This window comes from Amia ocellicauda, chromosome 19 (genome assembly GCF_036373705.1).
Source record: "Amia ocellicauda isolate fAmiCal2 chromosome 19, fAmiCal2.hap1, whole genome shotgun sequence".
Classification (NCBI taxonomy): domain Eukaryota; kingdom Metazoa; phylum Chordata; class Actinopteri; order Amiiformes; family Amiidae; genus Amia; species Amia ocellicauda.
Window position 1 is genome coordinate 10,193,657 of NC_089868.1, and position 61,343 is coordinate 10,254,999.

The following is a 61,343-nucleotide window of genomic DNA, read 5'->3' on the forward strand; positions in this document are numbered from 1 at the left end:
ATGTCACCAACAAATGAGAGAGATCCATCACATCAGTGTGTGAGCATTTTTATATGTTGTTAGGGCAACTTAAGCTTTTAGCAAAAAAGGCTAGATCCTTGTTAGTTTGTGCAGCCCATCATTCAGAATTAAAACTTAACCCACTCCCCCCACAAATCATAAACAGAATTGTGAATTTGTTTTGCTGGATAAGTAATAGCACTATACATTTTTTTAAATGTCAGTTCAATTATTCTTGATATTTAGATTTTAGCTTTTAGCACCTTCACTTACAGGCCTACTTCAATTTCTGAACACACCATCAATGAAATAATCAGATTAAATTGTTCTACAGTTTTGTTAATCTTTTCTTCTCTGGGAACCATAAAATAAACTTTAATTGTCAATGCACCACGTAAAAAAAAAAAAAAAAGGAACAAAAAATAACAGAAGAAAATTTTCTGAGATTTTAAAATGGCAAAATGCATACCGTGCAGAAGTATATAAGTGAGTGCAAGTGTTACATTGCAGACAGGTTAAATACTAATTTAAAAGTGCAACATCAGCAATGAAGTCTTGCATATCTGAGACCTTCAGAGCTTGTCCAGTTAATACTTTCATTCCTACACTGTTTCTCACAGTCCTGTGGCAGCCTGGAGCTCAGCCTGCGAGTATTTCTGATTTTTGTCAACATCGTAACTCTCCAGTTCACGAATGTCAGGCGTTGAAAATCCAAAATGCTTCTTCAGTTCATCGTAAGAGAGCCCTTCAGAAGAACCTTCTCCCAATCCAAGGAAGAACTCCTGTAGATCTATGAATTAAAAGATTGGGTCCATTAATCCTCCCTAGAATAAATCAGCTGTTCACACCAATTCCAGTATAAGCAAAATAAGCAGACGTAGCCTGGTGGGTTACCTTTTAAACTTCCGATTCCTGGCAAGGATAAGGGTCTTCCCGTTTCTTTATTGGAGAGAACATGTGATAGAAATCTTGGAAGTCTGGTAGAATTTGAGGTCTGTGAAGAGCCATCTGTGGACAAAAGCCATACATGGGGTGAACAGGATTCAATAGCTGGAGGAACAGTCATTTTCACTAATGGATTTGCCACTGCATTAAAATACAGTGCAAGAAATATATCCCCGAAGTTGAAACACTTGGTTAAATAATACTACCCTCTGCTGGTCATTCTGCAAACACACAATCATAATTTCTCACAGTATATAGCATCTCAAATTTAGAAACTATGGAATGTATTCTATTGTCTCCTGGCACCTCGCAAGCATATTTTATTCTCCTTTAGATGCCCTACTTAAATTTTTTCTGTGTGTTTTTTTGGTGTACAATATGCTTTGTTTAGAAAAACACCAGAGAAACTGCTATCATCTGCATCAGCAGGTAAACTGTCACAATTTTGAGGTGTTAAAAATAACAAGTGCTGTGTAAACTATTTTACATTTCATTATGTTTACTGTTGCAGCTGAGTGTGCAAACGACATTACAGAAAAATACAAGCTTTTGGCTCCTACAGGATGTCAAGCTTTGTTTCTATGTGGGGGTTCCAGAACCATGGGTTTAGACGTGAACTTGGGAGTGACGGTTGGGCCCTCCGTTCCTTTCGGAGTCAACTGTGACCGGAATTACAGGGGCTTCCTCCACTTGCTATGATTTATAATGTGCCTGTTTAGCCCGCTGTCTTATCACTGAGAACTGCATAAAAGACTATCTCTGCTTTTTGTGCTTTAAGAAATATAACCGCATCTCAATATGTGCTGCAAGATCCATCTGGGCTTCAGTGTGGAGCCAAGCCGATTAACAATGAGGAATTCCGCATGGGAGGGTAGAGAGAAGAGATAAGTAGCCATTTCAAATAAGAAGAACGATAAGAATCTGAGAGAGAATGTGACACATAATGAACACTATTATTACTTTTAGATTGCAGTCTTACCCTTTATAGAAGGAAGAGGTGATTTTCCAGTTTCAGTTTTTTTAACAACTTCTGGTGGAAAGATTTCCTGGGCAGCTGGAAAGCCTTTGACCGTTTTTTCCACATTACTGTCACTGATGCGGTCAGTGTCTGGTGGCGTTTCGCTTCCATTGAGGTGTTGATTGTCTGTTTCTCTATGGTCCTTAAAGTGGTCGCCGTCGGGGGCTTTGGCACTATCTGGAGGCAGTCCTTGGTCTGGTGTTATCTCAGAACTGGCCAAGACGTGCTCTGGATTTATTCCTGCAGGTCCAGGTTCACCAGAGGCCGGCTTCAGTTCTGGTTCCTGATCCGTTTCCCCTGGATGCACCTCGCTCTGTGGTTTACTAGTCAGGGCATTGATCAACTGAAGCTTTTCTCTCAGCTCCTCGGTTCGAGAGTCCTAGAACACGGAATGTGTACATTAGCAAGAGTCCCTTATCTACTTTTGTGTGGGGGATTAGGGAACGACTGAGAAGGAAGGAGGAGAACACTCATCTCTTGCATAAAAAAAACTAGCATTAGGCTACTGGAGAGCTAGTATATGATCATTTTAATAAAATGCAGATTAAGTTTATTGACTGAACAAATTCCCCATTAAGTTAAAAACAGAACAATTGGACAGGGGTTATTTAATAAGATAAATGAGAAGAGAATGTCTTAATGTATGCACAGTAAATAATAGGACTGCATATTCTTAGAGTGTTAAGAAGACAGCTACCGTAGAGCCCAACACCCTAAAAAAATAAACTATATTTCCATAAACTATGATTTAATACCATTCAAAAATAAATATACATCATGTATTGTTTTGCGCTATAAATATAAGAAAATTACATATAAAAAACGATGTATTTATTTTTCTATGATGCCAATAAACCGCAATCAGGACGTGTTTTAGTCAGTGACATCACAAGTTGAACATCACCATAAACAAAACACATGGAATGTAAAATATGTTATTGTTATCATCAATTGTAGTATGTAGACGTGATTAAACTGTGTGCGAACTCCAGCGTGAGTGAACAGAGTATCCGTCACATCCAGGGTGTCTCTTCAGATTGTACGCCACCAGCCACCACTAGTCATGTACAAGCAAAGTGGTTCATAAACTGAATATCACTAAAGTAAGCTTGTATTGTGATCTTAGCTCTGTCTGGCTGACAGAGGAAATAAAAAGATGGTTTACCAAAACATGCGACGACATACCATTGTACTCATGTTGTGCCGAGGGGCTCGTGTAACGTTAAAGCTGAGGAAATCATTTTCCAGTGAAAACATCCTCTGCTTGAGGCCGCCAATGGTTGCGTTCATGCTGTGCACCTGCTCGTCGTTGTGCGATTGGTAAAGCACCTGGGTGGCGTTCAGCTCACTAATCGCATCTTGGAGATACAGCATTTCCTGAAGTAGAACGAAAAACAGATAACACTGGTTTCGATACAAAAACGTTACGATCAGGAAGCATTTTTAAAGTTACTTTTCGTGACTACTAATCTAAGGGAAGCCGGCAACAGAGAAGAATGTAAGGAGAAAAAAAAAAATATATATATACATATAAATATATACACATCACAGTGAGAGATTACATTAAAAACTGCAGACATTTGCAACACCTTTTTTCAGTTGAATAAATGAAAGATCGGAGCGGTTATTCCGATGTCAGTACCTGTTTGAGTATTAAACATGATGTCCGGTTATCGGCTGGTGGTTGTTCTGTGGAAGTGGGAGAAGACGATTTGTTTGTTTCTTTACTTTCACGATCCTGTTTCTCATCCTGTAATAAAAAAAAAACAAGTTAAAAGAATAACCAATTTAGGTTAATAACAAATGTACAGGTAGCAAGTGAATGAACTACACAATAAAGAGTGCTCGTAGCTGTTCACAAAGCAGTTTACCATGTTTTTTCTAACTGCAATCACCGTTTTCTTCTGCTCGTCGAGCGCGGTCTGCATTGTCTCAACGTCATGCTGCACACTTGTTAACGTGCTCCCGATTGTGGCAACACTCTGAGATAAGAAATGGGAGAAATGTGTGGAAAATAAAAATGTGAGCCCAACTACAATACATTTCTTAACATAAAACAAACAAATAAAGCCTTACCTTTTAAATACTATCAAAAATAGTTCTAATCTGGAGTTTACCTCAATAGAAAATAAACCCACAAGAGATCATTCAACTGATGCATGTCCATTGAAGATACAGACATAGCTTTACCCAAATTGGATGTGTAAAGACAAGATACATTTTCAGGATTTTACAGGTGAAAATCTTTACCTTTTGAAGCTCTTCAACTGTGGTGGGAAGATTGATCAAATCAGAAGCCGATTTTATGTTTGCTTTCAGGTGGCTGACAGCAGAATCAAGCAAACTGATCTAAAATAGGCAGTGACATTTAATCAGCAAAAAAAGAAAGATGATAAATATACAGCATTGAAGAAAAAAAAAAAGTCTGTGCCTAAAATTCCATGTGCTTCTCAGACATCTGAATATGATCAGCTCTAAAGATCTACAGCCTACAGTTAGCAGTTTGAGGAAATCCCTGAAACACCATAATTGGTTGTTTTTTGTATGTATTAACTTGAGCTGTGGATTCACTGTCATGAGCATTACTTTCCTGAAATTGACACAATACCCGAACAGCCTCCATGTTAGATCTTCACTCAGTACCATAAATCATGAACTGATTACAGCAATGTGGACTTTGATTGAGCACTAGCAGAACAAACGTCCAGGATGTTGCTGTAATCCAAAGCAAACATTATAGAATATGACTCAGTTGTGTTCTATGATCTTAGGACACTTGTCTTTCTTTCTAGCCCCGTATGTGTATGTATTAAGTTCAGTGTTAAGCATGCAGAAATCTACTATTTATGTAAAACACTACATACTGATTTCCTTAAAAAAATGTATCACTGTTAATACTGTATATGTACATATTCTGGGAATTCTGGGAATTATATATGTATATTATATGTAGCAATCTAACGAAGTACAACCTCAATTAACCAATATAGTAGGGCAAATACATCACACTGCACAAATAATCCCGTTATGTAATGTAATGTACCTTTTTGTTTATTTCTGTTATGTTTGACCACACTTTACTCAGCCCCTTATCTCCATTTTCAATATTTTCAAGCTTCTTCTGTTTGTCTAGTAAGTCCTCGCTGAGTTTGGGGATCTCGTGGGCTGATACTTTTTGGCTGGACTCCACTGGAAGAGGAAAAAAAAAAAAAAAAAAAAACATAAAAAAGGGTTAGGCCTGACTTCACTTGAAAGACATTTTAATTTCACAAACCATGACAGTGCTCCTGTACCTAGTCAGACCTCTTGAATATGGGAGAAAAAAATACAACTATTTGATGAGAGTAAAATAAAAATGATTTATCTTCTATAATTGTCACACAGCATTATTACCCAGCTCTCAATGCCAAATGTTTCAGTGCTCGTCTAAATACAGCTCTGCGGATATTCTTTCCACTAATAAATCATTCATATCCATTTTGTGATTAGATACTCCTGAATCATTAATGGTCGATAGTCACATAGATGTTTATCACTGCTCTGTCTAACAGAAAAGCATCACTGCTCTGCTACACTCTTCTGATGAGAAGAAGTCAAGATTTAGGCATTTGTATAACGTGATGTCGGATTTCTGACATAAAACACTTCTTCCTGCCACAGCCGGAGTTAATTTTTCGATTCTGACTAATGCAATATTTGCTTTTTTCAAAGCAAAGAGGAGAATACAGGAGCACTGACAACAGTCTCACACAATACTTGCCAGTTGCCAATGCCTCACACATCTAACAAGCACACTGTGGTTCTAAGTACCACAAATCAAGGCCTTCAAAGATTGGGTCCACATTTGAATGCAAACAGGAAGGCTGGTGTTGAAAATTAAAATCAAATATGCATTGAAAGTCATCACATTACACAAAACAACAAGCAGAAAGTTCTATGGATGGATTTTTCCCAACATCAATATACAGTTTCAAATGATACCACTGAAATCTATCTTTTATTATTACATTTGTTTACCCATCTCTGCATGCGTCTCCAATTGGCCATGCACTCCATCCAATGTATTAGGCACACTTCTAGAACATGTTTTAAGTTTACCCAGAAGCCATACTCAACAGTAAACAAGTAATTTGAAAATATAAGTCATTTACAGTGGTGACAGAAACAATTTCAATGAGTGGGAGGTCTGAACCCTGAGGGACCTGGTTCACATTGACTCATTGTGTTTTGATTCTCTCCGTCACAGTTGGAGGATGTGGGGAAGCTGCCACAGGGAGAACAGGGGAGTCATCCGAGAAGATCCAGACAGGAGGTAATAAATGGGTTCCTCTCTATGCTTACCATGCGTGTACTTTATAGAGAGTGACAAGCTTATTGAAAGGGTGGCTTCAGTTTTACAAAGCACCATTTAACCATGAAACAAATACAACAACAACAAAAACTCAGTGTATTGTTCATGTTGATGTGAAGTTTCCAAATGTCCTAATCATCTGATGTTTGGAAAATATAATAATTTAAAATAGCACCACTCAATCAAAGAGCTCATAAAAGACACCCTTATCTGAAACTGTGCCTGGTGCAAAGTTCGGTGTTTTTCTTGTGAGACACAATTTTACTCCCAACTCTGGTCAGTGGTTTTGTTTCATGGATGTTGAAAGCATCGCTAGAATTATGTGTAAGATGCATGTACACTGACATGAAATGGATCCTCCACGGCTTATTTTCAGGTCGACTCACTTGTACGCAGCTTTTCCTTCAGAGCATCTAGATCTTCCTTCAGGGCGATCTGCATCCATATTAAACCAGCGCAGGCCACCACGCAAGCAGCCAGGATGATGAATGCACACAAAGGGTAGCAGATGTTGCAGCACTGTGCATATGTTCTCCTGGTAGAACCAAACACGCACATACACATACATGAACAAACATCAAGGAATATGGAAAATCATGTACAGAATACCCCCCTAAAGCACATGACTACATTCTGGTTAAATGCTATTAGATGCATTCAATGTACATGGCTATGTGGGTGAGGTGTAAAGTAGAAGCAGAGAAGTTATAGTGGCAGCATTTGATTTGCAAATAATATGAACTATGCATGCACTACAGGTAAAGAGGAAGTGCGTGACAGAGTATTTGTTTTAATTAGTAGTGTGTGTCTGCCTTTCCTTTCCAGATTATCTACAACTTGCAATTACCAAACAGAGTTGCAGTCGCTGTGGGGGGGGGGGGGGGGTGTAAGTCGTATTAGCGACGGAATCAAAACAAAAGCGTTGGCGCTGAAGTGCAACTGTGGGCGACACTCACTTCCCCAGCGCGGAGGCGGCGCTCAGGTGGCCGAACTCGTCATCCTCCGAACTGGACTCGGAGTCCGAATCGGGCGGCTCGGTGCGCAGGAGCCGGTGTCCCGAGCCCTTCTTGGTCTTCTTCCTCTTGCTCTCCCCGCCGAGCCCGATTAACGCGTTGAGCTCCTTCCGCTTCTTCATCTTCTTCTGCGGGGTCAGAGCCCCAGCCGGACCCGGCTTGTACCCGACTTCCAGCGCCTTGTGATCCAGTTTGGTGGCGTCCGGTCAGGCATACACAGCCGAATCTCTCTCGGGGGTGATCTCGCTGTCTACTGAAATGGAGACATTTCGATCCGTCTCCTGAACAGCCACTTCCCTCGTCAAAATGTGTCCGATTGAAAGTCAAGTCCGGAGCTCCCGCTGTAGCCCCAAGTTACAGCTCTTCCGCAATCGCGTATGATTGTAAAAGCTTACTGTATGGAACGCGGATCAAAATTCAGGATAATAAAGTTTTATTGCCCTTGAAAAAACTAAAACAAATCAGCATAACATCTACTGTAGTTACTTCCAAAACATTATTTCCCGAGCAGCTGACAGGCTCACCTTCCAACAAGCAGGCTTCTGATTGGTCCCTGTACAGGCACTGCCTACAGTGCGCACGTCATTCATATACAGTATTTACGTAATCGGCGGCTGTAGACTTTGGACGTGTTCGTATTGGGCAGACTTCCGCAGGTCTGCGTGGATGTGCGAGGCTGCACCAATGGGAGCGGTGGAATTGTGCAGATCTGCGCAGGACTGCGGCTACCAGAACGCGAGCTTTGTTTAAAGGCACACTACAGTAATAAAAAAAGCAGGTGACTTCTTTGCTGAATTTGTACCTTGTAATCCACATGAGACTACCCCCCCCCCCCATTTATTATACAATGTACAGCTATGTTGTGTGTTATATCAGGAGGGGGGTGAAGTAATCATGGTTTTCATCCTAATGCTTTTGGCATCTGCCAAGAAATAATACTAATAATGAAGTTGTTGTAAATCTTAAAATATATTTATATATAGTAAATCGGTTCTGCAAATGTTATTAACCATGTTTTATATGTAATATATTATTAAAAAAAGAAAAGAAAAGAAAAAAGAAAACAATCAGCATTTGCTATTCGACCATATTACCATTCTGCTCAGCATTTTATGGTCACTGGTTGATATCTCAAGTGGGTAATTCGAAACTGTGTACAGTAACATTGACAATACTATATATAGTTCCATTATCTATCCATTCATTGTTACTTATAATAAAGATCTTTGATCATTTCTGCAATCTCCAGCACAAAACATTAATCTCATAGATATCTATCATACATTCTTCACTACATTACTTACAAATTGATTAGCAGTGAAGAAAATATATTTTTTGTTTCTATGCAATTACATTAAGTGTTCTTCCACTCTAATTGTTGAACTCCCTTTTGCCACATATACTTGCTGTGCTGGTCTGGGAGGCTTAATAAACTGATTGGCCAACATTAGAATGTAGCACATTGCTGCCTCATGTATGTTTAGCTAATCAGTAAATTATCCCCTGGGTGGCTTCACACCCTTTTTAAGGAGCAGAAACACTGAAGCAATCTTTGAATTTCAGGCCCTTGGATTGGTGGGTTTGTTTTGAGTTCATGTAAACAAAGTGCTTAACTTAAATCTGTTTCTGCCTCCTGTTTTATTATAATTGATAGAGGGGAATACAATTGATTTTTCATTCCACTAGTTCATGCTAAAATCCCAATAATAGTAAAATCTGAGAAATATATTTACTTTATTGCATGAGGTCTATTTCCTGGCTAATAGTTTGTGAAATGGATCTCATCCTTGTTAATATCAACCTATGAAATGGGATGTTTCAGAATGCTTAGTCTCTTTCTACTTCAAGATGGGACAGATCTGGAAAAACATGGAATGCACAAAGCAGTTCCCATATTTTGTCTTATTAAATTCTTTAGGATACACTGGAATGAAAATCATTGAGCATTGCTTTTGAGAGTCTGATATTAGCAGTATAAACTATTGTTTCCAGTAATATTACAGTTTTCATTCAAGTTTTAAAATAAGATACAGTTCTTCAAAGACATTTAATATGCATTTTTCAGAACCAAAAGATGAGTTTGGGTACAGGTTCCTTATTCCCTGGCTTGGTAAGCAACTGATTAGAAAAGCTCTGTTATATCACTATAAAATGAATGTTAGAAAGCGAAACTGTTTAAAAATGTCAGCATGTTCTGGCACAGACAGTAAATCATTAAAGTTATTGCTCGTTACTAATATAATTAGGCATGGTGTGGATTTAATATTAGGCATAGTGTGGATTTCTTAATTATATGTATTGAATATTCTCACAATCATTAAATTGAATAATAATAATTCGCAGTTTAATGCACTGGAAGGAGTAGTGTGAACTAGGGTTGAATTCCTGGTGCCAGCTGGCATCCCCCACCTGAATTTTAATGGTGGCTGTTCCTTCTCTGAAGTACAGAGCACTAACATGCTACAGCTGAGAGGGAGCAGTGCAACATACATGGCTTTGGAGTCAGACCAAGGAGAACGATGCCCACAATTACGTCTTGTCAGTGGGTTTTAATCTTTTGGCTGCCCAAGTGGAAACAACTGAAGTGGTTGGGTTGTATCGAAGACTGCGATCCAATTCCCAGAACTGACTGCCAGCCCTCTGGGGCATTTAAATAATGTTGTTGTAAATTATAATAAGATACAATATGATCAGTTTAATTCACAATGTGTGGTAATTCAAAGCAAACTCATAAATGTATATATATCTAGACAATCTCTGATGGATCAGTTTATGTGTATAGAATTATCACCTGAGAGGAATACTGAGTTGGCATTGTGGTACGAAAAGAAAAATAATAGTCTTAGTTTCAAGAACAAACAAAAATGATAATATAGATGATGTAAGCCATGACAAAACCATCCTAGTAGGCCCTTTAAATGGTTCCATTTGTTTTTCTTATGTTAGAATCAGCATTTTTTTCCTTCTGTAAAAGGGCATTATAAGCTTAGCACAGTTATATTTTTTAATATAGAATGTACAGTACTTTGCTAAAGTTTTAGGCAGGTGTGAAAAAATACTGTGAAGTAAGAATGCTTTCAAAAATAGACGTTAATAGATAAGGGCATCTGCCAAGAAATAATAATAATAATAATAATTATTATTATTATTATTATTATTATTATTATTATTATATTTATCAATTAACTAAATGCAAAGTGAGTGAATAGAAGAAAAATCTAAATCAAATCAATATTTGGTGTGACCATCCTTTGCCAATCATATGCCTCCCTGATGGTATTGCATGATGGATAAGTATCTGCCTGTACTTCTCAGCGTTGAGGAGACCATTAATCCAGACCAAATCCCCAACTCCATTTGCAGAAGTGCAGCACCAAACTTGCAAGGAACCTCCACCATGCTTTACTGTTGCCTGCAGACACTCATTCATGTATCGCTATCCAGCCCTTCGGCAATCAAACTACCTTGTGCTACAGCCAAATATTTCAAATTTTGACTCATCAGTCCAGAGCACCTGCTGCCATTTTTCTGCACCCCAGTTCCTGCGTTTTTGTGCATAGTTGAGTCACTTGTCCTTGTTGCCACATCGGAGGTATGGTTTTTGACCACAAGTCTTCCATGAAGGCCACTTCTGACCAGACTTCTCCAGACAGTAGATGGGTGTACCAGGGTCCCACTGTTTTCTGCCAATTCTGAGCTGATGGCACTGCTGGACATCTTCCGATTGCGAAGGGAAGTAAGCATGATGTGTCTGTCATCTGCTGCAGTAAGATTCCTTGGCTGGCCACTGTGTCTATGGTCCTCAATGTTGCCCGTTTCTTTGTGCTTCTTCAAAAGAGCTTGGACAGCACATCTGGAAACCCCTGTCTGCCTTGAAATGTCTGCATGGGAGAGACCTTGCTGATGCAGTATAACTACTTTGTGTCTTGTTGCTGTGCTCAGTCTTGCCATGGTGTATGACTTTTGACAGTAAACTCTTCAGCAACCTCACCTTGTTAGCTCAGTTTGGTTGTTCCTCACCCAGTGTTATTCCTCCTACACAGCTGTTTCTGTTTCAGTTAATTATTGTGTTTCAACCTACATATGGAATTGATGATCATTAGCACCTGTTTGGTATAATTGTTTAATCATACACCTGACTATATGCCTACAAAATCACTGACTTTGTGCAAGTGTACCTAGAAGAATCAATGCTGTTTTGAAGGCAAAGGGTGGTCACACCAAATATGGATTTGATTTAGATTTTTCTTTTTCTTCTTCTCACTTTGCATTTAGTTAATTGATAAATATAATCTATTAACATGTCTATTTTTGAAAGCATTCTTACTTTACAACATTTTTTCACACCTGCCTAAAACTTTTGCACAGTAATGTATGTTAATTTGTTTTTCCACAAAATTTGACTTGCATTATTTTTTATTAGCACAACTAGAGTGCACTTTAATTCCATGCAAAGCTGGTGCTTTTTGGGGGTAATATTTTGTCATGCAAATAATCTTTATAGTGAGATCAAGGGAAGTACTTCATTAAGAACTGAAGAAACACTGTTGTCTCTTTGTAGGATAATTGGGAGAAGCATGCTGGGAAGGAGGAATCCTTGGAATTGTTCCAACATGTCAGCATAATGACCCTCGACAGTATTATGAAGTGTGCGTTCAGCTACAATAGCAACTGGCAGTCTGACAGGTAGGTTGAACTCAGAGTCTGGCTGAATGTTTAGCAACATATTCTGCAGGATATTAGCACAGTACTTTGTGGATCAAATATCAATGTGTATGACTCTGTACATCAGGCCCAGAGTGATAAACTAGGCCAACTTACTACATCCTAATGCATTTGTGTCAGCTCCATTTAAATGCATGATCAAATACCAAGGGTAGAAGTGTACTAACAAGTTGTGAATCTTTATTAGCTGGGTTATCACATTTCTCAGTATTGCACCTATTCTCTTTACAGTGTCTTTACAGAAGAGGTAAAATAGCAATTAAAAGAAGCCCTAAAGGATGAAAAACAAATGTAAAGAAATCAGAAAAAAAAAGAAATTTAGACTTTCTGGATATTCTGCTTTGTGCTACAGTGGGTGCAGTTCTGACTCTATATGGGCAGTTAAGGATGTGTGGCTCAAGTAGTGTGTGTTTGGCCCTGAAATCATTCTCTTTATCCCACTTTTGTTCAGCTGTTTTCATCGTGTTTAGTTAAGGTTCACTATTATGAAAAAATGTAATTGTGTGTACTGATTTAAATGCAAAGCATCAGATACAAGTATTTTCAGTTGAACCCTAGGCCTTTCTTTCTGGATCACCTTAGTCCAGCCGTGAAATCATTTAGCTGTAATGTATTTTCAATGATTGAATGATGCTTTCTTTTCTAAAAGCATGCTAATGTTCATGAATATTGTAGAACCGTCTCGGAAATAAGTGGAGAAGTCGTCGAGATGAAGCAAATAGAACTTTAATCAAGCCGGCTCGGAAGCCCCACGTCAGGAAATTCCTTCAGTGAGAACTTGATGTTTACAAACATGAGTGCAGCTTTATAGGAAAGTGACGTGAAATCTTATGGTCTTTCATCCAATCAGAAGGTACAATTCCGGGTCCGTTTACGATCTGTCCTCCCATGGAGAGGTGATGGATCCAAAAAGCAGATGTCTGTCTTTGATGTGCACTAGGAAGATGCGATCCCACGGTCGTCATTTACCTAGTGTCAATCGCTCATTAACAGAAACAGTTCCTGCCTATCTGGAGAAACAATCAGGTCACAAACAGATTTTCAAGAAAACAGCTGTAGGCTATTTCGGCACTGTGTGATCTTTTATTACTGACAGGAGTTTCTAACAAATGAACCTTGTTGACCTTTTGCTTAGCCTGCTAAAGCTAATCTGCTCAGTCTGTATACAAGCTACTTCTAATGCTAGTGTTAATATACACTCACCTAAAGGATTATTAGGAACACCATACTAATACTGTGTTTGACCCCCTTTCGCCTTCAGAACTGCCTTAATTCTACATGGCATTGATTCAACAAGGTGCTGAAAGCATTCTTTAGAAATGTTGGCCCATATTGATAGGATAGCATCTTGCAGTTGATGGAGATTTGTGGGATGCACATCCAGGGCACGAAGCTCCCGTTCCACCACATCCCAAAGATGCTCTATTGGGTTGAGATCTGGTGACTGTGGGGGCCAGTTTAGTACAGTGAACTCATTGTCATGTTCAAGAAACCAATTTGAAATGATTCGACCTTTGTGACATGGTGCATTATCCTGCTGGAAGTAGCCATCAGAGGATGGGTACATGGTGGTCATAAAGGGATGGACATGGTCAGAAACAATGCTCAGGTAGGCCGTGGCATTTAAACGATGCCCAATTGGCACTAAGGGGCCTAAAGTGTGCCAATAAAACATCCCCCACACCATTACACCACCACCACCAGCCTGCACAGTGGTAACAAGGCATGATGGATCCATGTTCTCATTCTGTTTACGCCAAATTCTGACTCTACCATCTGAATGTCTCAACAGAAATTGAGACTCATCAGACCAGGCAACATTTTTCCAGTCTTCAACTGTCCAATTTTGGAGAGCTTGTGCAAATTGTAGCCTCTTTTTCCTATTTGTAGTGGAGATGAGTGGTACCCGGTGGGGTCTTCTGCTGTTGTAGCCCATCCGCCTCAAGGTTGTACGTGTTGTGGCTTCACAAATGCTTTGCTGCATACCTCGGTTGTAACGAGTGGTTACTTCAGTCAAAGTTGCTCTTCTATCAGCTTGAATCAGTCGGCCCATTCTCCTCTGACCTCTAGCATCAACAAGGCATTTTCGCCCACAGGACTGCCGCATACTGGATGTTTTTCCCTTTTCACACCATTCTTTGTAAACCCTAGAAATGGTTGTGCGTGAAAATCCCAGTAACTGAGCAGATTGTGAAATACTCAGACCGGCCCGTCTGGCACCAACAACCATGCCACGCTCAAAATTGCTTAAATCACCTTTCTTTCCCATTCAGACATTCAGTTTGGAGTTCAGGAGATTGTCTTGACCAGGACCACACCCCTGAATGCGTTGAAGCAACTGTCATGTGATTGGTTGGTTAGATAATTGCATTAATGAGAAATTGAACAGGTGTTCCTAATAATCCTTTAGGTGAGTGTAAAACATTATATAATTATCACAAAACACTTTCTTCAACTTTCATATAAAGAGTCTTCAAATATAGTGAGGGAAAAAAGTATTTGATCCCCTGCTGATTTTGTACGTTTGCCCACTGACAAAGACATGATCAGTCTATAATTTTAATGGTAGGTGTATTTTAACAGTGAGACACAGAATAACAACAAAAAAATCCAGAAAAACGCATTTCAAAAAAGTTATACATTGATTTGCTTTCAATTTATCAGATTCATGAAGTGAAAGGCTTATTTATTTCAGGGAGGATCTTTCAGTCTTCTTTTTAATGAGTGTCACTGCAGTTAATACATTATGTGACTCAGTGGTAGGTTAGCCTTGACCTCTTTTACCTGTCAGCTCTGCTAAGTTGCGGTTGTTTTAAGCTTGTTTACTTGTTTGTTTATACATAAATATTGCACCTGTTTTGTAGTAACGGCTGCTACTGTGTATTAGTTAGTTAATGACTTACTGCAGTTTCTGTAATCAGAAATGGTTGCATTGAAAGCTATTCTCATTAATATTGTTGCGAGCTATTGTTCAGTGTAACAGTGCGTCTGGCACTGCCCTGTCTGCAATCTGAAGTGGCTGTTAATTGTGCTAGCATTCCTGACTTTGACCGCACCGAGTTCAGCCAATCGCTGCAGTAGGGAGGGTTTTGTGCCATCCTGCCAAAGTAGTGTAATTCAAGGCAACGCAGGTGTGTACTCTCCTAATTAGTTACAGGTGGACTATTTAACAGCCCCCAGGACCCCTGCAGTGCCCCCCTTCCGAAGGGCCGCACATTTCTGAAGGGCAGGGACTCTAGTTGTGGGACTCACAAGGGCCACGCTTCCAAAGGGAAGGGACTCTAGCTGTGAGAATCAAAATGGCAGAAAAGTCTACCTGTGTAGATGTCATATGAAACTGTTTCATTCATGCACCAGCTCCCTTATTCTTCCAGTTCTTCTCTCTTTTTGATGATAAAACTGTTTCTGACTTGGTTTTTCATTATAAACCTTTGATGAAGTTCAAGTTCTCTGATATATTTGTCACATACACATTATAGCAGATGTTATTGTAGGTGTAGTGATATTCTTGTGTCCCTATGCTCCACCAACTTTGCAGTACACCAAACTAGGACATACTACAAGTCAAATACAATTAAATACCAAGAAAAAAAAGTGCAAATCAAGTGCAAAAAGAGGGAAAAGGGTGGGGGGTTGGGAGTGGAGAACTAGGCGGGCAGGTTAACGGTTCAGCAGGGGATAAAAGCTATTCCTCTATCTCTCTGTCCTGGCCATCAGGTATCCGAACCACGTCTGCCTGCTGGTTGGGGGTAGTGAAAACAACTGCTGGCTCGGGTGACTGGGCTCCTTGATGATTTTAGCAGGCTTCTTGAGACTACGTGCCTGGTAAATGTCCAGGAGCTCTGGCAGTGTGACTCCTATGGTGCGCTGGGCCAACCTCACCACTCTACTCAAGGCCCAGCAGTCACGGGCATTACAGTTTCCATACCAGGTGATGATGCCCCCCACAAGTATGCTCTCAATGGTGCCTCTATAAAAATGTGTTATGGACCTGTGGGACATGCCGAATTTCTTCAGCCGCCTAAGGTGAAAGAGGCACTGTTGTGCCTTCGTCACCATGGTGTAGGTGTGGTCAGATCAGTTGAGGTCCTCACTGATGTGCACGTTGGGTTAAAATTGCCCCCTATGTTATTGTACATACACTTTCCAGTAAGTTACTAGTTAAAACTTGCTCATATAAGGGTTTCTTTGTTCTTATTAGGATTTCTCTGCTCAGACTTATCTGAGATAATCAGATAATATCTACTGCCGTGGACATTCTTTAGTTAACGAACCAAAACTATATAACACCCAGGAACTTCAAACGTTGTACCCTCTCCACGGCAACCCCATCGATGTGCACTGGGCATGCTCTCTCTTCCATCTCCTGTAATCCACTATCAGTTCTACTGTTTTTCTGATGAAGGGAGAGGTTGTTCCTCTGACACCACTCCATTAAGGGCATTGAGCTCCTCCCTATAGGCTTTGTGATGAAGTCGGGTAATTATGTAGAGCCTTCATCACGTTCTGATGAGCACATTGTAATATGTATAGTACTGTGCACCATAGGCGCTGAGTACAGGGCGGTGGGGGTGGCGGGTTGAAGGGCCAGGGCTCCCCCCGGGGAAATTAAGTGCCGGGGCCAAGAAAGTATGGTCCTCAGCAAGAATTAGGGTTTAAGAAATAACCAGAGATTATCGTTAGTGGGAAACGGTAAATATCAGTAAAAATCGCAATCAAATGATAAATATCGACTAATTGTGATGGTTATACCACCACGGGATTTTGAGCAGATCCATTCTCTACAATGTGTATTGTATTTGATTATGACACTCCATTTACATTGTGTTGTACCCTAGTCGGTCTTGATGATGTACTGTTATCCTGATGTTTGATTACTGTGATTCACAGTGTAGTTATTTATACCACTATGTTCTATTCTGTGACTGTGGTTTTACTTTTACTTACATGCGTTATCTACTGTCATTACATGGTAAAAGCTATGACTTTATAATACAGTTCTCTCCGTAATGTATTACACTGAGTTAAATTTAGATGTATTGTAATTACTATGATTCATAATGCATTCACCAATATCACTTGTTTATGTGTGTTTGAGTTTACTTGCATGGATTGTCTATTCTTATTGTCATCTTAAGTGATATTACATTTCCAAAAGATAGCATTAGATTATTCTTCACAACATGTTTTAATGTTAAATGTTTTATATGGCAGCATATAAGGTGTATATAACATTATTTGCTGACATTACAAAACAGGTTGAATTGATGCCATGTATAACATTTAAATTCAGAATGTTACACCGTGAGATGAGAGTAAATCTTAAAAAAATTCCCTGAGTTTTAACTTCAGTCAAGGGCTACGGGAAAGGGAGCAAGGTGGAAAACAAATTGAAAATGCAAGAAGCATAATAAAACTGTGCAGTGCTATCTAACAGGGATAAAAGGACTAATATTACATGTACTGTCGGAAAAGACGCGTCTTGAGTAAGCGCCGGAATGAGGCCAGGACTCTGCTGTTTTGACTTCGGTGGGCAGGTCGTTCCACCATTTAGGGGCCAGGGATGAGAAGGAGCGGGCTCTGGAGGAAGGAGAGTGGAGGGTAGGTAGAGTTAGTCTTCTGGCACTGGAGGGGATGTATGGAGAGACGAGTGTCTGAAGGTAAGGTGAGGGTCAATGTCTTGAACTGAATGCGTGCTGGTATCCGGAGCCAGTGGAGGGAGCGGAGCAGTAGAGTAGCATGTGCGAATCGTGGCAGAGAGAATACCAAATGAGCCGCAGAGTTCTGGATGAGCTGGAGTGGGCAGGTAGGGTTGGTTTCTTGAGCAGTGGGATGACAGCAGCTTGTTTAAATGCAGAGGGGAAACAGCCAGAGAGGAGTGAGGAGTTGAGGAGGGAGGAGATGAAGGGGAGGAGATCAGGAGCGGTCGCTTGGAAGAGGCGAGAAGGGAGAGGGTCCAGGGCACACGTTGTAGGTTTGTGACGTAGGAGGTGCATAAACTTCAGCATCTGAGAGAGGTGAGAATGAAGAAAAGGAAGCTTGATCGGAGGGAGGTTTGGGTGTGATGGGAGAGGAGGGTGAAGTATTGAAGAGCCTGCGGATGTCTGCAATCTTGGAGGAGAAGAAGGAGGCGAAATCATCAGCAGTGAGAGATGAGGGAGGAGGAGGGGGAGGGGGGCAAGGAGGGAGGAGAAGGTGGAAAAGAGTTTGCGGGGGTTGTTGACAGTGGATTCGAAGAGAGATTGGAAGTAAGACGTCTTGGCTGAGGTGAGTGAGGAGGAAAATGTGGACAGTAGATAGCGGTAGACTTTGAGGGAGTTTGGTCCTTTTCCACAGCGGCACGCAGACTAGTTTGGGTTGAGCGGAGAACAGCAGAGAGCCAAGGCTGAGTAGGGGAGGGACGGGCAGGACGAGACATGAGAGGACAGAGAGAGTCAAGGGAGGAGGTGAGGGAGGAAAACAAAGAGGAGGTAGCACAGTTGACAGATAGATGGGGAAAAGGTAAGAGGGTGAGGGCAGTGGAGGCAAGGGTGGAGGGGGAGACAGAGCGGAGATTACGGCGGAAGGTGACAGAGGGAGTGGGTGGAGTAGGGATGCAGGGGAGGGAAAGGGAGAAGGAGATTAAGTGGTGGTCCGAGATGTCCATGGGTGTCACGGAGAGTGTTGAAGGGGAGCAGCCTCTAGAGAAGATGAGGTCTAGCTGGCAGCCAGCCCTGTGAGTGGGGGGAGACGGGGAGAGAGAGAGAAGTTAAAGGAGTGAAGGAGAGGAAGAAATCTGGCATAGTGGGAAGGGTTGGAGAGATGGATGTTGAAGTCTCCCAGGAGGATGGTAGGTGAGGACAGTGAGGGGAGGGAGGAGAGAAGAAAGTCAAGTTCATCTAGGAAGGAGGTGAGTGGACCAGGTGGACAGAAGAGAACTAGAAGGAAGAGGTGAGAGGGAGAAGTGATTTCCACTGCATGGAATTCAAAGCTGTGGGTCGAGATAGAGGAGAGAGGGGGGGGACAGAGAAGAGGAGAGAAGGGGAGAGCAGGAGCCCTGTTCCTCCTCCCCGCCCGGTAAGACGAGGGGAGTGGGACAGGACAAACAGAGAGGATAGTGCAGCAGGGGTGGTAGAGTTGTCTGGAGAGATCCATGTCTCGGTGAGAGCGAGGAAATCCAGAGACTGGTGGGAGGCGAAGGCGGAGATGAAGTCGGCCTTGTTGGAAGCTGAGTGGCAGTTCCACAGGCCCCCAGAGAGTGGAATAGAAGGGAGGGAGGAGGAGGGGAGAGGCAGCAAGATGAGGTTGGAGGGATTAGGGAAACAATGGCACGCAGGTGCACACCGAAAAGATGGAGAGAGCAGGACAGGAATCGGAGAGATCGTCATGGTTGCCTGTTGTTGCTGTGCAGCATCTCCTCGCAGTCTTCTCCTCGCTGGAGTCCCCGAAGCTAGAGTCCCTGCCCTTTGGACATGGGGCCCTTCAGAAGGGGGGCACTGAAGGCTGCTGGTGCTGACTGCAGGCGCAGAGGTGTGGGGGGCGGTTAAATATGACACCTGTAACTAATTAGAACAGTGCACACCTGTGTTGCGTTGAATGACACAAGGCTGGTCAGGATGGTCCTCCCTCCCATGCAGGACTGCTAATAGCACAATTCATGGGCGCTTAATATCTGAATACAGACAAAGACAGTGCCAGACACACGCAGTTACACTGAACAATAGCTCGTAGTAATGTTAAACAAATGCTAAATAATCACAGCCTACAGTGTAATGCTTCTGATTGCAGACAGGGCGTGTCGAGTGCGCTAACTTGCTAAATTCACTAACATACAGTTGCTGCTCTTACTACAAAACAGGTGCAAGGCATACAATTCGTAGCTAAACAACAAACCACGTAAAAAATCAATGTCACTTAACTAAACTAGGAAACGCAAGGAAACGCAAGAGAAAAAGCGATACTTAGCTGGGGCGACTTGAGTGACTTCTCAACTGGCTTGCCTGAGTGTCCAAAATGTATAATTTTGGTCAGATGTGTGCCCATGAACAGTAGTTTGTACAATTTGTCTTTTGCCGGGGCCGAGAAACTATGGTCCTCAGCAAGAATTAGGGTTTAAGAAATTACCGGAGATTATCGTTAGTGGGAAACTCCAGCTCACAGGGCAGGCCGCCAGCTGGATCTCATCTTCTCTAGAGGTTCATCTCTTTCTCCCTTTTTCTCCCCTCGCTCCCCACCCCTCCATCTCCACCCCACCTACTCCCTCTGTCACCTTGCAAAGAGGGCCCAGTTAGTTTATTCACAATCTGTTTATTCACTTTATGTACTGTACAAACAGTGCACAATTTTGAAAAGGAGCTGAATGATAGGTTGGCCACAAAGTGATTTTCAATGCTCGATTTATCTCACCAAATTACTCGTTATATTGCTTGAGCAACTATCTTACTCTCCTAGCTTTGTGACGGTGTGTGTTGTCACGATGGCAATAGTACAGTCTGTTTCCATCTCCGTCAATGCATGCAATCTGCTACTCTCCAAAGAACTACAATTCATGTGGATCTTCACCAAGTGTGTGCAGACTGCAGGTTAAACCTATTAAGGGGAAATAGTATTAATATAAGAGGAGTAAGAATCAGTACTAACTGAATAAACAAAACTGAATGGGTGGAGTGGTGTCTGCATTCTATGGGATATTTTTATATAAAGTATTATTGAAAACCTTGAATAGCATATATAAGTAAATTTAAGACCGATGAGTGGAGGGGAGAGGGGGCAAATCTTTAAGCCATGCTGAATCATGTGAGTCTTTAAGAATGCAAGGTAATGCAGTTCTTGGATCAATTAGCTACTGCAAAACCAAAGTAGCATTTAAAAGGTAATCTACAGCCACATGGTTTTAATGGTTGAAATAGGACCTTTTAAAGAGCTTCTTCATCTATGACATGATGAAAAGCGAAATGGAGAATAATTAAATGTATAATCTCATGCTTCAATACCACTGGTAGTCATCTGTAATCAGCACTTTGGCTCGTTTGTGCTATTGAAACCAGTGTTATTATTTACAATTCACTAAGCGTATGTCCCATGCCTCACCACAGATGTAGCTGACATCCTGGCTTAAATCCAGAATGTGCTGGGAGCAGGAAAGACTGGGGTCAAGGGTGACTTCAAGATCCTTAATGGAAAGAAAGGCAGAGAGTGTGGTAGATTCCAGGGGATTGAAATGGAGAGAATGAGGGATAGAAGATCTGATTTGGAATGGTTAAGTTTGAGATGATGCAAGTGCATCCAGGAAGAGCTAGCAGGCAAAGAGATGCGAGGGGGAGTGTGAAGAAGTCAGAAGAGGAGAAAGAAAGGTGAGAGGCTGGAGAGAGAGTGTTTGAGAGAACAGGAGGGGGCCCAGGACAGATTATTGGGTACAGTACAGTACACCTGTTAGGAGAGGTTGAGTGGTGGATGAAGAACCACGTAAGTGCAGCTGGTGAGGTAGGAGGAGAACCAGGCAAGAGCATTGCTTGAGATGCCAAGGTCTGCAAGGGAGGAGAGAAAAAGAGAGATAGAGGAGGATTAGGACAGAAGAAAGGGAAGCAGCAATAATAGTTACCAGAATACCAGCTCGTTGTTTTTATACTGTTAATGAAAATCCTTGTTACAGGAGAAAGAGATTTTGGGCTTTGGTATGTCTATCATTACAGAAGGACAAAAGGTATCAGTTAGTTGATTGTGGTATGCAGCCTACTTGTTTTGACTTAGTCTTGCATTTCTTCAGAAATAAATTATTCTTGTTTTTTTTTTTAATTTGATGTGAAAAGTAACACTAGTGTTACAAAATCTTTAGTAGCCCATGTATTTATTTGAACAAATTTACTGGCAAACACTGCTTGCTAAACAAAAGTCTGCATTGCCTGCCAGGAATATTTGAATATTATTGTAAGAGCTATTAAAGAAATATGTTTTCATTTACAAGTAATATAGATGCATCAGATCAGATGCAATGATTGGAAAAAAAAAAATTCATGACGTTTTACATTTTAATTTGTGCATGTTTAAATCAGCCTTAAATAAAATGCCATGGAAATGTCGATTTACAATGTGACTTATGTACTAAGACACAAACTGGATTGGATATTAATGCTGTGAGGTTTGTTTCCAGCTACATACTAATTCAGTCCCAATTGTAATGGACAAAAGAATCCAGCATCCCCTGATCCACAGTTTTATCACGGAAGGAGAGGATTAACAATAACAGCCTCCACAATCGGGAAGTTTAAGGTTATTTTCAAATTAATGTGTTCAGGCTTGGACATTTTCAGAAAATAGACATCCCAATAAAAACAGTTTGTGTTTGCAAAAACATTTCTGTATTTAATAAACCCATAAACTGGATTTGCATATATACTGCTTGTTTTTAGCCACCTGCATGATTATAATTGTTGTTGTTGTTGTTGTTATTACTGTTGGAATTATATTAAGACTCTTTTCTTCAAAGAGATATAAAAAGTATTAAGATGCATATTTCTAAACTTCTAGACTAACCAAGACCAGGTTTAATAATTTACATTTGAAGCTAGAAGAAAAAAATTAGTATGTAACTGAATAAAAATTGTTTCTTTTTGGTTATTTCTAATTTCATAGATTTTTGTAAGAAATAATTTGTTTAATCTACAGTTACATGAATTTCTACATATGTACATATGAAATGCATTTATTTTTGTAAATTCATACAATTATACCATGTTTTTAGATGGATATATCTAAATATTCAAACATGCTTGTATGGAAACAACATAGTGTAGTGTGAGATATAATGTATAAATGTGAACTTACAATTAGTATTTTTATTACTTGATTTTTATTTCAAGGTCTGTTTTAATATAAACTCCTATGATCAGTAAAGACATAAGCACACTACTACACTACTTTGTTTTGGTAGTATTTATTCCTGTTCACAAATGCAGTGTAAACACAACTATATCGGATCAAGTGTTCCTCTCGGGTAGGTTTTGTTACAGATACATTCAATCCTGGCAGTGTAAATACTCAACCACTGATATGCACTGTGGCACATTTCTCTCTATAGCCTTTAACACTGGCATTTTGCAACACTGACCTGCTGTATTCATTCAGAATTAAATGTATAAGCAACTTCATTCTGTATGGGATTCAACATAGTCGTAGATAAGCTACAGATTAAGTTAGACTGTTGTTTGATTGACAATTTGGCAAATTGTATTATTGGTATGTTATATTATCTTATGGGCACTCATGATTGGAAAATGAAGTAAAAACACGTGATTACAGTGATTACAGTTGAGGCCACAGACACGGATAGTCATGGCAGACAGGGCACCCCACCGAAACTTGTTCAATCTGTATGTCATCCAGAGATAGCTCACATAACAGAAATGATCAGTGTGTTTTACATGTTTACTGATAAACTTTTCAAACAAGGTGTCAGGGTATCTCCTAATCTAAGGTAGATTATATTCTGTAAATAGACCCTTTGTGAGACATGAATCTGAAAACACCACATACAAGAAATAGTCTAATTTGGCAACGTTCAATGTTTGAAATGTAGCTTTCCGCATCAGTAAATTGACTAGCTCTGTTCTTCAGCTTTGTTGTTAGTTGGAAAGTTTTACTTGCTGCAGTATTGTCAGAATTTCCCCCTAGTTTTAATTGTCATCAGTCTTCCCCTTGTGCAGTGGATAACTTTAAACATCAGACTGTTGGTTTGTTTTTGTGTTCCTCCACCTTCTGGCAGCAATCATTCACTGGAGTTGGCAACAAACTCGCACTCTTCCCATTAGGCTGAATGAGGGTTTGTGCTTGTTGTACAATAGTTGTTGTTGTTTTGGTTTTTTAGCAGCGTTGGTGTTTAACCCACTGTTCCCTTTCTTGAGGATGGCTAGGAAGCTGGAGAAGTGTGTTTAAACATGACCTTGATATTGCTGTGGGCTGATTTTACATTATACCTCACATGATCAGCCACACCTACAAAGCATACCTAAACACAGACTACAACAGCTGCTTTCAGTATTTTACCTATATTTTTAACATCATTATTAGGAATAACAGGCTCATTCTTCACTCCAATAATATAGAGTTTGATCGTGGACACCACTGTGTAAATTTTAAGTCCCTGCCATGTGATCTCTGCACATACACAGTGAAGAAACCTCTCCCTGCGGTGACCATTGTTTATATTGTTAACACTCCGATGACGACAGTAGCCAGAAGCTGGTCGCGTCCGCAGTTCTTCACAATCCCACGATCCCATTGGTGGAGCCGCGCAGATCTGCGCTGACTCCTCCCCGGGGTTGGTTACAAAATATCTGCACAACTTCTATGTTTTTGGACGTTGGTTGTCTTTAAGGAGAACGCACTGCAAGGAAGGGATACCCGGTGCATGCAACGCAGATCCACCGCAGCCAAGCTGACATGGATCTGACCGAAAGCATCAGAAATGCCTCCCTGATCTGGTTCGATCCGCGTCGGCTGTATCATTTAGTAGCAGTTTTCTGTTTATCCGTGGTGGTGTTTAAAGTCAGCAGGCTGTTCCTCAGACGCAAACAGGCGTTCAAGGATCTCGAACAATTCCCGGGACCCCCGACGCACTGGCTGTATGGCCACGTCCATAAGGTAACGCATGTGCAAATGCAAGGATCATGTGTGTCATTGTTTACCGATAAACCTTTGCATGCATAGGGAGTACATACATCAATGGTGCATTTCTTTTTAATTGAAATTAGTCATGCGTTTGCTTTCCATGATCGTTAAATGCAAGAAAGAAAGACATCCAGTTTTGCAGCTCGGCAATGTTTTGTTCTGCAGACACACATTGTCCACCTATTCTATACATTACAGTAGGATACTTGTTTTTGGTAGTAGTGCAATCATGCAGTGTTTGTGCAAATGAAAAGGGTTTCATTTTTGGGTTTCAAAAACATTTCAAGACATCGCATACATTTGTATTTTATTTCCTAAATAATACCCCCCCCCCTTTATTTTTTTAAATTGATGTAAATATTAGGACGGTTGGGTATAGAGCAGATTAGTACTGTTCGTAGGTCGTCTTCTATGATTGTCACACTGCCATTTTTGATGTCACAAAAGCAAACATCTCCCAACCTCCCCAAAACAGATCTTGAGCATAAATCAAATGCACTTGTGATGCTTTTTGAAAAACTCTTTTTTTAAGGTATACTGTGCAGTTGGTGGGTATATGATATTGCGCAACATTAAATTGGATCACCAGAACATTTTTGTATTGTGTTTAGTTTTGGGGAGAATGTTGTGCACAGTCCTGAATTCATTGAACTAAAAAGCATCACCTTTTTAAAATATTAACTTTATTTTCTTACCGTGTGTCTAAAGTTTCTTCAAGATGGGACCGATCTAGACCTGTTTTTAAAATGGTCAGAGCAGTACCCCTATGCTGTCCCATTATGGTTTGGACCTTTCACACCATTCTTAAACATTAGCCACCCTGAATATGTGAAAACCATCCTCTCAACAACAGGTAGGCACCTCTACTATAAATGCCACTTACCTTTCTTCTGAAAATAAGATTTTAGGAAGGAGTTGAACAAAGATGTGACTTACATATTTCTTACATATTTTATAATATCCAAAGATGTTTGCATTTTTTTTTAATATGCAATATGTATACATGTCCCTTTCTGAATGTAAAAAGGAATGGTATAGACTTTTATTTACAGTATATTTACTTTGTTCCTAGCCAGTGATGTGTGAGTTAACATGTAATAATGATAATATAAGCCTTAAACTTATTCTTTGCTGCACTACTTTATTCATTTACAGAAAATATAATGAGCAACTTGCAGATAAAGGTACTGTAAATAATTCCCTCTTTTATTTTTTCCCCATTTTATTACAGAACCAAAGGATGATTTATCATATGAATTCCTTATTCCGTGGATAGGTAAAATGTTACATATTGCAAATAGTGATTGTATTGGTTTCTTTTCTCCTGTTATTGTAGTGGATATTTGATAACACAATACAGAATCTGTTATAATAGATGTTTTGTTTTGATAAGTGCAGTGTTTGGCTTATTTATATATTTATGATTTATTATCAACAAAATATTACAGTCTGGGTTCATTTTATTAGTAAAGCTTAATTTATTGAAAATTAAGATGCGCACACAGACGTTAAATTAATGGAAGATAACACACTTTATAAGATAACGAGATAAAGATAAAATGTAGCAAAACAGTGATAATACCAAATGTGAAAGACAAATACAGAACATGACTCATTGGAATTATGGTACAGGGTGAACTAAATATGATCTGTTAGACGCTCTCCTGTTTGCGGTCTCAGATGTCAGTTTCTATTCTGGGAGATTTTTTAAGTTTCTTTTGTAAGTTGCTTGTGTGTAATGTGAAACAGACCAGCTATTTCTGTTCACAGTAGGGGAGCTTCGAAAGTGGGCCGCAGAACAACATTTTCAAATGTTAGCGCCAGTTTTAAGGAGACTAACCCGCAGAGTCTGATTGGACGGGTTGCATGGTTGATGTGGTCTCTACCACGTGGTCTTATTCCTCATTGGTGTGAAGCAATGTGAGGACATCCCAGTCCCACTGCACAGTAGTCTAGCCACCATGAGATTTATGACCTTTCTATGCCCTGGGTCTGGATAGTGACAATTTGCTGTCATAGTATAAGGTGGCAGAATTATGATTAGAGAGTGGGGCAGCATAGTCTCTCCTTGTGCCAGGCTAAAGAGGCTGTCTGGCTGGGGGACTCTGGTCATGTAAATGTATGTACAAATTAAAACTAATAATAAAAAACAAACATTAAAAAGATGATCTGTTAATATTGTTTGCAATGTCCTTTTCCCTCGTCCCATGATTTCTGTGTACTTTATGGTTTTAAAGGGAATGGTTTGCTTGTGAGCGATGGGAAGAAATGGTTTCGGCATAGAAGACTTTTGACTCCTGGGTTCCATTATGACGTCTTAAAGCCATATGTGAAGTTGGTGGCAGATTCTACAAAAATCATGCTGGTAATTTTGAATTTATTTTCTTTCTAAATTTCCTAGACCTCATTGATTGAAATATAAATAAATACTTCTGCCCATCTACTCAATGTCAATTATAAATGAACAAATTCAGTGTTATTTTAAGTGATCTATCTAGGAGACGTTTTGCAACAATAAGACATCATTCATTGAATAAATACTCATATCATATATATATATATATATATATATATATATATATATATATTTTTTTTTTTAATTATTAGTTAACCTATTTTATAAGTTAATAGGTTGTGTGAGATTGTATAAGATGCATCTCCAGAACAGGTGTCTTTAAATAGCAATTAGGAAGTCAAACTCACCCTCTCCCAATAATCATTACTTTCCATCAAATAACTCAATTATTTTGGTTGTAAACAAGGGTGAATTAGAACCGGCTATCTCCATTTTCAAACATTCAATAGGCACGTCACAGTACAATAAACAAGACACCTGTTATCATAATTGAAATGGCTACCCGATGAAGATAATAGTGTCTAAACCCGATGTTTTTGTTTTTCAATTAAATTAAACATTGTTCAAATAGAATAAATAGTCCTGTCAAAATACCTTGCAACTGAGAGTGTGGCTACAAAATATATATTTTTCATTATATACAATACCTGTCAAAAGTTTTAGAACAGCTTTTTCCAGTTTTTATTGAAATGTACGCAGTTTAATGTCTCAGTGTATTCTTTCTACAATGGAAATCAAATATTGTTTGGAAAGTTCTTCCCAGCACTGTTGCAGAAGTTCCCACTAAGTTCTTTCATGCTTCTGTCCAGTTCATCCCATATTTTGGGTCATTCTCTTGCTGTAGGATGAACCCCTGACCAACTAGGCGTATACCAGAGGGTATTGCATGGCGGTGTAAAATGCTGTGGTAGCTGTTTTGGTTCAGGCTACCAGTCACTCTGTCGCCGACTGAATCCAGCAGAAGAGCCCTAGACCATCACCTCTTCCATGTTTGACAGTTGGTGTCACATACTGAGGAACCATCCTTTCACCTACTCGACGGCGTACAAAAACCCTGCGTGATGAACAGAAGATTTCAATTTTTGATTCATCGGTCCGTAAGACCTTCTTCCAGTCTTCAGTAGTCCACTGGGGGTGCTTCATGGCCCAGACAAGCCTCTTGTTTTTATTTTGCCATCTTAGCAATGGCTTTCTTATTGCCACTCAACCTGTCAAACCTGCAGCTCGAAGTCCTCTCTTTACAGTTCTTCAGACTTGCTTACTTCGACTAGCTGTGCTTGAGGCTGTTGTCCTGTGAGCCACCGATCACACAAGCTGTTGACTCTCAGAAACTTGTCTTCTGATTCTGTTGTGGCTTTGGGTCTGCCAGACCTCTTCGTGTCAGAGTTTCGACCAGTGCCTTTTGATGGTGTAGGAAACTGTACTCAAAAACTATGCTTAAATTTAAATAAAAACTGGACAAATGGGGGTAATGTGTGCGTTTATATGTATGATGTTAATTTATTTTTAACTGCTAATACTTCCTGGCTGTTTATCTCCTACAACCTCCCCATACAGGAAAACACAATCATACCCATGTGTTTAGTTGAGCAAACTCTTATTTGGCCGGTTACAGGAAATAATATGAGTATACTGAATTTCAATTTCCAGTTAATTCTCTCTATTTTATATAGGACAAATGGGAAGAATATGCTGAGAAAAAAGAATACTTCGACATTTTCCAGCATGTCAGCCTAATGACCCTCGACAGCATTATGAAGTGTGCCTTCAGCTACAACAGCAACTGTCAGACTGATGGGTAAGTATGTACAATTCAGGAATAAAGGTATCCTGGTCAGTGACTTTACTGAACCAGAGTTTCAAAATTCAAACTAAATGATTTCTCTCAAATTAGTTGTTCCATGGGTGCTACGAAGTGCGGCTACTTTTAACAAAACTGGAACAATGTTTATTAAAATGACTGATTCCCCTTGCCTCCTCTGAGCTATTTTACAGCCAGGTTAGTGGCAACACTAATCAAAAATAAACCAAAAGCCGTAATATGAATGTAAAGAAATTTGAAATCGTGAGGAAATTCATTATAAAAGTGTTTATCTTTCAAGTCTAAAATAAAATGTGACATTGCTGCATATAACGGGAAGCTTATGACTGTGGTATCACTCAGATGGTCAGGAGCAGGGACCTCACAGAGGACCCGAACTCCATTGAAACAAACACGGTTCAACTTAAATGATTGCTTAGGTTGAGTTCTTATGTTTAACACCATATAGTAATTGTCATCTTTCCTTTTTTCAGTGGTACCAACTTGTACATTCAGGCAGTCTACGACCTCTGCAATATCGTAAACCAAAGATTCCGGACCTTTCCTTACCATAGTGATATTATTTTCCACCTCAGCCCACTAGGCTACAGGTTTCGGAAAGCCTGCAAGCTGGCCCATCACCACACAGGTTTGTGTCGAAATTTGGTGTTGTATTAAAACGGAGGCTTTGACAAACATGTATATTGTGACATGTTGAATTGCTCTGCAATGTCTTTTCTCACCAGCAAAATTACTAGAGATAGAATAAGGGGATATAGATTGAAAAGTCATATGTATTGTAGAACAAAGAAAATAATACTGAAGTGTATATCTATATCGTATTAGGGTCCTATGAAATCTGCACTGCTGAGAACATGGATGGAATCATGTAATTCAGAGAAAAAAATCTAGATCAATCACTTAAGGACATTACCACAAAATCAGTTTAAACAACTGAAATACTTATTTTTAAAAATTACCTTGAAATAGCACAGTATTTGTATGAGAAAAGGATTCATACACAGGTCATGGGAACACATGAAAAACGATTTTTGCACCACTCAGCCACCATACAAGAACATTATTTTAACTGTGAGAAAAGCGCTCACTCGTCTCGTGCCACACTTCACTTGCGACTGTGACTACCAAAGTTCCTAGATATTAGGTTGCTGTGGAAAATCACGTAATATTCGATTGGCAGAGAATATACATAAACCCAATATATGGAGTTAAATCAAACGTTTTTATTAAAAGTTAATCATTTTAATCAAGGTCTAATTAAAGTCTAATGAAAAAATCAAAACAGGCTACATTTTAATATTTTAGCAAAGCTGCAAACTGTATTAATTATTGTCCAGATCACAACAGGGTAATTCAGATATTATGCTTGTTGGTAAACTAAACTGTTAAAATACATTAATCAGCGAAGTTCATAGATTCTTAAAATCATCAAAATAAAGAAACAATTCTCTGCTAATCCAAAAACTACACTATTGTGTGGTGTCCTAGAAGTGCAAAAATTATTTTTCGTGCTGTCCCATGACTAACCCTTGTTTTTTGAAGCCGTTAGCTCTGTGGACCCGAGGAAGAGCCTCAGCCAATACAAGACGCTGCTGACCGATAAGAGGGAATCACTGACCCAGGGGGGAAAAAACACTCATAATTATGTATAATGATGGGGATTGATGCCAGAGATGGACAAAATAACAATTCATAATTCTGCTTTTCTAAGTCTCTCTTTGTTCTTTTTTCCTGAAAGCACTTTGAATGTTTTGGTCATTTTTTCATGCAGTTCTAGCTTCATTGTTGCTGTCAATGTATCAGACATGTAAAATGGAAACGATAGAAATTGGGGGGAGAATGATCAAAATTAACTGATTTCATATGGCCCTATAATAACAGTGTTCCCTACATCATGGGATGGTACAACATGAAGAGTGTTCCTGCTTCATTACTTCTCTATTTGAAAGCTGTTGGATATGTAATTGGCTACTCTAAAATAAGCTACTTGTCATAGATTTCTTGTTAGTTATAAATTCTGTAATAAAACGCAGCCGTCGAGTAATAGAGCATAACACTAGTGGCAGTCCTTTCAAAACTCCTCAAGACGATATTGAAATACTATTCATCAGGGTGTGTGTATTAGATGCTTATGCACAAGTCACAATGCCCTAATTATGAGTTATAAACACACGTGCTATCTTTACAGAGGAAGTAATAAAACAAAGGAAGGAAGCACTACAGGATGAAAAGGAACTGGGTAGAATTCAGAAGAAGAGAAACTTAGACTTTCTCGATATCCTGCTTTGTGCAAGAGTAAGTCTCTACTATGTTGATAGTTGTCACATACATATTTTTGACAGCATTAGCATTTTAGGCAAATGTAGATGTAATCTTATCAGCATTGAACCTCTTTGTTTTCCTATTCCTCTGCAGGATGAGGAGCAGAAAGGGCTCTCTGACGAAGAGCTTCAGGCCGAGGTGGACACCTTCATGTTTGAGGGCCACGACACAACCGCCAGTGGGATTTCCTGGATCTTATACAGCCTGGCGTCAAACCCAGAGCACCAGAAACAATGCCGAGAGGAAGTGCGGGTGGCTCTGGAAGGAAAAGACACCATGGATTGGTATGTCAGACCCAACCTATCGTTGGTGGAGTTTCCATGTGTGGTTATTCGCTTGTGAAGTGATGAGAGATGTTTAGGAGAAATGCTAGAGAGGTTTGAGGCCCAGAGAAACCACCATGGAGGTCAATCTCATTGGCACATTCAAGTGATGTCAAATCCATGCAGTCATGACACCATGGACAGAGGAGTTTATCCTGTAATTTGAGCTTATGAAAATGCACATAGGCATATATATTGGACTCGAGCAAAATGTAGGTAATTAGGCTTGCTGTGGATGCAGTCAATGATAATGAAGTTTATATGTTTCCATTCCAGGGAAGATCTTAATCAAATACCTTACACAACAATGTGTATAAAAGAGTCACTTCGTCTCTACCCTCCTGTGCCAGGGATAGCCCGTAAACTTGCCAAGCCTATAACGTTCTTTGATGGAAGGATGTTGCCTGAAGGTATGGTTTTAGTTCAGGTTTCACGATTTGAAGAAACATGAATATTTTTTTCTTTTACTGTAATCTTTCTGCTGCTATAAGGAAAGTGTTTTTCCTCAGAGCAAAAATAATAAACTAGTTATGTCATATTCCTTATCTCTGATGATGAGTGCAACCTCTGTCCTAGTCAACTGAGATAATGTGTTGGTTCATTTTAATAGGTGACCTACTGAAAAGACAAATTAAATATTAACAAGAACTGTATTGACTAAGCCTCGGATATCTCTTCATTACAAACAATAGGAAAGTAGGGCACAGAGCACATTTATGAGTAGCCCCTTTGAGTAGAAATGATTGTGATGTCACAGCGCATCTGGGCATCTGGACTGAATATCCAAATGCAATGAGCTTTGTAGCTTGTGAATTCATTCACACATGATCTTTGTACACTAGAAAATGAAAACTTATTGTGTGTGTTGTGTTTCTTCACCTGATACCTGTTTAAACCAGTTTCCAGGCCTGTTTCTGAAGAGCTACACAATTGTTTGGTTTCCATTGCAAATTGAGCTGTCAACTGGTTATCTGAACTAATTATACATGTTGTGTTAACTACAGATCTAGGTTTTCACTTATTTTCAGGCTTTCGTGTTGGAACCAGCATTTACAGTGTTCACAGGAATCCTGCTGTTTGGGAAAACCCTGAGGTAGGTTTAAAAGTATATACATTGATTTTAATTCTATAAAATAAAAATACAATCTTGTATATTAATATCATACCATTGTTTGGAAATGCCAAGGAAAATTATCATGTGATGAATGGCAGTCTGTTTGCATGTAAACTTTGCATGTTTCTATATATACTTACAACATTATTTTGATATATATTTTTGTAATTTTATGTTTAACATTTTAGGTGTTTGATCCACTGAGGTTTTTACCAGAAAACTGTGCCAGGAGGCACCCCCATGCCTTTATACCTTTCTCTGCTGGAGCAAGGTGTGTACTCTGGCAACTTCATTTGAAACTGGGCTGTAGTTCTATAAAGACAAAGGTCAAAGAGAGGTGGAAACAGCCATTCATTAGTAATTAGCTGTGACCTTGAACGCTCATGTTCAGGCATGTTAATACACCGGTTCTTTGAAATATTAGGTTTCTACATTTATTTATTTAATTTCCATGTATGTTTATTAAATGGTGATTAAGGCCAAAGTATGTAATTATATTGCACATGAAATACTGCATATTACCAACATATACACACACAAAAAATCTTGCAAAGGAGATTAAACTGAAAATAAAGATTTTAGCTATGCAGGAACATGTTATTTATTAACAAGATACTGTTTGAAATAGGAGTTTACCTCTTGCTTATATTAAATGACCTTGTGATTTTTGTGTATGTTTTTTACTAAAAGGAACTGTATTGGACAAAACTTTGCCATGAATGAGATGAAAGTGGCTGTGGCTCTGACCCTTAAGCGCTATGAACTGGCCGTGGATCCGGCCCAGACCCCAAAGAAGATTCCCCGACTGGTCCTTCGCTCAATCAATGGCATACACCTGAAAATAAAACGTGTTTCCAAGGAGACCTGACTAGACCTCAGCATGTTTTGGTAAAATTTGAAACTATATTGAAATATGAGTTTCAGTTCATCAAATTCAAAAAATGATATGTTAATCATTATCAATGTGCGATGGCAGAATTCACTTTTTTTATAATGATATATTTGCACATATTATACTTTTTAAAACTATAAACTATTTGTAAAATGTAATGAATATTACAAATAAAAATTATAAGAGATTTAAAGTTATTTTGCTGTGCATTTCTGATTTCTGTAGTTTGCATTAAGATCAGCAATGAGGTCTTGACTGTAGAGATGTACTGAAATACGAGCAGGAATTCTTTAAATGCTTATCGAGCTGGCTATTTCTGGTTTGTAGTTATGTATTATATGTCATCTGTACTTATTGAATCGGAGACTCGGGGGATGGCATCCTGCAATTTATAAATGGTTTACAAAAGACTTGGAAAATGTTAGTAGAGGTTATAAAATTACAACCTGGTGCTCAACCTGAACCTAAAACCTGCTGAACAGCCTTTATATTATGATTATTGAAGTTCATTGCATTAATCACAAGTTCTGTACATTTGTTGTGACCATACTTTTACAGGGTTTCACACAGATATTAGCATAGGCAAGGCGGTCTGTTAATGCATTGTCTAGTCGTGGCTGAGTTGTGAGTGGAATGTCGTGGCGGGGGGCACTAGCAGATTGTCAAGTGGGGGTGTTTAGCCGTAGCGAATGAGAGTGTGGGGCAGAGCAAGTGTGCTTGTGCTTCAAAGTCTATTTTTGTTGTTTTTGTTTTTGGTTTGTTTGTTTATGTTTGTTGGCCCTTTGAGGCATTTGTTAGGCCAAGCGGCACCGATTTGTGGCCGGGTAGGCCTACTGCCCTGAATAGCGCTCTGGGGAACCCTGCCTCTACATCCACAATGGCAAACTTAGAGGCTGGCATCTGGCTCGAATGTCTTTTAAATGATTATAATGAAAGTAGATATTTACTTTTATGTACACCGATCAGCCATAACATTACAGCTTAAGTAAATAACACTGATAATCTCGTTATCATGGGTGTCAGTGCGTGGGATATATTAGGCAGCAAGTGAACATTTTGTCCTCAAAGTTGATGTGTTAGAAGCAGGAGAAATGGGAAAGCGTAAGGATCTGAGCGACTTTGACAAGGTCCAAATTCTGATGGCTAGACGACTGGGTCAGAGCATCTCCAAAACTGCAGATCTTGTGGGGTGTTCCCGGTCTGCAGTGGTCAGTACCTATCAAAAGTGGTCCAATGAAGGAAAAGCGGTGAACCGGCGACAGGGTCATGGGCGGCCAAGGCTCATTGATACACGTGGGGAGCGAAGGCTGGCCCGTGTGGTCCGATCCAACAGATGAGCTACTGTAGCTCAAATTGCTGAAAAAGTTAATGCTGCTTCTGATAGAAAGGTGTCAGAACACACAGTGCGTCACAGTTTGTTATCTATCCGAACACTCGCTTCACAGGGTTATACAATTTCCATTGATTGAATGGAGAAAAACCCTGCACTTAGAAACCGCTTCTTTATATGACCAGTTACTCCACTCTTTGCTTGAGGCCTTGGTTATAACAATAAGCAACAGCGGCCCACCATTATGGGCAATCAGTGCTTGTACATTACAACATTTATAAACTGCACATTATTGTATACTGGATAATAATACACATTTAATTAAGGTGGATTAATAAGAGGAAGTGAACAGGGCCGGCCCCGTCGTCTGCACTGAAACAATAATTGTGTACTGTACAGAAATACGGCAATTATTACTGTTTTAATGAGTTTAGAATGTGCACTTCGCTTCAGCCCCTTGCCTTACTGCGCATGAACTTGTCATTTCCAATAATTTTGAGTACAGTACAAACTTGATCAGCCTGAAGATGATAGTTTTTCTTTGTTGTCATTTGTTGTTATTTCTTTTCAAGGGAATTAAAAAAATAGGGCTTTTACGGAATGGTTTAAAAAGAAAAAGAGGTTTACCGCAAGCATTATTTGAAAATTGCTTTTTTATTTTTCCTTATCTTTTATTTGGGGGATAGACTGTGTGGACAGACTCTGGCTAAGGACTTAAAAACATGAAAGTATTTAAACGGACATCAAGAACAATCCAGAATGAGTGGTAAGACTGATGAGTGTGTCAAGTGGACAGGGAGGGAATTAATAAGGAGCTCTCAAAGTGCATTTTTGCTGTGCAGGCAGATGAGACAACAGATGCATATAAAAAATGAGGCAGCTATCAGTGAGTGTTATTTTTAATTAATTATTATAGCTACAATATTAGCTATAGAAGAGGCAGGGAGCATGTGTTTGTATTACAATCGTGGAGATATTTGTTTTTGACACATTTGTATTCTATGCTATATTCTTATTTATGTGAGATATGGGTTGTGATCTAATTCTTGTTTATATCATTGCAGCATTTTTAATTAGAATTTACCTTAAATTTACCATAATTTATTTTTATATAAATGATGGGCCTGTGTTTAAAAAAAAAAAAAATGATGAAACCTAATTTTTAATTTCTTTTACAAAAAATAAATCACAATTTAATCTTATTAAATCAATCAATCTTATCTTCATCAATGTCTCAGACTATTTTTTAGTTAATACTTAAATAACTCCAGTAGCAAAAACATTTACCATCGTACACAGTAAAATGCATATTTATTTATTTTAATTTGCTTTCTCACGATTATTTGTGCTCTAAAATGGCAGTAACTCAAAAACTGAATTATATCATTGACCATACCGCCATGTCATCTTCACTCGGAGACCACTTACATTGAGGGAAAAAAGTATTTGATCCCCTGCTGATTTTGTACGTTTTCCCACTGACAAAGAAATGATCAGTCTATAATTGTAATGGTATGTGTATTTAACAGTGAGAGACAGAATAACAGCAAAAAAATGCAGAAAAACACATTTCAAAAAAGTTATAAATTGATTTGCATGTAAATGAGGGAAATAAGTATTTGATCCCCTATCAATCAGCAAGATTTCTGGCTCCCAGGTGTCTTTTATACAGGTAACGAGCTGAGATTAGGAGCACTCTCTTAAAGGGAGTGCTCCTAATCTCAGCTCGTTACCTGTATAAAAGACACCTGTCCACAGAAGCAATCAATCAGTCAGATTCCAAACTCTCCACCATGGCCATGACCAAAGAGCTGTCCAAGGATGTCAGGGACAAGATTGTAGACCTACACAAGGCTGGAATGGGCTACAAGACCATCGCCAAGCAGCTTGGTGAGAAGGTGACAACAGTTGGTGCGATTATTCGCAAATGGAAGAAACGCAAAATAACTGTCAGACTCCCTCGGTCTGGGGCTCCATGCAAGATCTCACCTCGTGGAGTTTCAATGATCATGAGAACGGTGAGGAATCAGCCCAGAACTACACGGGAGGATCTTGTTAATGATCTCAAGGCAGCTAGGACCATAGTCACCAAGAAAACAATTGGTAACACACTACGCCGTGAAGGACTGAAATCCTGCAATGCCCGCAAGGTCCCCCTGCTCAAGAAAGCACATGTACAGGCCTGTCTGAAGTTTGCCAATGAACATCTGAATGATTCAGAGGAGAACTGAAAGTGTTGTGGTCAGATGAGACCAAAATCGAGCTCTTTGGCATCAACTTAACTCGCCGTGTTTGTAGGAGGAGGAATGACCCCAAGAACACCATCCCCACCGTCAAACATGGAGGTGGAAACATTATGCTTTGGGGGTGTTTTTCTGCTAAGGGGACAGGACAACTGCACCGCATCAAAGGGACGATGGACGGGGCCATGTACCGTCAAATCTTGGGTGAGAACCTCCTTCCCTCAGCCAAGGCATTGAAAATGGGTCGTGGATGGGTATTCCAGCATGACAATGACCCAAAACACACAGCCAAGGCAACAAAGGAGTGGCTCAAGAAGAAGCACATTAAGGTCCTGGAGTGGCCTAGCCAGTCTCCAGACCTTAATCCCATAGAAAATCTGTGGAGGGAGCTGAAGGTTCGAGTTGCCAAACGTCAGCCTCGAAACCTTAATGACTTGGAGAGGATCTGCAAAGAGGAGTGGGATAAAAAACCCTCCTGAGATGTGTGCAAACCTGGTGGCCAACTACAAGAAACGTCTGACCTCTGTGATTGGCAACAAGGGTTTTGCCACCAAGTACTAAATCGAAGGGGTCAAATACTTATTTCCCTCAATAACATGCAAATCAATTTGTAACTTTTTTGAAATGCATTTTTCTGGATTTTTTTTGTTGTTATTCTGTCTCTCACTGTTAAAATACACCTACCATTAAAATTATAGACTGATCATTTCTTTGTCAGTGGGCAAACGTACAAAATCAGCAGGGGATCAAATACTTTTTTCCCTCACTGTACCTTTTATACTATGTTTTTGCTGGAAATGTAATGACCAGGGTGCAAATATACATTGCTACATGTGTTCATAGGTCTTTTGTGACACAATAGTTCATAAAACCACAGTCCGACACTGGTCATAAGTAAAACTCTTGCAACAAGCAGGATACTAGCACTGTGTGGTGGTAACTGTCAATGTGAAGCTGATTGCTTTTTAATCCAATGAAAAGTTGACACTAGCTAAATTAAAAATGATCTTATGTAGTCTTGCCTATAGTTTGCATTTTAGAATTAGGCCCTAATTTACTTATTTTTCTGTAACAAATATGTGGAAAGCTGTGCAAAACCTACAGAGTTCAATGAGCTGTGAATTTCAGCAACAGTTTGATATGCATGAATAGCAGGGTGCTGTATAATTATAAATATTAAGCTTTCATAAACTCCCACAATGTTCCTAAGGAAGAATCCTTTAAATTCCTTTTTCAGTTTCTCTCTTAGTTTGGAAGACATGTTTGGGTTATTGCATTGTACAGGTGTGTAGTGTTGAAAATATGAAATAATTGGTAACAAGGGAACCAGAGTAGCAATATGTTTATTAAGCAACTGAAAGCAACTTTCATTTCATTGCTTCATGACATTAACTCAAGACCCTTAAAGTGGCAAATAGCCATTTTCATATCCTGAATAGGATTAACTGCAATGTCTAGGAGAGCAGTGACAAGCAATGTGAGCATCCACTTTGATTTGAGTGTTTTCAGATCTCCTGAGCTCACTGTCCTCTTCATTTGGACCAGAACCTGTAGAATCAAAGAGTTAGTCAAATTATATTACAATGTTATTCCAAAAGAACACTCAACACACAGGTTCTGAAAAACAGCTGAATGCATTGCTTAGGTTGTAGGTCCACTTGGGCCCTTGTTAATGTGTGTTAGTCTTTTTGGTAGGTGTATGAGTGGACGGCTGTTGTTTCAACAGAAGAGGGTCTTTTCAGTATCCTCTTGACATGTTTTGCCGTTCATATCAGAGGTGGTGTTTGGGACGGTTGCGTAATTGTCCAAAATACAAAAATTCTCACTGGCACTTATGATTACCTTAAGATAAACAACCTCTACATAGGATGTAACCTCTGTTACAAGCTAATACTGTTGAGGGAGGCTTGTACCCTTACGTTTGATTATATAATGTAGTTGTCCCCCAAATGGTTTTATTAATGTGGTGGTTCTATGGAGCTGATGTTAACAAAATGTCGAATAATGGTCAGTGTTTCAGAGTTTTGTCCTCTGTGGGCCCTGACTCATAAAAGACTTGTGTAATAAACAAACTACCGATTCCTAACTTCAGACTCGGACTGCATTTGTTGCAGAAGCATATTTATACAACTCCATATAAATAAACACCTGAACATTCATGTTTTAGTAATTGAGTCTTAACACTCACTTCCACATGTAAATATGTAAAAATGTAAGGATGCCCCCATAATTCTTTGCCTACATATCCATACATACGCAATATGTTATTCTGACTCACTTATTGGTACACAGTGGAATCCAACTGATACAGGTGTTGTCTCTGACACCGAACAGTCAGACCGGCACCGCAGAAGGGGCTCCACTGAAAAGCATTTTGAGTCCACTCCCAGTTTTGTAATGTGCTTTTCCAATGTCACCAAGTCTTGTTGTAAATTGCAGGCTGCAAAAAATAAATTTGAATTAATTAACTCTTGTTCTGGTAAATAGCCATTTTGTACAACTTTTACAGCTGTAAAGCACTGAGTGGTAGCTCAGGAAGTTTTCTGCAGTTATGTACAGTACATGTTGACAAATAAACAAAGCTAGTGTCTCACAAAATGATACCAAACTATGTTCAGTTACAAGCCAAAAAATAAAAATGAATGTATCCATTTAAGAAACTGGTACATGGACAAAAGAGGCAGAACGTCAACCAAGAGATGTATTTAGTCTTACCAGATGAGCAAGATTCATCACGGAGCAGCCAGGAATGGACAAAATGGTTCGGGCTCTTGGCTGTGTTCACATTGGGCATCCTGAACTCAGTCAGCTTTTCTCCATCAGCGTGTCCACAGAGGCCACAAGTTTTTCCGGTCATCCATGGCTGAATCGCCACCTGGAGAAGAGGAACACTGTAATAATGCAGGTATTGTTTCCTCATACTCTACTTACTTAACATATGTACTATTATGGCAAGCCAAATTATCATTTAGAGATATCTGTAATTAATGTAAAGATATCTTCAAATATTTAGAGATATCTCTAAATCATTTCAAGATATCTGCAAATATTTTAAGATATCTTAAAATAATTCCAGATATCTTCAAATATTTCAAGATATCTCTAAATCATTTAAAGATATCTGCAAATCATTTAGAGATATCTTCAAATGACTTCCTGTTCATTTAGAGATATCTGCAAATCATTTAGAGATATCTTCAAATCACTTCCTGTGGGTTAATGACAATTCGTAGTCCCCATCATTATATATTCTCCACTTGAGCATTTGTAACCATGAGTGCATTCACTTATTGTAGACCCATAGAACACACATATGTGTATATATAGTATTATTATTATTATTATTATTATTATTATTATTTCTTAGCAGACGCCCTTATCCAGGGCGACTTCCAAAATATAATATAGTAGGCTATATATATATATATATATATATATATATATATATATATATATATATATATATATATATATATATATAATACACATACGCACACACACACACACCTATTTTGTATTATGTATTATAATTAATGTTCTTACTCGATACATTTATTTGAAACAATAACCCCAATATCTACATTTTATACAATTAGTCACGACAGCTGCACGCTACTTAAAATAGGTTTCATGCAAAAGCTATATGTCAGGTGGTACAGTGGTTTGGGAATAGCACTGCAGATTGGGTGATCAGGGTTCAGTTCCTGATTGTTAGGTTTAGTTTTCTTACGTGTACATTATTATTATTATTATTATTATTATTATTATTATTATTTTGTTATTCTTTCATTTAAGCGTTAAATTCAGTGCATATTCAGTGCCTTCTTCTTCTTCTTCTTCTTCTTCTTCTTCTTCTTATTGATATCTTACATTAAGTTTGGCTGAATTCGAATAATGATCCACTCTAACTGGATATTAATGAGTGGATTTGCCTGTCTAATTTGCTACTAGTTCATGTTCCCTCAACCGTGTTATTGAAACGCACTTTCAATTGTTATTTCTACTCTGATACCGTTTAATTGCAGGAAATTATATATTGTAATAATAATAATGTACACGTAAGACAATTATACACTCCAATCGAGAATTTAACCCAGATCACTACGTTTACAGTGCTATTTCCTAACCACTGCGCCACCTGACAGAAGTATTTGCATGAAACCTATTTTAAGTGGTGTGCAGCTGTCATGACTAATTGTATAAAACATAGTTATTGGGGTTATTGTTTCAAATAAATGTATCGAGTAAAAACATTAATTATAATACATAATACAAAATAGGTGTGTGTGTGTGTATTTATATATATATATATATATATATATAGCCTACTATATTATATTTTGGAAGTCGCCCTGGATAAGGGTGTCTGCTAAGAAATAATAATAATAATAATAATAATAATAATAATAATATATACACATATGTGTGTTCTATGGGTCTACAATAAGTGAATGCACTCATGGTTACAAATGCTCAAGTGGAGAATATATAATGATGGGGGCGACGAATTGTCATTAACCCACAGGAAGTGATTTGCAGATATCTCTAAATGATCTGAAGATATCTCTAAATGATTTACGTGTAATTTTAAGTCAAATATATGTTAATGTTAATGACAGTTTGGCAGATTTGGTTTGCCAAATTAACATTTAGAAATATCTCTAAATGATTTAGAGATATCTGTAAATGCATTTCAGGATATCTTCAAATATTTAGAGATATCTCTAAATCATTTCAAGATATCTTTAAATCATTTCAAGATATCTTTAAATCATTTATAGATATCTGCAAATCATTTAGAGATATCTGAATGAGGTGCTTTTTAAAGATATAAATGATTTGCAGATATCTATAAATGAATTAAAGATATCTTGAAATGATTTAGAGATATCTCTAAATATTTGAAGATATCTTGAAATGCATTTAGAGATATCTCTAAATGATAATTTGGCTTGCCATATTACTATAGGTCTTTATAATTCACAAATTCCTTTTAGATTGAAGAAAGAATGTTTTCAGAGATGTGACATTAAGCCAGAATATGTTAAAGCCACAATATGACAACTTCTGACAGACATTCCTAAATAAACAGATGCAAAGTGTCAGATTCTTGCTATCTTCTTCTCCACATACTTTCTCTTCAGAATTCATTTAGGTTGCATTGAATCACTGAACTGCATTCCAATATGAAAAAACCTTTTAAAATGTAATGTATAAGGCTGAAGATCTGGCTCAAATTTGCAAGCTATGGATGCACTATATGCTATTCAATGTTTTCCCTTCTTCCCAATATAAATCTGCCATGAAGTACTGGGATTGTAAAGTGGTTCAAAATTTTGATTTCGTCCCATCTCTCAATTCAAATGATAAAACCACACCTTCACTGAATCTCCGCTGAAATATACTCTGTCAAGCCCAAGTGCTGGTGCTTCCACAAGAAGGCCACGTTCAAGACTGGAGATAAGTAATGTTCCTGTTTGAAAGAAGAACACAAATGAAATGCATCAGCACTGTATACTATTGTTATGGATACTTTAGGTGATTAATTCTGTTTTATTTATTTTTTTGACAATGATTTTAATTAACTAAATTGTTTTGCTTGTGTTGTCGCAGAGACTTCCCTCACTTCCATTAATGTAAGTGTATTCAAAGGTTTTTGTTTGTTTTGCTGTTCAGTCATTGACCTAGCTGCAGTAGGCCAACCAGCACAGATATTATGACAGGTTTTTGTTCATTTTACATTTATGTATGTTTCTGGAGACATTAATCTGAACATGATATTGGAAGAGTTATTCATATACCTGATGGGTCTTTGAATGGCAACAGGGAAAGGGGCAGCGCAGCATTGTTAAACACCAGCCCATGTTCTCTGGTACTTCCTAGATACATGTTTATATTCCTGCACACAGACACACACACATATACAAATATTTCAGCACCATGACACCCGTTTCCACCATCTAACACATAAACAAGGATAAGGTAATTTAGCAGGTGAATACATACAAAATGATTACTGTGTACCCTGTAGAGAAAAGTCTGTACTGTAGAAAAGACAGAGACCGCATGGATCGGAAACATTGAGCAATGTCTAATTATGTAAATTCAATTCAGAATCCAAAAATCAAAGCAGCTGTTGTAGCAAGCTGCTAAGAAAGATTCAGATTTTGTTTTTATTCTGTTTTACAGACATAATGTGCTTTGCCCATGTTGAGAAAAAAATAAACAATCAGTGGATTACTGACATGGTGAATAGTGTAATAGCCAGGAGGAAAGCCTAAATATAACAAATGGTAATTTTATGTCCTCAATTAAACCATCTATACTTATATATATAGCAGGTGAAATTTGCAGTGTAGTCTCCCCAATGATTATTTTTTTACCTTGATTTTCTGAAATCCTTATTTGGTCTATTAAAATTCCACTGTTGAAGAGTACAGTTTCAGTGGAATTCTTAGCATTGACTTTAACATTTCTGAATTCTGTCAGATAAGACGTCTCTCAAGTTAGTAAGCGTTCTATCAAATCTGATCAAATCATGCTTTTAAAAGACCAAAGAAGATGAATCAAATCCACTTTCATCTGTCCTTTACCTGATCTTCACACTGCTCAAGAAATGCAACACTGTTGATGTTGTATTAGCCCAGAAAATGCAAATTTAAAGACCAATCCATTCCATAATGGTTTTAAAGCAGTGTAAAGAATATGTACAAAATGTTCTAATTGTGTTAAAAAGTTCAGTAATACAGTTCTAGGACCATCATTGGGGAAAACAATCTAACTCTGAATAATTAATATAAATACTAGTTTATGTCAATTTATATGATGATAATGTTTTGTTTATTTGTTTATTTACCCAATAGGTGTTCTGATATCAATCTGTTTCCTGTTTGCTTCTTCTTTCATCAGCACCAGGAAGTTAAGGTCACCAGTGCAATCCTGAGCTAAGACGTGGTAACAGCCTTTGGGCACTGGTGACGTGAATCTAACATTGTTAAATGTTATGAAATTGTTTCCAGTAACAGAGCAATGGGCTGCAAGGAGGACAAAAAGTGTACAATTAATTTCAATGGCTTCAATGTAAATGCAATGTTTCTGCAGTAAGTCCAAACCAAATAATGAGCACAATTAACCCAAATCTCACACATTGTGATATACACAAAACTAAAGCATTTCAAAATGCTCTGGTATACCTAAAGTATTAATTTAGTGAATAATATCACTCGACAATGAATGAACTTTTGCATTTTGGTATATATAACTGGTTGTTTTAACTGGTAGCTCCTATTAATATATATTTCAAACATATGAATATATTTTTTTATGCAGAAACCTAAATTAAAACAGCAAGAAAACATAATATTTTACCTTTCATTCCCTGGACAAATAAATTAGGCAGGTTTTTAAAATAATTTGTGCATGGGTACATGTTTGTATCTGAAAGGCATTTGGAAGGTATATTGATAGGAACTGGGATGCCAGCTTGATACAGTGACATCTGGAATAAATAAAAAAAACTATTAATTAAAAAATATATTTTTGCCAATATGACTCATCATAAATAAGTAATGTGCTACACCTTTATAGGCTTTATAAACAAAATACAGGTAGATGAGTTAATTGATGTTGGAACAAATATCTAAAATATTGTATGTAATTGCTTATTTCAAACTTCTTTCTATAGTAGTAAAATAAAATAAATACACTGGAGTACAATAGTTAATTTGGTGAAGAACAACATTAAATACTTAGTATGAATTACATACTTCTGAATAATTACAATTCTCTGTTTTTCAAACGTACATTTAAAATGTGCCTGCAAGGATATCTCAAAAGCAATATAAATCTTTAAAAAATGACAAATAAAATAACAGATAAAATATAATTTGTACATAATCCCACCTTAGGAGCCTTGATTAATGTCTCAATAGTGTTAGAAGATGTAGCTTTAATAGTCAGTGAAATCTGCTTTGCAGGATTTCGTTCATATTCCTCAAAAAATCCTAGAGCCCAGAATACGCCTGGGACATAATCTGCGAACCTGTGAGTCAAGTGAAACAATATAATTATAATTGTATGTACAGTGTATAAAAAATATAATGCGCACATGAATCAGTGTAGAATCAGTTGGAATCAATGTAAAATAAATCGCCATGGATAAATCGGTTATAATTTAATAACAGAGCTGTTATTATGGTCTAATAGAACTAGATAATTGTTGAAATCCAGTAATCCATATGCACAACAAATATGCAGCCCTGATGAATAACATGCAAACTCAAAATAGTAGGACACCCTACTATAAAAATAGTGTTTGATTGTATATTTGTTAGAACCTCTGTAGTTTTTCTCCACACAGTACAAGAAAATAGATGTTTTTTACAGTATCTAGATGGCAATATATATGGCCTGCAGGGCAGTGTGATTGCCCACTAAGTATCTTACCTTTCTGCATTTTTTTTCAGGTATCTTGGCACTTTTTCCCATTGAACCTTGAGTTGAATGGCTTTGTTAGATGTAGGATTATTCAATAATGCAGCCTTTGCTTTGATTTTGTAATCCTCACAGTCTTGTCCCCATCGAAGCATCGCCTAAATATCAAAACAAAACACTTAATCAATTCTGAAATCACCTATTTCCATATGCCCACTCATTAACTTGTTTTTTTATAGTGTGGCCTCAGTAACAAAAATCTCCATAGTTGACCGTTTAAAAAAAATGGCAGTAGAAACGTGGTTAAAATGAAACAAAATAATAATATGCTTGTCAATCAATTTATATATTGTATATTGTTCAGAAATTAGTAATGTGTGCATATTACCTTTGCACTTTTCATGTATGCAGTATTTGTTCTCCATTAGGAGTGTGATGCTGTACATGAAATAGACTATTATGAAGTTGAACACCACTTGAACTTAAGACCACCGAAGTATTAATCTTGGTGACACAGTGGCAGAAACAATGCAGTTGCTGTTATTACCATTACTGCATCAGTGGACTCTTTCGGCCCAGCATCAGCACACATCTTCCATTTACTGCCTTCATTAATTTCAAACACCAGCAGGTGAATGTTGTCTTTCATGGGATTGGGGTCAAGATATGCAGCCGCTTCATATCCCTGCACCTTGCCATCATTGGTTACTGCTTCAATCACGGCGACCACAAGAGGAGAAACAGAATCGCCTATGAACTGAGGGTGAAAAAATGTTTGCAAAAAATTTCAGCACTTTTACCGCAAAACAAATGACATCTTTCATTTTCCAGTTTCCACTCACCCTGTTTATTTGTCTTTGCTAATTTGAATGTTGCTCTTTCTTAAATGTGGTCCATTGGCGTATTACAACATAGTACAACTTGGATGCATTGGTCCAATTGGCTCACAGAACAGAACAACAACAACAAACAGATAATATCCTATCATCAAGCCATTTGAATTATTGAGTTATATACATATATACATTTCAAACCATACGTACAGAAAAGCCTAAATAGAACATTTATTACAGCATATAGTTTCAAACACTTTTGATCACCCTACTCTGCAGTGATAACCAATCAGAGAAAGGAAGCTCAAAAGTGATTGATAACGTATATTTTAAGTGGTAACACTTGCTGTTCTTAATTTTATAAATGTTTAATAGATGATTATTCAATACTTTATAAAATATTAACAATACATTATGAATTAGTTATAAATTAGTTATAGCAATGCATGGCATGATCAGTTAGTTAAGTCCCTCTTATAAATCATTCATAATCAACAAGTGTAAAATAATGTATTCATAATGTGTCAAAGCAGTAGTGAAGACGGACACTTGTTTCACTTTGTGGTCATCCCATGCATTTCTTCAACCTAGACCAAACCAAATGTTGTGTAATTAAAACCAAAGCATGCTATTAGATCAAATGAATGAAGGTGTTCATACCTCCTGAGAGGAAGGTAGCAAGTCTTCAAAGCCATCAGAATCCGCTCTGCCCTGCAATTATATGAATGGGTAAGTGGTGAAACTGGGTTGGATTGTTTCAATGGTTTGATTGTTCCACTCAGGGCTCTTGTAGAGAAGAATTTACCTGCGACTGTGAAGAGCTGGATGAATGACTGCTCTTTCTTCCACTGCCCATGACTCTGCTGCCTGGTGTTTCCTGGCCACGTCTATTCTCATAGGAGGAGGAACTGGATGAAGAAGAATACTTGGTTGCAAAGAGATCCTTTCCCAACCATTGTGTGCCATCATCTCCATGGTGTCTGGTTCCTATTGAAGCACTGCTGCTTGATGAGGAAGATGAAGTGGCATTTGATTCCTTCTGATGACAAACAAACAACAACAAAAAAATGGTAATATGTGTGTGCCACCTTCTGAACTGTGGACATGAAATGGAGAAGTGTGGTGTGGGATTTTTAATTTGTATTCTGTTATGATTTATATAAACTATTTTTTTTAAATAATACTGATACTTCTATATAATATGTATATTATAATTTACTGAGAAAACAGGAAAACTAGGACCTGTTCCCAGAATGTTTTTAATGGGGCAGCTTCAATTATGTTACGATGAATACAAGAAAATACCTTGGATATAAGGATACAACAGTGTATCTTAAGCTAAAATTAAGGGAGGCCTACCAGGTCTGCTTTCACATGATTTACAGGACTAAAAACAAATAACAAACAAATAAATAAATACAATTCACTCAAATGCATTAATGCTCCAGTACAGAGTATTTTCTAAAACAAATGTAGAAATAAAAAATAAAGTTAAGTTATGCTGTATTCATTGAACTGCTCTCCTATTATTCTTTTATTTTGCGCCTGTGGATATGTTATTAAAGAAAAACAGGACCTCCCACCAAATCTGACTCTACTCGGTTTAACATTGGTATAATAAAAATAGATAAAATTACCTTAAGGCTTTTAACAACATCTCTGAACCGAATCACAGTAGTGAATTTTTCGGATCCTGCATTGATCTTGAATTGTATTTTCTCAATATTGGCATCAGTTTGAACTGAAAATGTGTAAAAAAAAAAAACAAAGAAAAAAAAACAATGAATAGGGCAGTGAGCAGAATAATTATGTGTTTTGATTGGGTTTCTTTATGAAAAAGCAAACAAACAGAACTGTCATTACATCTGAAAAGTTGCAGAAAACTTAAAGTCTACTAAAGATTGAAAATCATAATCAATACTGGACTTAATATCAATTATAGATTGTTAAATATGATGGAAACTGTGAGATCTATTCCTTTTTTCACTGGGTGGAGTCTATTTGTAAGGTTTATGGATCATAAATCATATTTTTCATTATACAAGTCTGTGTTTGAAAACACAACTTGACTGTGTTTGCTAGAATTAACAGGGTTTATTTTTTTTATAGTAGGGGCTTAATTCAGACAATTTCTAAGGGACTTCAACACTCTTTCTGCAGAATCAATACAAAATAACGATTACTGAGCACATAGCATGATAACAGGAGAAGCAAATACAAGTGTTTACCTGGTTGAACAATTAGTCTTGCATAACTGTCTCCAAGAAAATGATAGAGAGGACAATCCCGGATAAAAATGGCATTTGCTACTTTTGTTTCCAAGCAGACTTCCACCCCAAAGTTAGGAGCTTTGGTACACAGATGCCGCAGCTGTGGTGTAACCTTGTTCTGGTCACCTGTGTAGCCATCATCTTGGGATAGGATCTCGTCAGAAATGCTTCCCTTCTTAGGATAAAGAATACATGTTTAATTAGAGTGATACCTACAAACTGAAGTTAAAACCTGTAAGGACTGCTACCCCATTCACGTAGATTTGAAATAAAATCATTAAATAGAAAAAGACTAAACATGTACCACAACTCCTGCTGAATCCCCCTCTGCCTTGTCAGAGGGCTCAAAATGCTGTTTTGGAGCATGGTTTGCACTGGCACCAGGCAGAATTAGATGCTTTTTAATATGAGCGAGGTTTTCCACATTTCGTAGCACCGAAAACACCTGAGACCTATGTAACACAAAGCACATTTATATGAATAACAATGTTGTTCATAACACAAGACTCACACAGTTTTGTAAATTAACATTTTAAGATTGCAGGAGAAAAATAAAATAAAATAACAAATAACATTAACAAAGTCAGCTTCTTGCTTTCAATTTAATACTGACTTTAGAGGAGTTTCTCATGCTAAATTGTTCTACTGTTCTACAGTATTGTTGGGATTATTGCATTATTCCACTGATCCAAATAAAACTCCTATCCAATACGTTATTTAATTGAGTTGCAGACCTGTATTTTTATGAATGAAGCAGCAGAAAATGAAAGCACCACTTACTTGAATTCTATAAGCTTATTGGCCTGCTGCAATGGGGGCATTTCTGAACGAAACTTCATGTCCCTTATGTTCAGTTTCATGTCAAACTTTAGTGGCAGTGCCATACGTAGTTCGGCATGGTATTCAGAGCCCACCTGTATGAGATCTGTGTTAATTCCATGGAAACAAATTAAGTCTTTGGCCAAGCTGCAAAAAAAAGGAAGAATAAATGAGACAGAAAGAGAGAGAATGTATGGATCATAGATTATAATCGGATGCTCTTGTTTCCATGTTTCGGCATTTCCATTTTTTATAGTTTTGTCTAAGGAATAAGGAAATAAATACATAAAGAAATGCTAGCTAAAGTAATACTGGTTTACCTCAACATGGAATCTTGTTGCACTTCAATATTGGAATTCAATAACTGGCTTATTCTTAACCCGTCTGTTGGAGCTGGATGGATTTGTGTTTGAGCTGCATGACAAGAGACAGAAACTTTCAATATTTATATATTAAAAAGAAGACTTTTCCAACAGAGGTCTAAAATTGCCTGCTTATAACCTTGTTATTACTGATTTTTTTTGTTCATGTTATATACAATAACAGGAATGAGAAGAATGTCCCAATTTATGTGTTTCTGTGAATTGTACAAGGGGATTTAACACACAAAGTGGTCCAAGGAGCATATAACAGCCAAATATGCCTTGTAAGTCATCAGCATTGTCAATTAAGCATTTAAGAGTTAGTGAATATGGTCTATGGATATGCCAGAGTTTCCTACCTCTGGTATACAATCACCAGCATGAGATTTTCTTTCATGTTTTGGTCAAAATTAAATGACATGCTGACTTACCATTGATCGATACCCCAGTTATAATCATGTAATACTGGCTGTTTTCTACTGGAAGACCAAGACTCGTCGATTCTATGTAACGTATTTCAGATGCCAGATATGGTACGTTCCACTCCAATTCAATCCCATTCAGAAGCCGTTCTACTATTTGCATTGGGTTGTCCTTTCCTGTCCAGGTGCTTACGATCTGAAAATACATTATAATCCCAGCATGCACTATATTAAGTAAGGGATAAACCACAGCAAGTGTTGAATTGGCAATAATTCACAGGTTTTGAGTGCCATTTGGCTGGTAGTTTATCCCATCATGTTGTAATGAGACACGAGTGATTGGTAAATCACTGCAGGTGTAATGACCACACTAGGGAAGATTTTATTTATCATACATTGATAATGTATTAACACAGGTATTTCACAATCAGCATTAGTAAACCGATCTTACCTCTCTTATTTTATGAAATGTATTCATGTTTATGTCTGCATAAAATATTTCTTGCCCGAAATATTTCATATAAGCCGAGAACATGGGAGCTTCTGCTGGGTTTGATTTATATCCGAATAATTTCTGAGAAAGCTGAAAAGAGAGGGAGTGAGAGATAGAGAGAGAGGGAGAGAGAGAGGGGGAGAGAGGGAGATAGAAATAAAAACAGGAAGAAACACATCCACTAGAGAACTGATGATATAAAATGTTTACTGAATTATTATTGATTTAGGATATTTGAATATGATATGCTTATGATTTGTAATTGTTTTACATACAAGGAAACTCAATTATGTTCTTTCCACAACAGCTGTTTTCTTCAAAAATATTACAGCCCAAAACATTGAGGTAGGATTCCTATAATTGCTATAAAAATGATAATAGATTTTTACGTAATGAAACACCATGACATACTATACTATTTTGTCTGTAAATGGGTGGGTCAAAATTTTGATTTGGTCCACACCTAAAAACTAGATTGTTTTATTATATTTTTATTTCAGATAATATGGATCATTTCATAATTGTTTTGTAAGTGCTAATTTAATTTAAAATACATTACCATAACATACATTTAAAACCTCACTAGAATACTTACCATTTTTGCAACGTTCTGGATCCGATCTGTAATCTTGTTTGTAAAAGAACTGTCCTTTATAACGGTTTTGAATCCCTCAGTGCGGAATCCAATCTTTGAAGAGATTTGATTACATTAATATATACAGTACTGTAAAACACATCATACTATATTTATAAAACATTTCTGTATTACATTTTTTTATCTACTCTACCTCCCATGGGTCTGACACAGTTCCGATGAAGTATGTTTTGAGTCGGTGCATTACAATTGTTGGTATGTCAGTGGCATCATTGCTCATCATATAAAAATCAGAACCCACTCCAGATTGGAAGCTGTCTGTTGAAGCAGAACAAAAATGTTTTGTGCACGGAATTGGACTAATTTACAAAACTTACAGTGGGTGTATAAACATTTTTTTTGTATACTAGATGGATAAATACTTGTTCCAGACACTTAACACAGAACTGAATCATAATGAATGACAACAATACAATAGTCAAAGGTAAGCGTTATTTATCAGCTTGTATTGTATGTTTTTGCAGATCAACAAAAATGACTTATATACTTTATAACAATAATAAAACAACTAATGAATAACATTGAATGAACCTTTTCTATCATAATTTGAAAGGATTAATATAGACTTGATATAGAACTGAAGAGAATCTTATTATGGTTCAGTCCATAAGTTAGAACAGGAGAATCTTTTAATAGTCATGTCACAGACTGTGGATGCTGTATTGACTCAATCAAGTGCCTTACCTTGAAAATAATCAAAATGAGAAGCTTTGCTGTAACGGTAGCTCAGCTGGTCTAGCTTGTATCGAAGCATCTTCACAGCAACATTGCACGCAGCCGCCCTGAATTGGAGACAAAATGTATTGAAGTTGTTCCTGCAGTTTGGAAGGTATAGGATAGACTTAATCAAAGTGCAACTGTTTCTTGGCAACTCACAGTTCTCTGTTGTCAGGGGTACTGGATTTGCTCAGCGCTTTCATTTGGGAATAGCAGAAACTGGCCACCTGTAAGTTGGTCTCCTTCAACAGGAATTCCGCTATTGTTGACACAAGGGCCAGAGATGGTCTTGTTTCAAACATCACCAGGGATGCATAGGTTCTGATTTCAGTGTGTAAGTCACGGTCCATCAGGATGGGCAAAACGATCTCCTGCACCTGGAGTCGAGATAAACCATGGCAGATTCAATTGGGAGAAGCACTGTTTCTTGGAATTATATTTGGGACACATTTCATACACTAGATTTAATCAAGGTTGGAATACATGGCTGGTGTGTCCAAGTGTCCACTTACAATCCTGGGGGCTTTGATGGCAATGTTTCTGAGAGCCAGGACAGCTTCATTTTGGACTCGGACAGGAGGCTCTGCAAATCCAGGGTTAAATCCAGGCAGGAATCTCCTGATGAACTTGATGGTGGAGGGCTGTCCTGCATTCCCAAGAGCCTTTAGGGCCAGGATCATCTGCTCTTCGTTGGCTTTGCTGATGGCCTCATCGACAAGATTGTGCAGAGGCTGTGCAGATCAGAAAGCAAAAGTGCTGTCCTTGAACCATTAGATTCTCTAGAATATCAATCTACTTGCTTGATTTACTATTCTTATTTGTATTTTGTTATAAGATTTAAATACATTTCTTTTCCCCCCACCACCTAGGCTCTCAGCAGCTCATGGTGTAAACCGCTATTTCATCACCTCCCACCTTGGTCACACTGGTGGATGAAGGTGTTCCCGTCAAGGGGGATAATATCCGTGACTTACCATGGTGGCCAAATTGGTGAGTATATAAATGCAGGATTTTGAGAGTGTGTGTGGTGGGGGGGTCATGACTGCTGTTAAGCCACAGGTCAGGGTTACATTAAAGTTAAACTCAAATAGTCCCCAGTACTATGTGTAATCTTGCATATTAATGTTGCCAAAGTACAGGGTGCTTATACATATAGCTGGCCTATTCAAATAACACTATAATGAAAATTGTGTTTGGTAGAGTAATGCAATGTGGTTCAGGTGATATCATATTGTCCTTTTGAACACCCAAGTGCTTAATGCAGCTGTGTACCATGTCCTTCCACTGTGGACACAAACAAATTGTCCTCTGGTTGTACTTTAGTGTTCCTGGAAGAGTCCTCCATGTTTTTGATTTGTTTTTAAATAGGTCTGCCCACTCAATAAGCACCCAGCAATGACTTTGCAAGGTCTGAGTAGAACCTGCATGCTTTCTACCTGGTATCTGCTTCATGCATCCTGCTTCATAAAAGGAATCAGTACAATTTTCCCAATACGCTATCTAACGTCCGAATTACTGTGGAGAACCATTGCGTTCTCCTCATAGACATCAAGATGCATGTTCTTCTAATTTCCAGAAGAAACAGAAACCAAAAGTTGACAAAAAAAAGACCAGACTTACTTCCAGAACGTCTGGAGGGCAATCTTGACGATCAACACAGTACCTGTACACCATGGACGCATAGAGTAGTGTCATGGTTCTTTGCAGGATAGTAGATGACTTAATGAATGACTTGTGCAGGAACGTCTGAGGAAGGAATGAGGTTACTGTGAATGATTATGGAATCATTAATAATATTTATCAAGTAATTCTATTCATTCATATTGATTAGTATATTTGTTACAGAATATATAATACAATATAAGCTTGGTTATTGGAATGAAATAAACTAGGATTCCACCTGTAATTGATAGAAAGAATAAATGTACATTGTCAACATACTTTCCACAATTGACTACAGGAGAAGTTAGAAGTAATTTCTGAAACATCATTTCATTTCACTCTAAGAACTCCTTTCAAATGGTTCATATAGAATGTGTAATGTATTCACTTTCTGTACTAAATTATAAATAAAAGTGAATGTTAATCGGGTTTTTTAAAATCCCTTTACAAATCAACATTTTACATCTTGTAATTTAAAATGCTTCATTAAAAATAATTTGCTCTAAAAAATTTAATGATTTTTCAAACTGTACTATTTGTGCAAATTAAATATTTTCCAATTTTTCAATATATTTTTAAGCAAAATACATTTTAGTTGTTTGAGGAGTTATGGTTGCAGTGTGGTTAAAAGGGTTTGAATGATAGGCTTCTAAGGCATCTTTTCCATTCTTAACCATTTTGTACTGGGTTGTATCCAATTGTGTCCTGCTGGAAAGACCATTTTAAGTTTGTGGACTATAATTTCCAGGAATATATACATTACATTTTTCTTAACACATTCTCAAAGTTATGATTGCTTTTGTTGCTTATATTTGTGTGTTTGTATTTACCTTAGACAGCTGTATCGCTTCCGAATCAGCTGTCATGAGATGGAAGGTCACTATAAAGGCCTGGAAAGCTTCATATTCTGTTATCTCTGTCTTCTCAATTCTGCTTTTGAGAAACCTCAGGACATTAATGTTTGGAATAGTAACTACTGAATCCAGTATCCATCTCCTGTAAATGAATGAATGAACAAAAACATAAAAATATACAATACGTACGTACATACATGCACACATTCTGATTAAACTGTAACACAATTTTTGTTTTAAATACTATGCTTTCTTATAATTCTACTTAAGGATAGCAAAGTCACAAAATATATAGTAGTTTAGTAGTAGTTTGTATGAAATTCAGTAGTTGGTTGTCCCACTGTAAATACTGTATAGTGCCAATTAATTCTGGCATTAGTATTATTATTATTAATAATAAAAATAATAATATTTGACTGACCTGTAGTTTTTCTTTCCAGAGAATTTTTTCCAAACAGCCTCGATTTCATCCAAATTTGCAACACGGAGTAAATGGCAAAATTGGAGGTAATCTGTGGGGGAGAGCGCATCAACCTGTGGCTGATTTCTCTGCACTAAGCGATGCAATACTTCTGTAATCTGAAATATGAGAAAACCGAAACAAAAACCATGAAATGCCCAATGAGAATATATAATCTATATGTATATAGACACAAACACCTGGACTTATTGAAATACAAATAAAGAGTAGAGTGCACAACTGATTTTGTATTAAACAAAAAATAGCAAATGTGCTTATGTGGAGTTTCCCTATTTCTGTCCCCCTTTAAGTTTTTCAGTCGATCCTCCCAAAAGGTATTCATTACCTTTGCTTCCAAGTTGTCAGTTTTCATGAGTAGCAATGGAATCTGATTTAATTCACTACCAAACTTGTACTTCAGAGACCCTCTTAAGACCAAAGGAACTGAGGGAATGTGGACTGACATCTCCGTCACATCAACTAAAATAAGTTTTTTACTGAGGGGCGAAGAAAAAAGAAGATATAATTAATTTTGTTACAATACCTCTTTCTCTATCACTCCACAAAATGCATAAGTACAACCTTCAGAATAGTTTTCAGTTTGTCAAAGTGTTTACAGATCTGTCTGGTTGAGTAAAATACTTTTTAGAACTACAGAAGAACAGTGAGGTTACAGCCAGGGATTATAAGGTATATATACTTTACCTAACTTCTATCATTGAAGAGCCACCATTAATATCGACTGGTGCAAACTCTTGTAACTCCTGGGCATATGCTTTCGTTATCAAAGAACCATCAGGTGTAGGTTTTATGATGTAGTTGTAGGTGACGGCTCCTCTGGCATTTGTTGCTATCTGGGGGAGAGATGATTTAGTTTTCTCTTAATCATCTTGAAATAAATTATTAATTATAAACAAACAAACAAGCAAGCCAACAAATCTGCTTGATCTAAATGTATAAAAGGTGGGAGTAAAAAAGCAATGAGAAACATTCTTATGGAATGTCATAATTACATTGTTTAATTAGATACTTGCTATCAACATGTTTCTAATTTTGCTTTGAGTGTTTAATATGTTTAAAGAAAACCACTGCATATTGACACCTACCTTTGCGTGGTTTGCATATGCCGGTGCATAAGCCATGCCAAGGACTTTCATTGCCTTCTCCTTGCAGTTATTCAAGTCAATAGATCGAGTAACCTTGATTTCATTCGCCTTTTTGTCGTCTTCAAGAACGTAGCTGGTGTGACAAATGCCTTGAATGCCAGGCTAGAACATGAGATCAAATATGTTGCTATAGAAATTGTATAATAGAAACAAACAATGTTGTAATGGGTGTTGCCATCCATTGCAAGACCTTACCAATTGATTTGGTTAGTGTGGTGGCATGTGCTGCTTTTTCTGTAAGGTCAAATTGGTACATTATCTTTTTACTAAATTGCTTAAAAAAACTAAACTTTAAACAAATACTCACCTCTTGAAGATTGTAAACCTTTTTGGTGCTAATGACTGTGACTTGCAAGAAGCTCAGAATTCCTTTCACGATGTTCAGGACTGTACCAGAGACGTCTGCTGTAGCATATACGGCCCCAACACGTCCCTTGATGTACTCAAATTTGATGGGCTGTGCAAGTTGTTCAACCAACTTCTGGGTCAGCTTTGGTGAAAGTGTTAATCTATCCTTTGCCAAAATACCATGGAACTCTTCTACAGAAGGATTGGTTACCTAGGAATCAATATATATCTTTAAAAAAACATGTGCATTAAATTGTAACTTACTTTAGGTACTAATTCAACAAGGTTTTGCCATTTAATTGATACTGCTTTTTGAGCCCTATGTGTATGTCTTATACACATATCTCAAGTTTAAACATATGTGTTGGTATAGCACAGTGCTTTAAATGGATAATTGTTTCAGGTATTGTGTTTTTTGTGTTTTAATAAATATATTTAGGCAACAAGATCAGCATTAACTCCAGCTACTATAACATATATATATATATAACAAAACATATTTTTTTTATTTTACCTTCAGGAGAAAGGTTTGCTGTGCAACTCCACTTATTTCCACCGTGCAGGTCATTTTCAAGCCAGATTGAATCAGGTTTTTTTCCTGATGTCCTATCATTATAATGCCCTCATAATTGTACACGTACGTTTTGGCAGAGTTGAACCCTAGTTCTGAAATAAAAGATTCACTATTTAATATGAAGACCAGTTTTCAAAACTGTTGTCCTGGGGGGCGACAACCCCAGTTTCGTGTTTCATAGGTCTCTTGAAATCTCAAACAACAACAATGGTGCTACAACAATGCAAAACGGTACAATAACCATAAAAATAACTTACCATATATAGATTTTTCACAACCTAAAATGCAAAGATAAAGAGGGAAGAAATAAGTATTCTGGGGAACGCAATAATAAAATACAATCAAATAAATAACCTATTCATTTTAAATAATACTAAGAACTATAATAATAATAATAATAATAATAATAATAATAATAATAATAATAATAATACAAACAATCAAAGCAATCATTGCAGCTTACCAACTGTGGCCACAATGAGAAGCAATATTAGACCCCTCATCCTGAATTGTGAGAGTGAGGTAAATCTATGAAATCCTTTTTTATATGGAGTGATTCTGTAAAGCCGTGACCGGGCTAAATAACCTAGCTGATAAAAAAGTACATAAAGTGCCACTGATATCAGGTGTCTTTTGCAAATATCCAGAGGTAAAATGTGACCGAAGAGCATTATAACCTATTTGTGTCAATATCCCTGAGGCTCTGTGATACAGGGGTTTAACCTTGTAATCTCCATTACAAAGAAAGCAAACATTCAAAACAGTCCTGGTCCAAAATGTTGTGATGACCTAAAACTGTCTGTGTGCATCTATTTATTTTCTTTTTTGTGAAAATGTAAACCAAGTTATTTTCCAGAATCACCTGTCTTCACTTTGGTAGGGTGAATGTTATTTTTTTAACATATACAACAGGAAATAAGATTCTTGGTTTTGCTTGTGAATTTGATTAAATTGTAACAGTTTGCAAAGCGGAATGTATGCATGCATTGTGGAAGTAAACATTGTCTACCATGAATAATTAGATTACTACAGGAAATAATATATATGTTCCCAACACATAAATTATATCCACAAAATAAGTTTTGTTTTGATTTCAGTAAAGGTTTTTGTCAATCATTAGTGAGATCAGCAGGGGAAAATATCACTGATCACACATATTCCCCTGAAAGTGCATATTCTTCACAATAATGTATTGCATCCAATGTTTATTTGGGTCTGAGTTGAATAAAGGTCTGTAGTAATGGCTACATTGTGTAGGCCTGCGATGTGAAAACCAAATCAACAAACAAAAAGCAGCCCTGGCACTTTTGGGTGAAACATCTGAATATATTAGCATTGGTATAATGTTAAAGTTGAAGTGGCAAGTCCAATAAATAAAACAACTCCAACAAAAGCAGCAAAACCTTAAATACATACATAAATACATACATTACATAACTTAGTAAGTAAGTTGTCTCAGGTAATGTCATCTTCTAAATGACTTGTCCCTCTCGGCATTTGTCTTTTAAACCTGTAGGTGTCAGTGTACTGTTACTGTTACTTTTGAAAATATTTAGAATTTAGAAATTCAACTAACAATGTGTGATCACTGTTCTTGTGTAGCTTTTCACAAGTATGTTAGATACATAGCAGGGATGGACTGAGATAAAAAAGCAGCCCTGGACTGGATGGTCCTCAATTTTCTGTCTAGTAATTTTTTGCAACATTTTACATGTGCTGCAGGTGAGACTGATTGATCTGTAATTTCCTGGCTCAGTTTTGTCCCCTTTCTTGTGGATTGGTATGACATTTGCTGTCTTCCAGTCAGTTGGCACATCCCCTGTTCTAAGTGTCATTTGGAATATTTGAATTAGCAGCCTATAAATAATTTCCCTCATTTCTTTAATTACTGTTGGAAATATACCATCTGGCCCAGGTGATGTTTGTTTTTAATTCTGCTAGTCCCTTTAGTACCTCCTCCTCATTTATCCTGATCTCTCTTAGGGTTTGATTGGACTGATTGTTAACCTGTGGCATGTTATCTGTTTTTTCTTGTGTAAAAACCTCTGTGAAATACTCATTTAGAACATTTGCCACATCTTGTTCCTTTTCCAAGATACTTCCAATATTGCCCTTTAGCTGTTTCACTTCCTCCTTTATTGATTTCTTGTAGTATTGAAAAAAACTCTTTGCATTAGTTTTAGCTCCAAGAGCTATGTTTCTTTCTATTTCCCTTTTTGCTTTCCTGATCCCTTTCTTAACATTTCTTTCGAGTTCTAGATATTCTTGGTATTTTGCGTCTCCATCTCTCTTGTATGCGCTACACAACATTTTCTTTCTCTGGATATTTTTGTTGCATACCTCTATTGAACCATTTTGGCCAGTGTTTTGTGGTCCTCTATTTGTTAAGTTCTGGTACAAATTTCAAACAGTTCCACAAATAGTTCCCCAGGATAACACTATTTTATTTTAGAATACTATCATTGGACCTAAAATAATTTTGGTGACTGACTTTTAAATATTAGAAGCTAGCCTCAGAACGCTCACAAAGTACAACTACGAAATTGTGGCATTGGGGACACTAGTTTGGCTGTCTATTCCCAGTTCCACAAATTGCTCCCCAGCATGAAGCAACTGTAGGTTTAAAGGGGACCCTTTCTATTATCAATAGGACCTAAAATGATTCTGGGACTTTCTTTTAAACATCATCAAGCATGCCTTGGAAGGCTAAAGTCTCTCATTAACAGAGCAAATGGAAACAATAGAGACACCAGTTTGGGTGTCTATTCCCAGTTCCAAAAATAGTTCCCCAGCATGAAATTATTTTAGCACTATTGTACCTTGTGCAATATTGTACACATTCTGTTCACAACTTGCTGAAAGCCCAGAATAAGTATTTTTCAGTTTTGGACGCCTTTGTAAATCTTTCCACTGTTTCAGCATTCCAGGTTTTACCCAGTCCCCTCTGTAAACTGTTATAATAGATCTACAGCACACACAATGCAGTGTCATATTGATGTTGTCATCTGTCCCCCTCTCTGCCCTGGCTCCTCAATGCATACCGCTTAACATGTATTGTAGTCACAGTTTGCCAGACCACAGGTTAAACGGCCCACCGAGAATATTCCCGGTGCTGTATATGGCCAGTCCACTACTTATACATAGCGTATGCATACGTGATTGATTTGAATTGCATTTCCTTGTTCCAAATAACTAATATTGGCACAAAATTGCTTAATTGTGATGCCACTGTTGAATGCTTTTTTATCAGGAAAAGTGAAAAAAGTATAAACAATATGTTATTTTGCTCTTCTACTTCTTTTATATTATTTTTATAAGGACTGTTACACATTAACAAAACATGTCAGTAGGCAGTTTTATCAGTTTGATCTTTCAGGTTGTCCTGACATTGCTACAAGATGTATAAATACCATAGTGGTTAATCATACAGTATATTTTGAATAAGTAAATACATGAACAGTCATCATCCTCAGGGAAATGGTAGATGTTGACCTCAGTACTTGAACAGACACCAATGATGAGTCAGAAACAAGCAAACCAAGAACAGAAATTAAACTATGGCCTCAACCTGAAGAAATCATTATTATTATTATTATTATTATTATTATTATTATTATTATTATTATTATTATTATTATTATTATTATTATTATTATTTACTATTTAAATAGATTTTATTCATATTTCATTTTAACATTTAAACCAAGAAATTACAGATACAAATTAACAATACCAATACATTTTACATGCAACACCATTATATGTCTATATATAGGTTACCAGAGGTGAAGGTTTCGTTTCAAAATAGGGGGGGCTTGTCAATACTGGGAGGATGCGTCCCCCTACACCTGTACATAAATGGGGGGGACAATTTAATGTTCTCTCAATAGTGGGGAGTACATGTCCCCCACTAAACCTATGCCTATGTAGGTTACACAGTAGAAGCAATAACTTAACTGTAATATTATGACTTATATAGGTGAAGAAAACCGTATTCTGTCACTTGAGTAACTATGAGCCAAGTTTTAAAATTTACTAAGCAACACTAATATTTGTCTGTAACTGTTGTCATAATTTACTTAAATGTTGAGAAAGCATAGTACTCAAAGTAGTCTGGCCCAAAAGTCATCACATTTGTATATAATTCATGTAGTGACAACAACAGGTGCCACTATT

General features: G+C 37.6%; 3 protein-coding genes across 4 annotated transcripts in view; 1 reads left to right on the forward strand and 2 right to left on the reverse strand.

Annotated features, from left to right (window-relative positions):
• The window catches only part of efcab14 (EF-hand calcium binding domain 14), an 8,868-nt gene extending 1,041 nt beyond the window's left edge, over positions 1-7,827 (reverse strand). Inside the window, exons 1-10 of the mRNA XM_066692018.1 lie at positions 7,271-7,827; positions 6,701-6,849; positions 5,007-5,152; positions 4,214-4,312; positions 3,835-3,945; positions 3,606-3,713; positions 3,149-3,340; positions 1,925-2,342; positions 895-1,008; positions 1-790 (exon numbers count right to left, since the gene is read on the reverse strand). The exon at positions 1-790 is cut by the window's left edge and continues 1,041 nt beyond it. Of these exons, the coding sequence (XP_066548115.1) occupies positions 615-790; positions 895-1,008; positions 1,925-2,342; positions 3,149-3,340; positions 3,606-3,713; positions 3,835-3,945; positions 4,214-4,312; positions 5,007-5,152; positions 6,701-6,849; positions 7,271-7,449 (1,692 nt within the window). The 5' untranslated portion in view covers positions 7,450-7,827 and the 3' untranslated portion in view covers positions 1-614. The remainder of the gene's footprint in view (positions 791-894; positions 1,009-1,924; positions 2,343-3,148; positions 3,341-3,605; positions 3,714-3,834; positions 3,946-4,213; positions 4,313-5,006; positions 5,153-6,700; positions 6,850-7,270) is intronic.
• Positions 7,828-24,368: 16,541 nt separating this feature from the next.
• On the forward strand, positions 24,369-33,723 carry cyp4t8 (cytochrome P450, family 4, subfamily T, polypeptide 8). Its single transcript, XM_066692083.1, has 12 exons — positions 24,369-24,670; positions 25,406-25,550; positions 25,929-25,973; positions 26,935-27,062; positions 28,727-28,851; positions 29,349-29,503; positions 31,064-31,170; positions 31,291-31,481; positions 31,797-31,930; positions 32,549-32,613; positions 32,823-32,905; positions 33,325-33,723. Exons 1-12 carry the CDS (start codon positions 24,470-24,472, stop codon positions 33,500-33,502), a joined length of 1,557 nt encoding a protein of 518 aa, XP_066548180.1. The 5' UTR covers positions 24,369-24,469; the 3' UTR covers positions 33,503-33,723.
• A 4,703-nt stretch (positions 33,724-38,426) lies between these two features.
• On the reverse strand, positions 38,427-57,714 carry LOC136714468 (vitellogenin). 2 transcript variants are annotated; one of them, XM_066691984.1, is made up of 34 exons: positions 57,631-57,714; positions 57,425-57,445; positions 57,108-57,259; positions 56,553-56,804; positions 56,186-56,347; positions 55,785-55,933; positions 55,426-55,576; positions 55,041-55,198; positions 54,596-54,761; positions 53,724-53,849; positions 52,616-52,834; positions 52,263-52,480; positions 52,071-52,168; positions 51,520-51,644; positions 51,327-51,419; positions 50,690-50,821; positions 50,248-50,434; positions 49,775-49,868; positions 49,416-49,601; positions 48,940-49,087; positions 48,594-48,810; positions 48,003-48,106; positions 47,171-47,401; positions 47,026-47,076; positions 46,080-46,289; positions 45,545-45,690; positions 45,002-45,140; positions 44,468-44,597; positions 43,956-44,133; positions 42,901-42,998; positions 42,478-42,572; positions 39,815-39,974; positions 39,378-39,539; positions 38,427-38,647 (listed from the first exon to the last, which is right to left on the reverse strand). In XM_066691984.1, exons 1-34 carry the CDS (start codon positions 57,668-57,670, stop codon positions 38,541-38,543), a joined length of 4,905 nt encoding a protein of 1,634 aa, XP_066548081.1. In that variant the 5' UTR covers positions 57,671-57,714; the 3' UTR covers positions 38,427-38,540. The 2 variants fall into 2 exon arrangements, with proteins under 2 accessions (XP_066548081.1, XP_066548080.1); XM_066691983.1 differs by having other exon boundaries at positions 47,171-47,404; positions 57,631-57,713.
• Between the last annotated feature and the right edge of the window lie 3,629 nt (positions 57,715-61,343).

Coding starts and splice junctions, on each gene's coding strand:
- cyp4t8 (XM_066692083.1), top strand. CDS start 24,470: ATGGATCTGACCGAAAGCATCAGAAATGCCTCCCTGATCTGGTTCGAT. Junction 31,482..31,796: donor GGAAAAGACACCATGGATTG/GTATGTCAGACC, acceptor TTTCCATTCCAG/GGAAGATCTTAATCAAATAC. Junction 32,614..32,822: donor CTGTTTGGGAAAACCCTGAG/GTAGGTTTAAAA, acceptor TTAACATTTTAG/GTGTTTGATCCACTGAGGTT.
- LOC136714468 (XM_066691983.1), bottom strand. CDS start 57,670: ATGAGGGGTCTAATATTGCTTCTCATTGTGGCCACAGTTG. Junction 55,934..56,185: donor CATATGCAAACCACGCAAAG/GTAGGTGTCAAT, acceptor TCTCTCCCCCAG/ATAGCAACAAATGCCAGAGG. Junction 52,481..52,615: donor CCATCAAAGCCCCCAGGATT/GTAAGTGGACAC, acceptor TCTCGACTCCAG/GTGCAGGAGATCGTTTTGCC.